The following is a 70,808-nucleotide window of genomic DNA, read 5'->3' as shown; positions in this document are numbered from 1 at the left end:
CACCCGGAGCCGTGCCGATGATGGGGCCTGCTCCCTTTGTAGGGTCATCGATGAGCTTCGACTGCTCCGATTTGGATAAAGCATGTAGGAGCTAAGCCCGACAGGTGAATGGAGACGAGTGGAGCGACAGACGAGAAAAAGGAAAACTGAGAAGCGGAGCGTTGCATCAGCCAGGATGAGTAGAGGGAAAACTCAGGACAGCATAATGATGTCCAACCTGTCACAGTGTGAGATGGAAACTGGGCCCAAAGACTGTGAGTATTTCAGAAACAATACATAACAATAATAATCAGGGTTTTGGGTTTTTTCTGAGCCGACCTATTATGCACGTATAACTAACAGAGACAACAATACCGCTTTTGTGTTCTTCAACTAGAATACAAAGTTTTGATGTATGAAAAAGAAATGTTTTCCATTTAGACACAAGATTGATTCTATTTATTAAGTCCGTCACAGCGGTCAAGGTGGGGCCCTTCGGTCAGAGTTTGACTTGCAGTGAATTGATATTCTCTCATGGAAGGCAACAGGAAACCTCTAAACCCTGTTCAGGGCCAGAAACTGCTTGGGAAGGCTTGGGAAATGCTGATGTTTGCAACCCTAGGCCTAGTAACTGGGTGGTTCCCTGCAGGACATAATTCCGTTCAAATAAACCCTTTGGGGGAGTGTTCATTTCTGTAAAACAATACCTTTTTTTCACATGCATAGTTTTTACATACTAAGTTCCAAACATATGTCATGCACATATTCACATATTCCATTTTGAGCGTAATCTAATCAAAAGTCCTCTGTAATAATTCAAGAAATTTAAAGGAATTATCAATTCCTTTAAGCTGTCTATTAAACACTTTTTTTTTTGCAGCGCTTAATGCATTTGTATAACTCTGTCCCTCTAAAGCACTCAAACAAAGTCGTCAAAAACTTTAATTGCGAGCCAAAAAAAAAAAAGTAATTGTCTCATCTGTTGCTTCTCTGCAGTGAATGTCGTAGCCATGCTCCATCATTTCTGGCAGAAGAAGCAGCTGAGCCCATCAAACGGGTCCTCCAGTGAATCGCAGGAGTCCGGGACGGAGCCGCTGGACCAGTCAGAGAGCCTGCTGCTGTACGAGTCCGCAGCGTCCCCTGGTCCGCCCTACGTCTGCTACGTCACCCTGCCAGGAGGGAGCTGCTTCGGAAACTACAGAGTGGGTCCATTGTCGCGTTCGGGGCAACCCCGTTGTGGTACAAAAACGATCAAATTAAAAAGTTATATGACAGAGTTATACCACACGTAAACACATATGTCTCACACACACACACACACACACACACACACACACACACACACACACACACACACACACACACACACACACGCACACACAAACACTCATATACTTCAAAGACTGTCTTGTATTGGCTCGGTTTTGGTTTCTGTCCTTTCAGTAGGCTCATTGTAACCCAGAGAGTTGCCTCCGGCTCAGGCTTAATATTGGTTTTGTGTGACTGGCTGTTATGCGCTAATCTCATCACTGATTTGATTTCTGATCCCATGATCTCCACTTGTAAACTCAGAAGTGTCCAATCTCGAGTTCACTTAACAGCCCAAGCCAAGTTTACGTTAGTTTTTTTTTTTTAACTTTCCAATCCCCCCCGTCCCCGTCCCCCTTCTCCCGCCGCTCTTTCCCTCTATCTCCTCCACCCCCAGCTGTGCCACACCCAGGCGGAGGCCCGCAGGGATGCAGCGCGCGTCGCTCTGATGAACTCTCTGATGAACGAGCTGCCGTCTCGACACATCAGCCCCCAGTTTGTCACTCAGAGTCTGAAGCAAGCAGCCGCCGACAGCGCTGTAAGCAGGAATGCAAATAAACCATCATTGGCGTCGGTCTCTTCTGTCACACCTAAACAAGTGAAAAGGTCATGTTGTGTGTCGTCGAGTGTGTTGTCGAGTGTCAGTTCCTAAAACAAAGACCGTCTTCGCAGGTCTCTCTGGAGGATGCGTGCGATCCAGGCACCAGCATAGGAACCTACAGTTTGCTGCTTCACTCCTACACGGGACGGACCATGCTGGAGTTCCAAGTAAGTTCAAAATGACTCCCAATATTATGGGAGTCATTTGGAACCTAAATCATGTGTTTCCGTGCGATAATACCCCACAGGGGTTCAGTCCTTGTGAGTGGCTCATTAGTATAACAAGCGATAGTGAATGGTGTGTATTAAAGGGGCTTCCTAAAAAAGGTTGCCTTATTGGATTTTTTCACTTTTACAACTCTCAGGGACAAGTCAGACACTTACCGCTATCTTTCAAAATGATGATGCACTTTAGAGGGATGTGATTCACTGTTGAGAGCTCTTATTATATGTAATAATATACAATAATAATAATAATAATTATTATTATTATTATTATTATAATTATAATAAAAGCCTAATTGGTTTAATCTCTAAGAATGTGCCGGTCGGAGTCAGACCCCGTTTCATACCACCCGCAGCAGAAGGTGGTGTGAAACACCTCATATTTTTACCTCTATGTAAATAAGCACATGCCTGAACGCAGTTATTAGCGTAAGGAAATTACTTCATTATGCTCATAGGAAAACAGGCCACATGGGGACATTCCACAGACACATTCCAAGTAACATAAACTTACACACACACTCGCTCTCTCACACCCACACACACCCACACACACCCACACACACCCACACACACACACACACACACACACACACACACACACACACACACACACACACACACACACACATAATTGAACATAATTTGTAATTATAAATAAATGTAAGCATTTAGCCCTGAAGCCCCCGCCCCCTTGCTGGCTCGCTGTTCGCTGTTTATTCTAAGTTTATTATAATTATGCACGTGTCGCGTGTCCAAATTGCGCCAAATTTGACACTGCACGTCCTGGAGTCCCCCCCAATCCACCCACCAAGTTTAAAGTAGATCGGATTAACCTTTGTCTGGATAATCAAAGGACATACATACAGACAGACAGAGATTCCTCCCAGTGCATGGCCGTTCAAAATGGCAAAGTTCAACAAAATGTAAGGGCAACTTTGCAAGAAGAAAAATTAGCACCAAATGTGAAAAAATAGGCATATTAGAGCTTCAGGAGGATCCGTCGAGTCGAGGTTTCTTCGGTCAATGATTTAGTCGCGCTTATGTGGGGGTCCAGGGGTCTCCTCCTCTCGTGCCCGTGCGTGACGATGATGGTTGGGCACCCGGCGCTCTTCTTGAACCTCCAGCGCTTCCTCTGCCCTTGTGTTAGTTATTGGATGATGATGTCACAAATCGCCCCGCTAACGGTGTAAGTCCACCGGACGTGTCGGGGCAGCGTACGGGCGGGCGCGCAGCGTGGTTTTTCAAGTGAAAGAGAGATGGATGGGTAAACAGGACCGTCCACTGTATTTCTCTCATTGGGTCAGCCTGAGCTAACCTATAGATTCTTCATGTTGGACTTTTTTAGCATTGTCTGTAATGCAGGCGCTGGCTTTGATCACAGCTACGCCTACCCGGCATAATGGTATTTGTAATATCTTTTCAAACTATTCATGCATAGTTTTATTGTGGCTTGAAGAAATGTTCGGATAACGCATTATCTCTGTCAGAGGAAGTCGCACAATTCCAGTAAGTTGTTTGTACTAATGATCCGAATCATGAATCAGAGGATCTAATTTCTCTCCCCCTTCCTCCTTCAGAGTTAATTTCTGAAGAGACAACCTCATTCCCATTAAAAATTAAAAAAAAAAACCAATGTGTGCATGTCTAAATACATTATAAACTCAACTACTGGATTTCATGTATGGCTGTCCTCTCCCTGTCTTAAACATTTTATTATTTTTTTTTTTATGCATTGTACATTTTTAAGTAAGTTATGTGTTTGTGGTGTCACCAGTATGCCAATATTCTTTTTTTTATGATTATTCTTTTGTTTGTTTTTGGGTTACTTTTGGTGTGAAACTTCTGTCTTATCATGCACAGGTCATATTTTGCCTCCATAATGTCTTTCACAACTCTCTGTCTTGCGTCTCGTAGGAGATGATGACGGTGTTCCAGCTGTTACACTGGAACGGGACGTTGAAAGCTCTGAGACAAAGGCAGTGCTCTCGACAGGTACCATTCTCCCCTGAAACATAAATATGCAATACACTGTTCATAAAATACTTTCCGCTTAGCATTTACGTAAAAGCATGAAGACCCGAGCTCTATTAGCCACTAGGATTTATAAAAGCTATTTCTGCTCCTACTCGCAGAGCGTGATTGCCTATTACTCCCGGCGCGGCCTGGATGAGTACATGCGCAGCAGCATGGCTCTGGATTGGCTGGGACGGGAGCAAAGGTCGCCGGGGCGGCTCGGGGAAGAGCTGCTGGCTGTGCAGAGGGAGCTGGCCTTGGCCCGACGGCGAGGCACCGAACTTCGCTTCTACAAGGAGAAGACAGAGATCCTCGGCCTGGCACTGAGCCAGGCATGCGTACACCCAAGTCACCAACTTCTGCGGCAGTCGCAGAGTCCCGTTTATAACCAACAGCAACAGCATTTACAGCCTTTGTACAGCCAGGAAACACTGGCCTGGATCACCCCTCCCGTCAGTCCTTCATCTACCTTCCATATGAACGCTACATACGGAGGCCATCTTGGCGCTGACGCGCCCGAAATGGTGCAGCAACGACCCCGCACTGCAGCCGCAGCGAATGACCCTGAATACGATGAGTGTTGGGCAGTACAAGGTGTGCGAGGGGGTTTATTGGATTGAGGGGGGAAAAAAAAAGTCTGAATTTAGGTGGAGCCCAACAAATGGCTCTGGAGCTTTCAAAACATGAGAATTGAAAACATGGCTCATGCAAACATAGGATTTAATGCGTATTTTTAAATGGCTCGGCAAGTGTGGTACCATGTGATAGTGTCAGCGACCATTTTGTCTCTAGGGCGTGTTCTCTGGTTACTTTCAACTAGCAGCTCGAACACTGACTAACAGTGATACAGTATGTGGTGATACTGATATGTGAAAAGGAGTCTTAACATACTTTAGTTTTAGGAGTTAAGTTAAGTAATCAGGTTGGCAAGGATTGTTTGGCGTAAAAGCAGTTTTGCATGACGGAGAAACATGAACAGTGCTAAAAAAAAAAAAATGGAATTCATCTTTACTGTCTACACTTCATTTGACACAAATGTTGAGACTAATTTTAGGCCATAAACAATGTAAATGGTACATCAAACTAACTGGAATTATATTTCGGATAATCTAATTGACGGCCCATGCGTACATGCTCAGGTCTGTTTTTACGGCAGATGCAGAAGTGCAATAGCACTGGGTGACTTTTTAAAGGGAATATGTTCATAAAATGTTTTGTTTGTAGCCAAGTATCTGGGCATTGATGTAGACGTGTATAACATTAGAACAACTGATCATCCACGTTAACAAAGTGTTTCTGGGAATTAAATGCAATTTGGGTTGAATATACGTATGTTTTGTCAGTAACTGGTCTTACAGAGTATGCATCCTGCTGATGCCATATCAGAGTCCACATTTTTTTTCCTGCCCTCTAAATTGTGTAATCCGAAATGTTTATCTTTTTTTGTAATGGATATATAGTGGAATAAACAATGAATTTATGTAACATAAATGAAGTTTCCCCCTCAAATCAAGGTAAGATCTGTAGCCTTTTGCCTGGTCCAGGTGGTGTGCAAGGGTGGGATTTCCCTGTGAGACCCTCGCTGACCAGGGTACTAACTTCATATGGAATACAATTTTAGTCAATATCAAATAAATACGTACATTATTAAATTAATACATTTGCCTATGAAATAAATAAATATCTAAATGAAATAAATCCCGAAATAAATTAATAAGGATATACATATATAAATGACATAATTATAAATAAACAAATAAATAAATGAATATAGTTAAATAGATAAATCTATATATTTTTTTTTTTACCAATCAGTAACCAATTTTTTTTTTTACCATATTTTTACCAGTTAGGGGTAGTATATGTAGACACTGCTGTAGTAAAGCGACAGACTCGCTCGCGTGAAGACTTGCATGTGTAAAGACTCAAACCCACGAGTGTACCTGTGCGAGCCATGGAGGACATCCTGTCTCAGCTCCACACACGAGTACACATCATCTTCCCTCACACGTTATTCAAATTTAATACACCGTGTGCTTTGAGTGTATTCCTGTCGTTCACCGAAAGCGCACATGTTGTTCCCTTCCCGGGGGAACTCCCAACCCCGCCCACCTGCATCCGCTTCAGAAAGCATGTGCCGCCCTCACCTCCTTCTCAATGTGACCGTGGAACCACTGGTCACGCGGTCAACAAGGCCGACTTCATTCCTGCCTTCGCCACCCGCTCCGCACTCGGCGTTCTGGCACTCACAGAAACTCTGATTTGCACCGATAACACAAAAAAAAAATACCCTGCTGCCCCTCTCGGCCCACTTCTCCTTCTCCCACAGCCCTCACTTGACTGGCCGAGGAAAGGAGGGACAGGTTTGCTAATCTCGCAGAAGTGGAAATCCACTACACACATCCTGTCCCTCTGCAATCATACCTCGTTTGAATATCATGCAGAAACTATTACCGATCCTGTTAAAAATTAGTTTTACATACATGGATCGTCCACCGGGTCGACTGGGATGAGGAACTGGACGTGCTGCATCCCAGATGACGGCTCGTCGCTTGTGATCATGGGTGACCTCAACATCCACCTGGACAAACCACCGCTGTCCTCCACCTCCCACCAGAACCTCCTCCACACCCCAGCGATGAAACAAAGCAGGCAACCAACCGGACCTCATCTTAACACGTAACCAACCCTCTTGTCGCCTCGTCACACACTTGAGATCACTTTTTTTATTCGGTTCTCACTCTCTCTGCCTCCCGTATCCAAGGGTTCCCCCTCTTTTTGACTCCTTCCGTCGAAACCTTCGCTCACGCTCCCCCACTCAATTCTCCTCTCTGCTCCCCTCACCCAAACACTTTTTCTCACTTGATGTTGATAATTCCGCAGACATGCTCTGCTCCACACTAACCTCATGACTTGATAACCTCTGTCCCCTCTCCTCCAAATCCGCGTGAGAAGCACCCTCCGACCCCTGGTTGCCTGGGGCTCTCCGAGATCATGGGACAAAGCTCAGGTCGGCTGAGAGGAAGTGGTGCAAGTCCGGAAACCACATTGATCTGAATAAATATCAATCCTCTTTATCCTCTTTCTTATCTTGTATTACGCTAAAACCACTTCCTATCAGAACAAGATTAACAACACTACCAATTCACGCAAACTCTTCTCTACTTTCTTTCTTCTTTTTTTTTTAACCTGTGCTGTCAGCATGCTGGACATTCAACATGGAGTATTTGTATGCCATTACATCTAGGACAGAGTTAGTCTGCAAGTGAGGTTCAAGTTCTCAACCTGCAATGCAACTCTTTATTGATTCTTAAATCATCAAGAACTGCTGCAATAACTCTGTCCTGTGGACGACCTGTAAGACGAGGTAACATGGTAAGAACCATCTTACCATGTTTTTTGGTCTAAAAACAAGTAATCATCATTACTACTCTAAGAGGGGAAGAATCACCACAGGTGAGAGAAATAAACACAGAACCAAACATTTACATGGAGAAACGTAAACATAGAAACATAAGACGACAGCATGTATCAACAAAACACAGTTAGTTAAGTCCAGGAAAATTGGAACAGCAATTGGGCAAGTGGCCACTTCCTGTGAAAGCTATAGCAGTAAATGAGGGAGCCAAGGAGAGGAATTTAAATAAGGAGGGTGTTCGGAGGTGCGTTCAAAGCAGGTGCTGGTGGTGTGTGTGTGCCTGTGATGAGTCCGCCTGTGTGTGTGTGTGCGTGTGTGTGTGTGTGTGTGTGTGTGTGTGTGTGTGTGTGTGTGTGTGTGTGTGTGGACTTGTCCCAATTACTTCTGGTGTATGAGGTCGGAATTATATCGTAGCGCCCTTCAAGCTGCGGAAAAGGCCCCGCAGCCACCCCTGAGTCCCGCAGCTGTATAGACACTCCACGACCAGAGGATAGCCCCGTTGAGCACCCTGCCCTGCGGCCCCAGAAGACCCCCCGGTCCCCAGGGAAGCCGGGAGCCCGCGGAGCAACACCCACGCACGGCCACGAGGAGCATAAACCAGTCCCGGAGAGCGCGAGGAGACCCTGCACCCCCGAAGTGCACACATACAACCCACCCACGTGCTGGCATAAGACGCACCCGCAGGGCAGGGTGTTGTGGAAGGGAGAGGTGTCCAAGTCTTGCCCGGTGAAGACAGGGTGTCCCACAGGATCCGTCCTCAGCCCTCTTCTCTTCTCAATGTACAGCTCCTCCTGGCACGGTTTCTCCCACCATTGCTACGCCTATGACACCCAGCTCTACCTGTCCTTTCCCCCAGGGGATACCATTGTCTCAGCAAGAATCTCAGCATGCCTCCCAGACATCTCTGTCTGGATGTAGGAATCTCTCCAAGACAAGAGCTTATCATCATCCCGATAAATCCAACCATTCAACACCACATAAATGTTCAGCTCGGCTCGTCATCATTAATGCCATTCAAGTCTGCTAGAAATCTTGGGGTCGTGTTTGACGACCAGCTAACCTTCTCTGATCAAGTTTCCTCTGTCTCCCGAAGCTGCAGATTCACTCTGTACAACATCAGGAAGATCAGACGGTATCTGTCCGAGCATTCGGCACAGTTCCTTGTCCTGTCACTTGTCATCTCACGACTAGAATACAGCAATGTTCTACTGGCTGGTCTACCACCGAGCACTGTTAAAGCATTGCAATTGATAAAGAATGCAGCAGAGCACCTAGTTTTAACCAGGCAAAGAATGCACACATCATGCCTCTCTTCAACTCTCTCCAATGGCTCCCAAGGGTCCCAAGAGATGCCGGGCCTACGTCTTCCACTGCTGGGGAACAGACTTTGCACCTGGGACCCAGGTGTGGGTCTACTGTCCGGAGAGAAAGAAGGGCCTCTCCCCCAAGCTGTCGAGCCAGTGGGCAAGGTGCATTTGAAGTGCAGTGAAATGTAATGAGTCCTGCAATTCACCTTAGTTCTTGCAGCTACCTATATTCTTCATCGACGCACGAGCCGAGTGATCCACCGCTAAGAGTTGTCACAACTGGCCCTTGCACTGTGGCTGGTCAAGCCGAACCGGGTGGTGGCCCTCCACCGTGAGATAAGCACGCCCCATTCATCTTCATATAACAGATGGAAATGTGGCATTGTGAAAGAAAAAGTCCCCTCAAATAAATAAATGTGGCATTATGAAATAAAAGGCCCCTGAAATAAATAAATGTGGGATTATGTATGAAAACCCTGAAATTAATAAAATCAATAGTCTTTTGAAAAACGTAATTTTTTTTAAATAAAAAAACGATTTATTTATTGATTCTACTATATTTACTCATTTATATATTTATATTTACGATTATTTATATATTTATCGCCTCATTTATTTCATAGACATATTAATATTTCATATTCATATTTTTTGCATTTTTAGAGGTTATAGAGCTTATTGTGCGTAATCACCGGTATGACGTATGTATATGTATGTGACAAATAATCTCTTGAACTTGAACTTGAACTTTATTTGATAGGCATGTTTATTTATTAAGTTATGAATTCATTAAATATTCGCAGGACTCTTTGGACTGTGCCAAGTCCTCTGTGGGCACGGGGGGCGCCCTCCAATTCACACAGTTGTCAGTTTAAGTTGATGTAAAGTATATGTTTTGGAAGTCATTCATTTTTTAATAAAACATAATTTATTATCTACACTGAGGGAACATTGACCATTTGTGTGGTCGTGTTTAGTGTTAAGTTTGTTATATTTCCCCCACACGTGTCTCTATTGGTCTCATCAGCCACTATATACACTCCCACGGCGCTTTATTGAGTCTGTGTGTGTGTGGGGGACGCAGTGTGTGTGTGTGTGTGTGTGTGTGTGTGTGACGCAATGTGTGTGTGTCGCAGTGTATGTGTGTGCGTGTGATGGAAGGGTTAAGATCTTTCGCGTGGAGTGGAGAGGCAAAACAAGGTGTCATGCAAATGCAAATGTACAGGATCAAGCCGCCATAAACTAACATGAAAAATTATGTTGTGTTAAAAAAATAAAATAAAATAATATATATAACTATATATATATATATATAGATATATAGATATATATTTATATTAAAAAAAAAAAAAAATCTTACCTGCGAGTCCTTGTTCCTAGCTGCTTGGTTTTAACACCCACGCACGTACGCGCACACACGTATGAGAAATAACTCCAAATTAAATAATTAAATATTAAAATTATTGCTATAAATTTTGCATACTCGCCATTTCCACAGTAATACTGCTGCATTCAAATGCATACAGTTGTAAAACCCAGTATTTCCAAATGGGTTGGCACTGTGAATAGCACAGAGAAAGACTAGAAAGGGGCTGAGAGGAGTGACAACACAAGTACGTCCCATAATTCAATCCCAATAAGATCACTGCAACCTGTTGCAGAGCTACGGGCGAGGAAACCATGCTGCGTGGATTGTGTGTACTCCGATAAAACTTTCTAGATTGATCGACACTTTGGAAATGTCATATTTTAACTTCAAGGTCGTTCATTGCAAACATAATAACTACAGTGAATACTACATTCAGAAACATGACTTTGAGTTTGATGTTAAACCATCAATATGGATTACTAACCTAGATACCAAGATGCCATTTTGTTCCCTATTATTATTATTATTATTATTATTATGGCATATACGCGCGCACACGCACGCACACGCACGCACACACACACACACACACACACACACACACACACACACACGCGTCGGACGCCTATTTTGAGCGCTTTGGCTTTCCGTAGAGAGGTGGATCTGTCACGTGACCCAACATTGCGATAGCGAGCGTTCCAGAAACAAAACAAAACAAAACAAATGGCAGCCGAGCCGCAGCCTGTCACCCCGCTGAACCCCACCTGCCTGGGCCTGGTTCACGTCCTCCCCACCGTGTGAGTAGCTGTGGGAACACGTCGCGAGCATTGGGGTTCTACGAGTAGTCGATTATATCAAAGGCGGACAACGTGCAAAGCAAAACAAGCCCAGCACATTAGCTTTGAAGAGTCGAGATGCTGCTGCTGCTGTTGTGTAACATGGGTCCAGGGTAAGTGCGAGGAGGTTTCGGTTTCCTCTTTTTCCTCGCCTGGAGCTAACTCGCTGCCCCTTCTTCCAGTGACGCTCTCGAACGGACCGAAGAATGTCAAGCTCAGTGACAGTGGCAGTGGCAGTCGGTATCTTGTCGTTATCTTGACTTCACAGCCCGCTAGCTGGTTATCTAGCAGCGCCCACACCAACTAGCTTATGCCTGCGTTGTTGTCACTGTAATACTTAATACTTAAACCGCCATCCTATCCTGCCAGGCCTGCCTGGACGCAATGCCTGCTCAATGTGAATGTGATCTGAGACCTGTGAGGGGGTGACCTGAACAGACACTCAAAGATGGAGGCGGTGAGACCGAAGAAGGCAAAGTCCAAATCCACCTCAAAATCTCAGGTGAGGTTTTTCTTTTTTCTTTTTTTTTTTTCGTCCTCACAGATGAGGCTTAACTCATTACAGTGTCGATCGCTTGATCATGTGCTGTAGCTCCCATGACACAACTAGCGAAGATGTTGACAAACCAAGGAAAATTGATTTTTAGCAGCTGTTTTCTCTTGCGTGAACCCAGCTCCCACGGAAGCAGAGACAGGCGGAGGAAGGAAAAGGGTTCAAATCTCCCTCGGCCGTCTGCGATGAAGCTTCAACCTCTGATTTCACGGACATCCCCCTCAGTCTTCCATATCAGGAGACGGAGGAACAGCGCAAGGACCCTCTCCATCCCCTGACCACTGCAGAGCTGGACAAAAGGACAAATGTCCAACTCTCAGAAGAGCTGCAATGCTCCTCAACAGGGATTTCATCTGCCTCAGCCTTGGCAAAGAATCAGCAGTTGCCATTGATTATATCATCAGAAACATGTCATGCCACAGTACAGCCAGACTTTCGATCTGAGCCGGAGGCAGTTGAAAATAATGAGGGGATAGTAAAGGTGGATGAGACAAAGGTTATACAAGCACCAAGTAGAAATGTGGGGAGCACAAACCAGACCTTTACTCAACCGCTTGTATCATCCATGGTTGAGAGCCGGCCTGTCCCCAGTGCCCCTGCTCTCTATCCCTCTCTCCCCAGTCTGGAGGAGGGCCCTCTCATACATCTGCCCGGAGAAGTGCAGAGGAACTACAGAGAACCTGCAGTGTTGGCTCTGCCAGAGCAGGAGTCCTCTCCTCCCAGTCTGCGGCCTCTTGAGTCTATAGCTGATCTCTCTGTGAGCAGACTTTACCCCGAATTACTCAAGAGCACTCCAGAGATCGAGGTAACTCTTAACACTTTATGTACGGAGATATCAATTTGACTACTGTATGCTTTCAGTGATACTATAATCTTGAAATACATTTTATTGGTTGACATCATTTTGAAAAGGCTTGCCACAAGTATTCTCTAAACTGAAAATAGTAGCATATTATAAAATCATGACAGACATTTGTATGCACATATTACATTACATTTAGCAGACGCTTTTATCCAAAGCGACTTACAATTGTTCAATCACCGACGGACGCAGCCATCAGGAGTAATTAGGGGTTAAGTGTCTTGCTCAAGGACACTACAGCATGCTAGCAGGAGGAGCCTGGGATCGAACCAGCAACCTTTAGATCACTAGACCACCAGCTCTACCGCCTGAGCTACCATCCCCACATATTTGCTCTGATGCCCTGATTATTTAAGGAGAGTGTTACAAATAGAATAACATGCACAATTTTGTTGCGCTACAGGCCTTTTCACAGGAACAGCTTCGTGTCTGGGAACCAGCCGGGGGTGTGAGAGCGTGGCTGGAGGGTGTGGAGATGTGTGCAGCCCAGTTCTGTGCTCTGGCTCGACAAGAGAGCCATGAACTGACTGAACTGCTCCAGAACTACTGGCGCTGCCGCAGACAGCTGACCCAGTCCCACACACAGCTACACACACAGTCCTCTGACTGCAAGAGCACACAGAATCGTCTCTGGAGCTTCAGAGATGAACAGCTCACACTTCAGGTATTTATTTTAAGACAGACACTAGAGCGATTTACTTCAGAAACGTGAACAGCCTCCTGTCAGAGGTTGCTTTCCTCATCATTCCTCTCCTGCAGGGTGTCTGCGCGGACCAGTCCAAGGTGTGTGGCTACCACCGCTTCCAGCAGGCGGAGTTCAGTCAGAACGTTCTGGAGGAGCTGAGAAGACTGTTTGAAGCGCGAGTCGAACTGCTTAACCAGAAGGTGGCGCTGCATGCATACACTGCTCTTCTTTCACGGCTTCAGGTGGAATCCTACCTGTATTGTCTGTTAAAAGGTAAGAGAAGAAACATAATAATTTCAAATAATACTTGCCTCTTAGACTAACATGTATACTGCTCTAACAGCGATATTTCATACAGTATTTCGATTATACAGGATTCAGCCTGTAATGATCAATAGCTGCTTGCTTGTTTGTTTTGGACAGATTGCTGTGGTAGCCAAACACAGCCTTGCTCTCTTCAACCCCTAAAAGAGGCCATCAGTGTGTTGTTTAGCTTCACGCGGCGAGTCCTTGACGACACGCAGTTTCAGACAGATATCCATCACTGGCTTGAGAGACTGGTATTAAAACACACACACACACACACACACACACACACACACACACACACACACACACACACACACACACACACACAATATAACTCCCTCCCACTTACCTTGTTCTAATCGTCCAATTATCCTCCCTTCAATACCTAGGTGGCAGTATTTCTGAATGTGGGAGGGTCAGGAGAACACCTCTATTTGCTGTGCCATCTGCTGTGCTGTCCTGCTGAGTCGGGCAAGTGGGGAGCACCATTCCTTCAGGTTAGACACAGACCTTCATTCTCCAACATGGATGGAACTGAGTTTCACAGTGTTGACTGTCGTCTTGTCTGCTTTGATTCAGATTAAGGTTTTGGGGAGCAGCAGTGGAGTTCAACATTTCATGCAGGCTCTGGCAATCCTCATGTCTCCTGTTAGGTAAGGGAAGGAACAATTTTAATATTAGCTCAAATTTTTTGCACTTAGCCATTCACTGTGAACTCAATTCTTGTGAATCCATAATTTAACCCCAATTCTGCTATCCTAATTTGTAACCCTCGACCTATGTATCTTCACTCCCGCCTCAGACACAGAGCAGAATTCCTCAGCCATATGAAACCATGTGACAGCCGGAGCTCGACAACCTCTGGCGCCAATTCTGGCAACTGGACACTGGTAGATGAGGGCGGAGAGGAGGTAAGGGAAATAAAATATATTCAGGCAATGATGAATAATACACAAAAGCTCACAATACAATGAAGCTATGCCAAAATGTAAAATAAGAGGGGCAAAGAAGGCATATTAAATATTCTCGTTATTGACTGAACAGATTGTCATCTTCATTTGTCAGCCATGCTATATATGTCAACCATGGGGTATCTATTAGTTCTTGCAGTAATAAAGTTTTTGTCAATAAGCTTTATATGCTCTTGTGTTTAGGATGAGGATCCAGACAGCAGTTGGCTTCTCCTGTGTGAAGAGGACCTGATCTCCCTCCTATCCCAGTTCCCCTTCCAGCAGCTTTATTCTCACATGCTGGGGATAATTAAGAAAGGTCAGTAACTCGGTCTGTCCTACTGACTACCATTGCTTTAATCTGCCGTATCTGTGTTTACCGAGCATTCTGGTTCCAGGTGTGTACGAGCCTCAGGCATGCTCCAGTCAAAAGATGATGCGCGTCTTTGGTTTTGCCTCCGCACTCATTGAGGTTCTGGCCCTCGGCCTACAAACCTACAACAGTGCTAGATACAGGCAGTTAGTGAAACGCATCGGACACATGATAAGGTAAGTGCACATACAGACTGCAGCTATTCAGGGTACACTGCTGTCCTGCAACATACTGATCCATTTTTAATGTTGTATCTTGTTTGGCTCCCATCAGGATGACAGTTTGCTATGTCAGTGACCACTGGGCCCAGTATGTTAGTGTAACTGGTTCGGGGGAAGCCAGTTCTCATACACAATCACTATCCCTGGACAAGCTGCAGCTGGAGTACGACCACCTGTTTCTTAGAGCTGTCCTTCACGTTCTCAGGAACAAGAGGTGAAGTCTCATTTAGGATTTTCATTTTCTCGTGAGAAATGATCTGAATTGATTCCTTTCCGAGCCTAGTACTTTAAAAACACACACATTTATATAAATGTTACTGTGGTTGTGCCTCCCAGGTTGGGTATCTGGCTGTTCATGTCTGAGATGCCCTACGGGACTCTGTCCAGCTCTATGCTGTGGAAGGTCCTATATGTCATGCAGTGTGCTGAGACAGAAGGACCCGAGACACTCGGCTCTACAAATAACACACACGCCTGCCTGCAGGCCCTCAGAGGTACACACACTAACTCGCTCCAGGATAAACATGCAGACATATGTCACATACAGAGTTTCCCTTATAAAAAATTGGTGCCGGTGTTCAACGTCCAACGGCAAATTGGAGAAATTACCATCAAATATTTTGTGTGTTTATTGAGCTTTAAAAACAATTGATAGGCAGACTATCTAAAGAATGACAAAATCAAGGCCTGTAGATTTATAATGTTTTTTTATTGAAAAGTAGGCTACTTTTGCTTATACATTATATTCCAAATAAATTTTGTCTCGTCAATAGACTCACCTGCATAACGCTATTTTAAAAATAAACATATCTTTATTATGCTAGCCTTTGCCCGAACAAATGTTCGTTGGGGCAACATGTAAACACAAATAATTTCCTTCAGCTTTAGGCCTACATATTCTCAGATAAAATAAAACACAATAAAAATTATTTCTAAACAAACAAAAAATTACATGCCTATTTGGCTCATAACATTTTAATTACAGCGTGCTGCTGCCAAATTCAAATCAAACAATTTCCGTTTCCCCGGCTTTTTCTCAGATAAGATAGAATGTAAACTCTTTGAAAATAAACAAAACATTACATGGAGGCCAGTCGATTAATTTTAGTAAGTTGATTTTAGTAAGAGTGGAAAATTAGTGTGTGTAAATTCTGTTTCCTTCTCTTAAAATACTGGGTACTGAGAATTTTGCCCTGGCCCTGGCCTTGGCCTTGGTAACGGACACATACACTTCCAAATGTTCACCAGTTGGGATTATGATACCATATCCAGTCAGAAATGTAAATAACCTCATCCATCTGTTTAAAACAAAAATAATTGCAACTCGGTAGATAGAAGCACTCAAAGTTTATTATAAATATGACAAACGTCATATTAAATAATGATACATAACCCATTACCCAACAGGACAGAAGAAGTTGATATGAACTTGAATGAACGGGCGCACCAGGACAATAAAACACATACGTACATGTAGATGGTTGATTAATCTAAAATGTACACACAAAGGTAAAAACCAAAACAAAAAAACTTGACAAAGTGCAAACAAGATAATAAATAAAATAAACTGTAAATAAATGTATTTATGTAACACCTTGCAACTGCCCAACTCCCCTTGCAATGGCACTATGTTCGTGAGATGCATAGAGGGCAGAGGTGCTCTTCATCCAGTGCTGCACTCCTCACACAGCCATGGTGGTACCAGCTACCACACGTCACAGCCAATCTGAAAATTCGAAACGCACATTAAAGTTTAATATTATCAAGATTTGATGTAATTCTTTCATTATTCTGACCTAACTTTTGTTTCACTGCGGGTATTACTGCTAGAATGCTGTGTTTTGAACCAGTTTTGAAAGACTTTGTAGAGCGGCGTGACAACCTCTTCTTATGGTTAAATGTTCACAAAACCAAAGATGTGGCCATCGACTTGAGGAAACCCTCCCACTCAACCTTCCCAACTACAATCAAGGGATGACTTGTTGAGCCGGTTGAGTGTTACAAGTACCTGGAATAGAGACCCAGTAACGACACCGATGGTTTTATTTTACAAATCCTTTATTGAGTTTATTTTAACCTTTTTGTTTATTTCTTAGTATGGGAACTTTGCAGTGCAAAACAAAAATCAAAAGTAAAGTAGCCAGCAAAATAATTGCCACGCAGTGGCTTTCTTTAACAAATAAATATCTCCGACCACCTGAGAGGAATTAGTTCTTCTCCCCTCTGGGTGGAGATACAGGTCCCCCAGGGTTAAAAGCAATTGGTTTAAATATTGCACTGCTCAGCAGCACTTTATTATAGCTACCATTCCACTGGTTTGATACTGTTAGCGAACAGATACATAATTTGGTTGTTAGCCGTAACTGTTGTGATTAATATCCTATGTCCTCTTGTATGTTGTGTTTGTGTTTTTGCCCCCTACTGCAAGTCAGATTTCACCTCAAGGAATAAAGATCTGATTTGAACCGAACTGAACTGAAACAAGTAATGTCAGACTTGCTCATGACCCATGCGATTAATATCAGTGATAATTAAATACATTTTGTAAGCAACAAAGTATCGCTCAAAGTTATGAGAATTTCACATTTGTGATGGTCTTCCTGGCTTAAAAAAACAGGGGGATGCAAATTGCGCCAGGTGCAAAATCTGTTTTGTCAAATAATGCATCCACCTCATAAGTTACTTTTCACTTCACTTTGGGGTCAAATGTTGTTACAAGCTCATATTTTGGGCTGTTTTCATGTGACATTGAGCATTTAATACATCTAACACTTACCTGGTGTGAAAAAGGAGGGTAATGCAAAATTCGACAGCTCTAAAATCTCTTCCGCCAAATAAGACATCCACCTCTTAAGTTTCTTTTCAGAGACTATGGGGTCAAACACCATTACCAGCTCATATTTTGGGCTGTTTTGATGTGACATTGAGAATTTCATACATCTAACTCATCTGATAAAATACACATCAGCATCTAAAGTACAACTTGATTTCTCTATGAACCAAATGGTGTTATCGGCATATATTCTTTCCATTCGCGCTTGTTGAACGTTTCTATAAATTAACAAACTTGTGGACTTGAGCGAAATGATTGAGTCTATTTTATTTCGACATCAAGGAAATTATTTTCACCAGACATTATGACCAGACTGATTTAAATATGTCGGACAGATTTTCCCGGTCAAAAATTGGTAATTACCGGATAACAGAAACTCTGGTCACATTGTTGAGCTGCAAACTTTTACATAATGACTGATTTAGCTTCCCTGTTACACCATTAAAAGCTAATTGCAGTTTGTGGTGAAAAGGTTTCAAAGTTACTTTAAAAGCAACTTTAGTTGCACCCACTTTCCAAAAGAATCTCATCTTTTAATTTCTAATCCTGTTAATGTCCTTGCCTCTAATGGGTTGATAGTAAATAAGTAAATCTTTATTATATTATGCTTTTACAACATTTTTCACAAGTGGCAGAAAACAGAAACAATGGAAACAAAACATTTCAACAAAGTCGGCATGAAAACAAGGATAAAAATTCATAAAAGTAATAACTATACAAATTCAGAAAATACACACACAATGAAAAATAAGTACAAACAAACATATTTAAACAAAATGGACATGAAACAGATATACGATTTTATAAAAGGGGTAACGTATAGAAATGGGTTTCCAGGAGCCGCTTAAAACAATCAACAGATTCGGCTGAATAATGCATTAAATAATAAATCACTAAAAGGGCATCAATATGGGGTTATATGTGATTTTTGTTTTTTCCTCTCCCCACCATTGGCTCTTTGTCCCAGACCCAGAACACCAGGACAGGTTTGAGCGCTGGCTGGGCGAGGTGAACAGCTCAGACGGCATCGCCCTCCTCACTGCACTGGCACACATGGCCACTCCCACACAGCACTCAGACCCTGCGTTCATCACCACCATCACCCTGCTCATCTACCAGGTTAGACAGAAATACCCACTAAGATGTGAAGCTGTATTTGCCAGAAAATGTTGAAGAATCTAGGCAAAGCAGATTAATCTTTTAAGTGTGGTCAGTTATATATATTTGTCAAATTCTTTGGGACCATTCAGAAAGTTGGCTGCAGAAGCAATGTCTTGAACAGTGTTCTCTCCTAAACACTTCTATGCTACCTCCACCTTTTCTTTGACTGCTTTTTTCAATCTTTTAATTACACCCTTAAATTTTCATCTAGGTGTCTTACGTCAGCGTGGCTACCAGAGAGACTTACTCCAAGGTTGGTAGAGAGTTGCTCGCTGCCATAGCAACCACCCATCCTTATATCATCTCTGTGCTGCTGGAGAGGCTGAGAGAGACCATACACACAATAGGCATGGTGAGTACAGTTTTTTTTAATATATACCAATATCCATATGTGGAAACATTAGTAACTACAGTACACTTGAAAATAAAATCTGATGTTTCGAACATTTTGTGAGCGAGGCCTGTCAACCCTTGGATTTTTCCATGTGTGTCTATGCGTGTTAGGTTGCCTTGTATCTGTGCAAAGAGCTCCCGCTGTGCCTGTGGCAGCCGAGATCAGAGGAGGTGTGTGTGATCGGAGCCTGGCTGCACCAGCATCCCCTCTCTGCAGTGGAGAACCGTCTGGCCTGCGTCATACTGGAGGGGCTGAACTGGGGCTTCACACAGGTACCCAGTCCAACACAAATGTATCCTGTAACTCGTTGTGCTGTCAGATCTTTCACAACTTTTATTTTAATTTGTGAATCTCTTTTTTCAAGAAGCCCCTGGACAGGAAAGGCAGCACAGAAATTAAAAAGAGACTAAAACATCAACATAAAAGCAATTAGCAACTTGAGAATTCCTACTGAGACAGGTCACCAATTCTGTGACCAATTGTAAAACTTAAAAAAAAACACTCAAGTTACTGGTTTACTACCTCGTGGCCTTATTAGTGAGACCTTGAGACTGCTAAAACCTCGCTTTCCGAGCCTCGGGGCAGTTGTTTTACGTCTCAATTTCCATATCTCGATATATGATTATATCGTATGATTATATCGTTTTTAAATAGTACGTTGCCACGGTTGGAAGGGGCAAATTGACTGGCTTTCCATTCGCGCTTGTTGAACGTTTCTATAAATTAACAAACTTGTGGACTTGAGAGAAATGATTGAGTCTTTTTTATTTCGACATCAAGGAAATAATTTTCACCGGACATTATGACCAGAGAGATTTAAATATGTCGGACAGATTTTCCCCGTCAAAAATCGGTAATTACGGGATAACAGAAACTCATTGTTGAGCTGCAAACTTTTACATAATGACTGATTTAGCTTCCCTGTTACACCATTAAAAGCTAATTGCAGTTTGTGGTGAAAAGGTTTCAAAGTTACTTTAAAAGCAACTTTAGTTGCACCCACTTTCCAAAAGAATCTCATCTTTTAATTTCTAATCCTGTTAATGTCCTTGCCTCTAATGGTTTGATAGTAAATAAGTAAATCTTTATTATATTATGCTTTTACAACGTTTTTCACAAGTGGCAGAAAATAGAAACAATGGAAACAAAACATTTCAACAAAGTCGGCATGAAAACAAGGATAAAATTTCATAAAAGTATTAATTAATACAAATTCCGAAAATACACATACAATAAAAAAATAAGTACAAACAAACATATTTAAACAAAATGGACATGAAACATATATGATTTTATAAAAGGGGTAACGTATAGAAATGGGTTTCCAGGAGCGACTGAGACAGGTCACCAATTCTGTGACCAATTGTAAAACTGAAATAAAACACTCAATTTACTGGTTTACTACCTCGTGGCCTTATTAGTGAGACCTTGAGACTGCTAAAACCTCGCTTTCCGAGCCTCGGGGCAGTTATTTTATGTCTCAATCTCCATAGATTTTGGGTGTATATAAAATGACTGGTTCTCCATGCAGGACGGCTCCCTGGCGCTGCCCTCCTGCCTCCACAGCGACGTGGCTCTGCTGGTGGCCGAAGCATACCAGAAGTATCTGACGGACAAAACCAGCGGCCTCATATCGGAGGGAATCAAACAGGTACCACTTGGAAACCAACTAGCTCAAAGTATTTTCCTACAGCTTCTCCCTTTCGTTGACAGTCTCCTGTTCGGTTGTGTTGGCTCTCCTTTTCTTCCTCCCAGGTGTCCTACCTCGCCAGCGTTCTCCGTTTGGGGGTGTCTCCCGAAGCCTCCTTCAGTCAGTGGGCTTGGCAGCTGCTGCTGAGGCTAAAGCTCCACGCCAACGCCCAGAACCCCCAGGGAGCCTGGTCCGCCCCCAGCTCAGCCCCGAACCCTTCCCCGGAGCTCACGCACGCTCCCAGCATGCACTCTGTTCTCCGGGCCGTGAAGGCCGGCATTCCAATTGGCTGCTACCTGTCCATTGCCATGACAACCGTGGGACACAGGTTTTTACACTCAAACAAAATGCACTTTGTGTTCCACCATTGAATCTAAATAAAGTGAATTTAACCTGGATGCATTTCCCTCTCTGTACTTTTTATAGTTTGGAACTGTTTTGCACTGAGGGAGTCACGCTGTTGAAGACTCTGATTGAGTCTCGTCACCTGAGAGCTGCTGTGCATCTCCTAGACAACATTCTGCCTCCGACTTACCCTCTGAGCTTCTACCTGCTAAACAACACACAGTGAGGAGCCGCCCACAGCCTGTCTGTCAGCCCCGTCTGAAAAGACCAGAACAATGTGTCCGTACACAGCTGTGGGAGCTGAGTTGAGTCACGACCAACAATATGATTAACCACCCTGATTCCTTTCTTTCCTGACAGGTTTGTGGGCTGTATCCACTTGTTCCTGCAGTGTGACAGTGTTTGTCCACAAGGTGTGACACAGCAGGTCACCCACCGGGTAGCGCCACTCCTCACAGGCACTACCTACGGAGACAATGTCCGACTGCTCAACAGTGTCATACAGGTACATTCAAAAGGGCTTTTGCAGTCCAAGTTTTACGCAAGACTATCTAAAAGTCTGCAAAACTTTCAATTTCATTTTAAGTTCATTAACTTTACCAGCTGAACCACCATAAAAATAAATAAATAAAATAAAAATTGGAAACCCATGCACTAAAGCACCTTTGCGTCTCTTTCAGACTCACATGGTGGAGAGTTCCCAGCCCGGTCGCGTGGGTGTTGCAGTGGTTCTCGAGTTCTGGGTGGGGATTCTAACCCAGCAGAGCCTCTGGTACCGCGACAGGACCGTCCTGTTCCTCATGGATCAGATCTGCCGTGCAGCGTTCACACATCACCAGGAGGACTGTGTGCAGAAGCTGCTATACCAACAGCACAAGGTGCTGTCTCACTTTCTTACGGTAGAGTGTTATCAACATGGGAGACCTGTAATAGTGTAATAATATACATGCACCTTATGAGGAAGAGCCATTTATTGACATTGAACATAGGAACATAAAATTGGCCGGGCAGTTAATTTCCCTCAATCTTTCTGATGGAAAAACACATAAGTTGCTTTTTATTTGATGAAACATTGATCACATTGGCTTGAAATTACCTTGCCATTTAGATAAAAACATAATTATGTAATCTAACGATAAGTTAGATGAATTGCGGTGAGCTTCAGTAATTGCGGCTCTAGTCTGTATTGCTTCTAAAGTACCCAGATAATCAAAGTATCAGTCAGAATGTGACATTGAAAGTGACCCCAGTCAGCCTCTTTACCAGAAGAAAACAATGAAGGAGGTTGTAAAGAGTGTACTTTTAATCATTAAGGTGTTCATATTCATTCATTTTCCATTTAGATATGTGGATATTTTTAACTATTGTAAAAAAGATAATCAAAATAAATGACATTGTAGCAGTAATACAAATAAATTGTAGATGTAAAATTTGATTGAATCTGGATTCTCGATGAAGAAGACAGATGAAATGCGGACACTCTCTGCTCGACATGCACAGTAAGTGGATGGTAATGGATGTTCTCTGTCTCCATACTCACGCAGAATGCCTTGAGTTACCATGGAGAACGGGGTCTGCTCTCCTCACTGGTTGGCTGGATTTCAGGAAATGCCACACCCTCCTTTGTGGAGGGCCAATCCCTGACGGAAGAGGTGAGCATCCCCAGAGCAGAGCATGCTGCACTGGTGAATCTTTCTGGCCTAACGGGTGGTGTCTAACTTTGTCGGCAGGTGTGGTTCGCCTGGCTGGTGCTCAACATGGAGGGCATGTTTGAGGAGGATTCACAACTCAGACGCTGCGTAGAACACGAGCTCCTGTCAGAACCCAGCCTGTCCCCAGACCAGGCCCTGAAGGTACACAGGTGGAGAAATCATACAACACATCTACACAAGGTGCTCTTTTATACTGATATTAAAGGATATTATCATATCAAGTTTTAGTCCATTTACTAGGCAGCACACACATTTTACTTTACCCCTGACCATTTTTCCAATTATAAGTCACATTTTTACATATATTTTTTATGTATTCATTTGAACGATATGGCGAGAAACCATACCTTGAATTGATCTCCTGGTTCCGCGGACAACTGAACATTAATAAGAAAATGTTAAAAGGTGAGCTATCATCAGGAAAATGGTCGGCAGTAAAATGTGTCTGCTGATACCGGTATGGTTCTTTCAGGTTGATGAATTAGACCTAACTTCTTTTCATCAAATAGACAAATCTTAAGAAGTGGAGCTGGGTAATTGGTGCAGTTTGTAATGGCTACACTATACATGATGAAAACACAAAGTGCAGAAGAGAACAAAGAGAGCCTTAGATACTTTAACAAGATGCCATGCAGTCGATCTGTCAAAGAGTGTGTTTGGAGGGCTGATGGTGTTACTATCAACGTGTCTCTGTGTGAGCCAGAAGGCGCAGCAGCGGTTGAAGTTGCCCGTAGCTCCGTCTCTGCAGAGGCTGCAGGTGTACCGCTGGGCGTGCCAGGCTTTGGCCACGCCCCCCGATCACCCTATCCTCCCCCTCGTCTGGCAGAGGTTCTTACAGCTCTACCTCAGACAGCCTGGACCCGAGTACGGGTACGACACTCCTATACTGAATGAAAGCGTCACTGCCACGTCGCTCTAATTCAAAGTCGACTCAAGCCGCTGTTTGCGTCTCTCGTCCGCCAGGCTGCTAGCTGGAGGATGCATCGGCAGGAGGTTTTTTCATTCGTCCGCCCAGATATCTTTACTCGGCGAGCTGAGGCAGAGACTCCAGGAGGTGTCGGACTTTCACCACTCCGCCAGCCAGGCCCTCAGGGTCCCTCCTCGACACACCGCCACCTCAGACACCGCCAGCCAGGGAGACGAGAGCCCCGAAGCCCCGAAGCCCCCTTACCATACCTCCCCACAGCTGCACACAGAGCTGGTCAGGTAGGAGTTAGGGCTGTCACCATCATGACATTTTACATATAATTGGGATTAACAATTGAATTGTCTCTTTTTTTTATTTTCTGCCGCTATACCTAATACACAGGATCTATCTATTGACATTGAGCATAAAAAATAATGTAGACTCAACCCAACTGATGGAAATACACCTAATTCACATTCTATTTATTGCATCATTTCTGACATTGGCTCAAAATCAATTTTGTGAAATTATTGGGATCTGCTTAGATAATTGCAATCAATAGCAGTAGTAGGATTATTGGTTGATCAAGTAGTAACTGTTTTGTGCACCAAACTATAGTTCTTTTTTCCCTGGGTGTCAGGTGTCATGTGATCGATTTGTCTGCAGGTTGTTTGGTGTGTTTGCCGTGTGGCTGGACGACGAGACTCTTCAGAAACAGGAAGTGTACCTGCCCTCACTTCCTCAGCAGTACGACCCTCACCGACTGGCCCAGGTCATGCAGCAGCAGCGGGTGGGTTTCGGAAAGTTTGCACTGTGCTCAGGTTATGGGGTTTGTAAGCTCACTTCGGTGACACGCTGCCATGGTGCTAAACTAACAGAAGCGTGCTGTGCTTCTGTTGCTGTTGTGGGTCAGGAGCTGTGGTTGGAGTACGTGGACCAGGAGCGTGTGCAGTACGACCAGAGGGAGGTTCTGTCGCTGTGGGAGAAGGTGCAGAGTGAGCCCACCTTCCTCCAAAGCCAGCACCCTGGTTTCACTGACTACAGCAGCCTTCACACTGGTACAAAATGAATGCTCAACATTCCTTCCACCGTGAATGTAGCAATGCATAATTAAGGATCACAAATGAGTACACAGGAAACAAACGTATATGACCGATAATTTGCATCACTCTGATCCTGTTTCCAATATACAATATGGAGGACGCAACATGTATTTCACCCAAGAGAGATGAATTCTTTCTTGTGGTTTCATGATATTGATAAATCTTCTCACTGTGTGTGTGTGTGTGTGTGTGTGTGTGTGTGTGTGTGTGTGTGTGTGTGTGTGTGTGTGTGTGTGTGTGTGTGTGTGTGTGTGTGTGTGTGTGTGTGTGTGTGTGTGTGTGCGTGTGTGTACATGTGTAGCCAAGGAGCGAATCCTGTCCAACCTGCAGAAGCACCCGGTGCCTCGACCTGCTCCCGCAGTGCAACAGCATCGGCCTCCGGTGGCTGAAGTCCGAGACACCTGCCTCACTGACTCTAAAGCTGCTGCTGAGCTCCTGCAGCGGGACCTCAGCACCTTGCAGGAGCAGGCTAGGTACACACACACACACACACACACACATACGCACGCACGCACGCACGCACGCATGCACACATATAATCTTTATGTATCATAGCTGACAGATCACGCATGCTTAAACAGAAACATATCTGTTTTGCTGTGTGACATAAGGGTTGCAGTGGCACGGGAAGCCCAGCAGGTGGCAATGGAGCATGAACTGCTGGAGAGCCTTCCTCTGCTGTACAAGAACCGGCCAGAGCAAGTCTCCATGGCACTGGAGTGTAGGGGGAAAGGGGGACAGCCCTGCCAGGGAGCTGCAAACATCACTGTCACAGTACGACCACATACACTGTATACCAGTCACTCCAGTCATTTCAGGTAAACGGTTTGTTAATGAGTATGTTTGTGTGTGTGCGCCCATGTGCAGTGTGAGTGCGTCCAGAAACAGGAGGCGGTCCAGACTCAGATTGTGTCGCTGTGCAGCGACTTAAAGAAGCTCCAGGCTGATGCCATGGCCCCCCCTCCCCAAAGCCTGGCACAGGCCGCAGTGCACACTGAGAACTTCATCACGTCAGTATGCTCATATCTGGCCCTACAAATGCAACTGAAGCAGATTGATGTGAAGATGAATGTATTTCCAATAGTGCAAAAACAATGTTTTTCTTAGTCAGTAGTTGTTGGTCACCATTGTTTTTTTTTGTTTTGTGCACAGAGCTCTGGTGAATATGTACAAGGCTCAGAAGACCCCAGCAGTGCAGGGTGTAGGTGTGTTGGCTTTCTATCAGGTGGTTTCCTTTGTGTGTGAGGACACACTGCGTCACCCACCAACACGACAATACCTCTCCTCCTGTGTGGAGATGCTGGGCCAGGTAACAGTGATACAACAAACTTTGATTTCTGCACCAAATAAAGTTTTTATTGAAAAACTTTATTCACAAGATGAAGAGGAACTCTAGAATAGATGGTAGAATATTATCGTAATAAAATGTAATAGGTATACACTAGCAATAATTGCCATAAATTAACACTGTGTAGTATTATAATTTGTATAATATTGTTGGATAATAACTTTACTTCTACAACCAAACAATAGTCTGAACCTTGTTTTCACTTTCTTTCTTTATAGTGATTAAATAAACAAATTATATTAAATTAAACCATGTTTTTGTTGTTTGTACTGTATGCGTGTTTGCTTGCAGGTGTTCATCCAGGGAGCGACCGCAGAGTGTGGTCGTGTCCTGAAGACCATCCTGGAGCACAGGCGTCTGTGCCCCCTCATCTCCCCGTTCTTCACCCCCAACGCAGCGCCCAACCAGCTCGTCTCCCTCTACCAAGACGTGGTGACATCGCTGCACCCCGACAGCGCCGACGTCACCTTCATGCTGCTCACTAAGGTCATCCAGAGACACCCTGACGCAAACCTCATGATATGTATCTGTATAATATTACAGATGGACTGATGCTGAGTACCAATACATTCCATTACTTCCACTGATCAGTTTAGACTTGAGGCTGTTTGTTTTGGAGTCTGTTAGTCCAGGGGTGCCCACACTAGGGTATGCTGCCTTCTAAGGGTCCTTGAACAAATTGCAGTTGGTCTGCACCAATTATCATTATCATGTGTTTTTTGTTCTTTTTTACATGTTTTATCTGTTTTCCACAAAATAAATTTACTCCACGCCACTAATGATGGTGGGTTTTTGTGGCGAGGTTCCTTAAGCTTTGTCAGGTTAGGTTAAATGTTAAATCACACAGCAGTTTGTTATAGGAGGAAAGAGTATATTCCGCTTTTTTTTTTTGCTTTTTTTTTTTCGCAATTAGCACTATTTTATTAACATTTTGATAATGGCTCTTGGTATCAGATTTATATTTGTTACACTGATGCCAGTCCTATATAACGCTCTGTGCATCCTCTTCTTCACGTCTAATTTAGTTTGATCTGACCCACTGGCTGACTGAAGGCCACCCGGTGTTCTCTGAGAGGAGCCGTCTGCTGGAGCTGGTCCACGGAGCTCTGTGCGTCTGTGGCTGCGACCCCGAGCCGGACCTCCTCATTCCCTTCCACCTTTTCACCAAACACTGGACAATGCTTCTACGCCACCGTTTCCCAGACCACTACAGTGACTGTTTACGCCTTCTCATGACCAGTAAGCCCATCTGTATATCTGTGTGTGGTCAAGTGTTCAAGTGTAGGACAGCATAACTCATAAAACTCATTCCTGTAGCCCATGTTCATTTCTACAGTTTAGACCCACGGGGCTACTTGTGCACATGTTAAAAATGTTGTACATTCAAAGTACATGAATTCACTAATGCGTCTTCCATTTTTGAATTTGTTGGTCTGTCCTCCATATGCATGAACAAAGATCAGGTGATGTGATAATGAGGATTTCAAGTTATTAAATTTGTGTAGCTTTTGCACAAACCGGGCTGTTTTGTCCACTCACCAGGCTCCTCAGACCAGTTGCTGAGTCCAGAGTGTTGGAGGGTGACACTGCGAGTGCTGGGCTGCTTACCCCCATCCAGCAGCTCCAAGGTCAGAGCAGAACCAGCGACCAGCACTGCTGAGAGCCCCGGCCCTTCAACAGGACTCCTTGCCTCACCCTACAGAGCCCCCATCAGTCTCTCCCCACAGCAGGTAACACAATATCAAGCTGATAAAGCTGCTTGATGTTATGTGTAGTGTTCTTAAACTAAAAATAATAGAATCTTTTATAATATTTAATTGTAGTTTCCAGTGGGGGAATACTTTGGGGAAATACTTATGTACTCATACTGATGATATTTTAGGGTTGACAACTGCTGATTTGATTTGACGTTTACACACAATAAATATTTGATGGTTATAGTTGGAAATATACATTACATTTATTACTAATGTAAATATTATGATAAAGCAGGTAGAGTCGTTCATTAGAACAGAATGAAGTTCAGAACATTTGATTGATTTACTGTAATGCAACCTTAAAGACCACATTTAACTATATTGCAATATTATAATAAATCCCAGAGGCTATCCAGTCTGATATCACAACTTCAATATTACAACATTATATTTCCTGGCCCTAGTATCATGACCACCACCTGTCTTGTAATTGTTTTGCTCATAGGTGGATGAGACAGTCGACTGGCTGAGTGAGTATTTCCTGCGCAGTCGTCTCAGTAAGACCGACCTCCGCAGCTTCGGCCTGTACACAGCCTGGACGCCCTACGTCAGTGAGGTTGTTACTTTCTGGGGCCATCTTGTTGGATGTCTGGTTAACGTGCAGCTCAGCGGCGCTGCCAGGGAGCCGGTCAGCAGCTCTAAAACACAAAAAGGTAAAGTCTCACACGCTGCAATGGGCGACTCATGATGTAACCTGAGGAAGACTTCGGAATCGGATTAGGCTTCAGGAAAAAAGTGTTTTTTCCATGTACTCTCTTGTGATGAAAACGGTTTGTCTGCTTCACTTGTCCAGCCCTGCAGGACCTGCACAGTAAAATTGTGAATTTGTTTAAGCCTTGGATCTTCCCCCTGGACACAGGCGATGCCAGGTAAGCGTGGGTCAGTTGTGCTTAGTCCGTGCACACTGTGTTTATTAAGACATAACCTATGTTTCTGCTGAGAGCATCGCCCACCATTTTGATGCCCTGCTCCCCTTTTACAGTAACCCCAGGTGTTACCCCTGGCTCGAGACTGATGCTGCTACTGCAGGATGTCTAGTCGGCCTGTACTCCCAACTCACCGACACGCTGCACCATAAATTTAGAGGTGGGTTCCCTCCTTGAATGTTATTACTCCCTGAATGGATGTTGTTTAGGGCTGACACCAAGTCTGGGTGCATATTTGAGATGTTTGACAGAATGACTGTCATCCACCAGTTGTAGGAGGCTGCCAACTTTATCAAAACCAAAAACTTCTTGATGAGTTTTTTCGCTTTTTACCTCTAATAAGTTAAATGGGACATCATGAGGTACCGTAATTAGCGACAAGATGGTGTGAAATGATCATCACCGGTTAGTTAATCCAATACAGACACCTTGAAAATGTTGAATACATATACTTATTGAGAATTTGTTAAGCAATATAATTTAGATTACTAACATTTAACTTGATATGTTTTCGTCAGTCAATTATTTCGTCAATCGATTCCCCCTGTACTTGCCATTTGTTGTACTATTTGACTTGTATTGAGCATTGACATATGTGGATGTGCCACAGATCGACTGCTCCCCACTCAGCGCGGTGCTCTGTGGCTATGCCTCATGACATACTGTGAGAGCTGCACTGCTCCTCGTACCCCCGAGCACCTGCTCTACCTGTACCACACGCAGCTCCGTGGGCTGCCCTGGATCCACCTGCAGCCCGACACGCAGCTCATGGAGCAGCTCTTTAAAGTAAGACACCGTGACCTCCTGATCCCACTAACACACAATGCTGACATAGACTTGCAATCCACAACAAAAACATGTAAATGGACTGAGCTGTTTCTCAATAATGGACATTGAAATAAATACTATTTAAGCATTGTCACGCTATTTAAATGAGACGTGGATTGTACAGGTGTTTAGCCCTGTGTGACAACACAGGGCTAAACAATAAAGAATGCATGCATGTGCTGTACAAAAAATAAATATTTGAAGCCTCTAGAGGCCTAAAAATAATAATTCTACAACATTGAAATATTATAAATTTAAATGTCCTATATTATACTCCTTTTCAACAAGTTCAAATAGGTCTCTGAGGTTCCCCCAAAATATGTCTTTTAAGTTTTCCTGAAAATACCACTCACCAGATTATGCATTCCAGCCATTCTAACATACATCTCTACCCCTCCTGTTCTTAACGGCCTGTTTCTGTGCGTGCTGCTTTAAATGCAAACGAGCTGCAGCTCCCCACGCACCACTCAGTTTGTGACTGTCTGTGTGTGGAGTGGGTGGGTGGGGAGGTTGGTGGGCCGGGGGGAGCTCTCTATATGAACTTGTTATGCACGGGGCTTTCTTTGTTTAATTCAGTTAGGAATAATACAAAAAAAAAAAAAAACACACCATGTTAATGGTTCTATTTTGTTCTTACTGACCGCCAGAGGCAGTGTTTCACGCTGGATTTATCCACCTCGCACATGCGCGGTCAAGGATTTTAAATTAACAAAGTGTGGCCCCCTGTGCCCAGGTACCGTCCCTATATAATCACATGGGACCCAGGGCTCTGTTCCTTCAGATCTTCTCGTGTAGCAGGAAGAAACGTAGAAAAAACAACTTTTTCTCGTTCTGTGAGGAGCTTACGGTCTAAACTTTGAAATTAAGAGCTTTGCACACTCATGCAGTGTGGGGTCTCATCACTGATCCTTCGTCTCCCGGAGGCTGAACCCTACAGTTTGACTGCACGTACTGTTACAGAAACTAGCAACACCACAGGGCTTCAGTATCCCTAGTTTTTGTGTAGTGTTCAAACGAGCGCATCCACTCTGGTTGTCCGCACCACGGATGCGTCAAGGTCAGGCTGGGGAGCTGTCTGGCAGCACAGGGCTGTTGGAGGTTAATGGGACGGCCCGCAGAGGTCAGAACATATAAATGTACTCTAGCACCGAGCAGTGTCCTTGCCTCTCAAACGCGTCCCTGGCCGGACAGCTTCCTCTATGCCTTCCCACCCAGCCCGCTGATCCTGGAAACGTTACACAAAGTGCGTCAGTGCAGCCACAGAGTGCTGCTAGTGGCCCCGGACTGGCTGGGAAGGCCGTGGTTTCCGATTCTTTACCGTCTCCTCGAGGCCTGGTGCCTTCCCAGGAGACTGGACCTCTCCCAATTGCGAGGTCATATCTGGCACCCAAACCCAGGCCAGCTGCAGTTGTGGGTTTGGCCCCTGAGGAGCCGGAACCACTGCAGGATGCCTATAACCAGGGTGTAGTCGAAATCATCCCAAACTCCAAAACACCATCCACCAGGTCACTCTATGTGTGCCAATGGAGGATTTTTTCCGACTGGTGTGCGTCAGTCGGAAGATCCAGAGCGCTGTTCGATGCCCATAATACTACGCTTCCTGCAGTCCCAGAAAAGGTCACCCTCTTATTCAGCAGCCATCTCTTCACAGCATGTTAAGGTGGACAACCAACCAGTAGGGTCACATGTGTTGGTCGCAAGATTCCTAAAAGGAGCCCGACGCTTGCAGCATACGAGAGCCGTAAGGGTTCACTCATGAGACTTGCCCCTGGTGCTAGAGGCCCTCTCGCTGTCTTCCTTTGAGCCATTGGAAGGTGCTGAGTTCAAGAGGCTGTCAGCCAAGAAGGATTTTCCTTTGGCTTTTCTTTTGTGTCATCAACCAAAACTTGTGTACGCTGGAAGTCAGATGGGTCAGGAGTTAAGCCTGTTGCCCAACCCATCATTATCCCAAAGAGGCTTCGCCCCTTCCACATGAACCAAATCATTGAATTGGCTGCGAGCAGGCAGGACTCTCTTGTCCAGTTAGAGCACTTGGAGCTTATGTTGGCGCGAGGGCAGACATTCGCCGGACAGCCCACTTATTTGTTTGTTATGGCGGGTGTAAGGAGGGTTCTACACTGTGTAAGCAGACTGTAACATTGGATTGTGGATGCGATATCCCCGGTGTACAGTATTAAGGGATGTCCTCCTCCCGCTGGCGTTAGGGGCCACTCTATCAGAAGTGCAGCCACATCGTGGGCAGCCCTGAAGGGCGTGTGCCGTTGAAAGACATCTGCGCCGCAGCTACTTGGGCATCCCCTGACCCGTTTGCCAGATACTTCCGGATCAACATCGCCACTCCCATAGGAGCGGCGGTTCTACAGGGCCATCAACAGATTAAGTGAGGGATGGTGGTTCCCCATGACCTCTTGGTGTCAGTCATCCAGTGTGAAACACTGCCTCTGGCGATCTAAGATTCAAGATTCAAGAGGTTTATTTGTCACGTACATATCAATACGTTCATACATATCTGTAGTGAAATGTCTTTGCAACGCACCCGGAGATTAGTCCTCTACCGTGAGTTCAGGCACCTGGAGAGACGCCGGCACGGTTATGTATATGGGATAGGCTATTTGTACAGAAATGTGCAATAAAGTTGCATGTGAATAAAAATGAATGAAGAATAAAATAGAATGAGAGTTATGTATGTAACTAAGGTTCTATGTGATTCCCATGTGATTATATAGGGGCGGCACCCAGGCACGGCAGGTCACATGTGACTTTGTTGATATAAAACTGTGGACTGCGCATGCAGGAGGTGGAAAAATTCAATGTGAAACACGCAAAACTACGCACAGCAGAGAGGATATGGCTCTGATTGTGCGGCACAGCCTACCGTCAATGTCACCACCAACCTTTTAGAAAGGTTGAAAAATACGGGAGATTTGCGGGAAAACATTTAAACAGGAGAACAGTGGGAAAGAAGTGTGAAATACAGGAGAATCCCAGGAAAAACACGAGGGTTGACAGGTATACCTCAGCTATTAGCGTTCGCTAGTGCTAAACGGCAAAAGAAATACGCAGCACAATTATTTTTTAATTACTTACATTTCCCTCGTCTGTAGTTTTGTGATTAATTATTAATTCCTCTTTCTTTTAAAATAGTTGTGCTGGTCTGTGCAGCCAACAACAGAGCAGTTCCCATGCTTAGCTCTTAGCTTGGACATAATGCGAACGGGTCCGGCACTAGGCTTCTCAAGCCGTGGGTGGAGTTACTCGGGGGGGGGGGCGGTTCTAATTCTAATGAGCCCCCACCGACGTAGGAGCGGGAGGCAAATGTGAACAGCTCGTTGAATCACGTTTTCTAAAATAGGGAGCCCACAAAAAACTGGCTGGGTTGTTTCATTTCTTGGGCTGCCCCCTTGAAAGTCGACGAGTCGAATCATCAGTCGGAAACCCGTCAGCCGACGGAGATTCTTCAAGTCGAGTGGTCGTTTTTTCTTTCGTTTGTTGTCAGTCAGTGTGCATTACAAAAACAGGGTGAAACGGAAACTTACAAAATGCACAGGGATGTCATTTCAAAGGGTGCGGCATGCGCCCAGATGGCGTAGAGCACCACGGAGAGCTGTGCCCCGTTCCTCCGAATAAAACAACTAAAAACTGTGTGGGGACGGGACACGACTCGTAGACTCGTTAAGATTATTTTCTGCACATAACGCACAGGGAGGCGGCGATCGGCGAGGGAGCCATGGAGAAAGTGTCCCCATTACGCACGCTTTCATTCCATACCCACATGTTTCTTTCCATAAGAAGCCGGGCCGCCGCCCCTGCCAACAAATAGTCCAACCTTCGCATTGAACAGCCCAATCCGATTCAACTGACAAAGTTCTGAGTCGGGTACAGCCCTTCGTCCTTCACAGTTTGTGTTGGTAGGCCCATCAGACACACAAATGTATGTGCACAAGAACTGGAACTGTGAGTTTTTCATAATATGGGACCTTTTAAATAATTATTACATCATTAAATAGATTTGTTTTAATGTATTGTATGCTCTGAAAACCTTTATGTACCTACCATGGAAATGGAACCGATTCAGACACGTAGTTCACCGCTAATAGGTACATGAAAAAAAAGTGGGGCCCAAGATTGAGGTTTGATTTATGGGATCTTTGAGGAAAGGTGGCTTGGTAACCCCTGCTCTAAACCCAACCTACTTATTATTAAGTTGGATTGGGTTAGTTCTGAGATGGTGACTGTGATGTTTTGTTCAGGTGGAGAGAGAAAGCCCGAAGAGCTGCTTCCTGTTCCTGGGAGAGCTCCTTTGTGAGGTCAACTGGTTCAGCGTCCTGAGCGACCACTTTAAAACGCAGCCTGCGGCGTCGGTGTATCCCACCCTGCCCAGCGGGGCCACCCAGAAGGACGCGCACACCATGCTGGTCTACCTGCTTTACATGCTGGTGTTTCTCACGAAAGAGGAGCAGCTTCTCAGTCATCCGGCAAGTTCAACAACTGATTTATTTTCATGGGTCGAGTAAGTTGTTTCCGTTAAAAGAATCCCTTCGTAATTGTTCCCCGTGCTTCACCCGACCTTAAGGACTCCCCGCTGCTCAGTTTGTTGGTGCAGTCCTCCTCCCTGCCCTGGCACAATGTGGACCTCTCGTCATACCAGGGCATTTTGGGGTATGTTGGCACACACTATCCTGCGTCCCTGCTGCTCAGCACCGACTCGGCCCTGCCACTGCTGCTCAAGTCACTGCGCAGCGCCGCCGGGCTCCAGCCCCTCCCCCACGGAGCGCCACACAGGGTGAGGACAACGTGTTTTTACAGGACTAGTGGCCTTCTATCAGCCTGCCTTCCAACGCATGACAGCACAAAGTTTAACCATAGATTGAATTAAGAAATGGACATGGCGTCCGTGACGTTACCCGTTGGTTTCGGAAGAGTGGATTTGAAGCTTTGCGTTTGGGTTTACGCTCACCGCCATCTTAGCAGGACGGAGCCAGAGCCTGGTAGATTTCAGCGGCGGGGCGGAGCCTTGTCATGCCGGTGGGGCAACTGAAACCACAACATAATCAGAGGAAGGAAGAGACACCTTGAACCATGAATGAGAGACCTGTCAATCAAGTTGACGGCCCAAGATATTTACTTCTTAAAGCCTTAATATCTTCTTAATGGAAGAATCATTGTTACGAATCACAACCCAGACACCCATTAAAAGAAGCAGACGTAGATATTGAGACCCTAAAATTGTGTGTGTGGGGGGGGGGGGGGGATTTATTGAATATATTTATGGGGAGAAGATTTTTTTTTTTTCCCATTGACTTTTATCGAGTCTGAGCAGCGTTTTCTGGAGCAGCATTGAGTGGACATAAGTGAGTGGAGCTTAACTGCAGTTTAAAGCGCTGTAGGCTTCGACGCCCCGCCGCGACGTTCCCGTTTGAGTTAAATTTGCTGCTCTGTACGCCCCCTTCCCTTTCCTTTACCGTCTCCTCTGTCAGCCTCCTGTCTCTGTCTCTGTGTATCAGGAGGACACGCTGAAGGCCGGGGCGTGTGTGTGCTGGACGGTCCAGTCTCTGGTGACTCTGGAGCAGGGGGGAAGCATCAACCTGAACAGCCTGGAAACCCAGTTGGAGATGCTGCTAGAGAGCATTGTATTCTTCAACCCTCCAGGTGAACATCCGCAGCAGCGTTAGCCAACAGCCGTCTGTCGCTCGTTACTTCCTTTAACTTATCTCTCCCCCCTCCCGTCCCCGCCCTCCGGCTCCGCAGAGTTGGGTTTGGAGCAGAGGCACATGGCGTTCTGCAGGCTGTTCAGCGACGCGCTGGCTCTACTGAACAGAGTGGGCGTGTCCACGGGCGAAGCCCTGGCCGCCCGTGTCATTTCCTGGCTGGACAGGAAGGGGAGGGGGTTTCCGATCCTCCCCCTCCTCACGGCGTGCTCCCGGTGTCTCGCTTCGGTGCGTCACATGGCGCGCATCATGGAGGCCTCCATCACGGCGTACTTCAATCACGGTACTCCACCTAAATTGAGTCCACTGGAAATGATTTTAAATAAAGATATTGATCAGTAAGTTGGTCTGTTAAACACGGTCTTATGAGGGCGCGAATGTTTTTTATTTTACTTTCCACTTTTTTGTCCCTTCGTCAGCCGAGAAGGAGTCGGTAGGTTGGGGTCCTGTGCTGGCGTCTCTCCAGGTGCCTGAACTCACGGTAGAGGACTTCCTGACCGAGAGCCAATCCGGAGGCAGCTTTCTGACCCTGTACGCCTTCATCCTGCAGCGGCTCAACACAGAACACACAGCAGCCAATGACAGGAGGACACTGGCTCTGCTCAACGCGTGGTCCAGTCAGGTCTTCCCGAGGTCTGTCCCGCCAGGTTTAAACGCCTCGCTCCCTTAGGCTTTCACTCGCTCTGTCATTTTGCTTCGAACTTCCATTTTAAAGGAGAGAGGGGAGTCTGGGAGATAACAGTCGCAAAACCTTTTTTGGTTGTGTTTCCTGCATCCAGTAGTCCAGCTGACGAGGCCAAGCTGTTCCTGTGGTGGCACAAGGCCTTGGTCCTGTCTACGGAGCAGCTCCAGCCCCAGGCGGGTCAGGGGGAAGTCCTGGGTGTGGTCCTAGGTCTCCTGCGGCTCCAAACCAGGCTTTCCCAGCTGGGAGAAGAGAGGCTGAACTCGGGGCTGCTCGGCGCCATCGGCCTGGGGAGGAAATCGCCAGTTTCTAATAGGTGAAGTGAAATCTGTGTTGTTTTCATGAATTAATGCTTGTTTCATTAAAGGTCTATTCACGTATTGTGCGTGCGTGTGTGTGTGTGTGTGTGTGTGTGTGTGGGTTTGTGGGTTTGTGGGTTTGCGTGTGTTTGTGTCCAGGTTCAGGGTGGTGGTGCGTTCCATGGCGGCTTTTCTTTCAGTCCAGGTGGCGTCAGAGACTCAGCTGCGTCTCCAGCCCACCACCGACCTGGAGCTCTCCGCTAAAGCCCAGCAGGTACACTAATCGCATTTTCGTACTTTATGTGATGCGTTTAAACTGCGTGCGTCGTATGAAATGCTTTTTTTTTTGTTTGTTTGTTTGTTTGTTTTAGGTGTTGGGAGTGTTGGAGGCCCTGCCCACCAGTAAGCAGTATGCTGAACTACATGACTCTGTGAATAAGGCGGTTCAGTTCATCCGCTATCCCGGGCACTGCCTGAAAGATGGGCCCAGACTCCTGGCCCTGCTGAGCAACCTCCTCTACCCCGACCTCAGATACCTGCACATCATCCGTTGATCCCTGAGGCTCCAATTTCCAGCATGGCTGGCGGACGTTCGCTGTCACTCCCGCTGGGGCTTGGGGGTGGGGGTGTTTTTCTTCTGAGGCGAAAGAGTGACAATCCATATCTTCCCTTTCCTGACATTATGCTGGAGCGCAAAGATACAGTCAGTACAACTGGAATTGGATTTGGTAAATAGCCAAACAAAGAGAAGATTGTACTACAATATGTCCTTTTGACTAGTCAAAAGAAAAAGAAATGTTAGCGTCTGACCTCCCCTCCCAACATGCAATTTAACCTCTTAAATGTTTAATGCCTTTTATTAACAGTTGCCTTTTGATTTTAAAATTCTTTGAACATCTGTTCTCATGTTTTTGATTTAAATTGATTTTGCACATAATTTATTTGTTATTATGGAATCGGTCCAAAGGAAATAACTCACGGAGGGTGGAGTTGATAGATCTATCACAGACGCCTGGTTAGGCTCATTGGCTGATAGAACTCTCGACAGTAGCTTTAAATATGATGGAGCTCTCTAGTGCAATGATGGCCAACTCTTAGAAATATAAATATATAAATAATATCTGCTTGAATGAAATAGACACATTGTATTTGGAAAAAGATAAGTGAACCACATTTTATGTATTGCCAAAAGTGCTGATGTTTATTCCGCCAAAGAGATATTATTCATATCTTAACCCTTCAAAAGACAAAAACACCATATCAGAAACCTGCTTAACTGTTTTATAATTATAAAAACATTCTCTGCTTTGCATAATTGTTGTCACATTTCGGAAAAGGATTTGCACTGGTTGTGTAAGTGCTACTTTGCATACAACATTATTGTTTTCTTAGAAAGTTGCAAAGTGACTTGACAGTAGATATACTGTGTCCTGTTGTTGCTGAGGCACACAATCCGGTGATTCTTACTGACCCATCAGTACATTGTTGGAAGTTTGGATATATTAATTTTATATTTATACAATGATGACGTCACCCAGGTGATTTCTTTATTTTCAATCCCGTTGCCATTTTAGCATGTCTGTCAATCTGTACCATCTTAATAGCAATCCTGCAGCAGTAGCAGCATAGTCTGCCTTATTGCTCGTGTTATGTGGTGACTGTGTTAAGGCAATAAGCATTTTTCTCTGAGTCAGTCTTTAGGAATGGCTCTCGTGGGGGCTGCTGCAGGAGGGATCCAGCCAGCAGGCTCCATGGGACGCTCACCATTCTTCTCTGCACTGCAAAGTAAATGTCTCATGCCGTTGTTTTATTAAGCAGACGCTTGAGTAAATATAGCTTGTCACAATGCCGCACAGATTAACAAGGGTCCCCCACATTACATATTTTGGTTGTTAACATCGCCGGCGTTTGTGCACTACAGCAGCTTCCAGAACAGAGTTGGCCTGCGATCTGCATTCTCTGTGCACCGTTCTACAAACAAAGCACCTGGAATAAAAGTTCCCCTCATTATGAACCTCTTATTAAAGGCAATCAGTGTCTGCTTTTTAATATATTTTCCTCTCTGGATCATTTTGCCTGTCTCCGTTCATGGGAGACCGGTGTGTGGGCAAAGTTACGAACCATTGTGTTCTTTCGGCAGAGCTGTGTGTCATTCTCTAGCTCTAAGTGCATTTTTGTGCCCCCGGGCACGTGCATCCTTATCTAACGCCGGGTCTGTCTGGGAGAGGAACGTGGTGGCTCTTCAGGCAGGCAATAGTCTCTATGGTTACGGGATGGGAAGCAGAAAGAGAGGACGGGTTGTTCCGAGGCTGCCGCACAGAGGGAGGTGGGAGACGCTCATCTCTCCTCCAGCTCCTCTTCTCACACTTGAAATGGCCCCCCAGGTTGTACTCCGTCAACCCTCGTCTGCGGTCTCCTGCCAGGCAATCTGCCGCCCGTGCTCCCGTCTCTCGGCTCAGCGCACGGGGGGCACCTGTTATTTCTTTGGCATTTATCTTCGAAACATTAGGCCGTGTTTTTGTTCTCTTCTCTTCCTAGACGGACACACAAACAGATTATAGGACCGCACGCTCTCTCGAGAGGGAGAACCAATCGCTGAGACAGCGCTCGTTGCAGACAGTCTGTTGGATTCTTGTGTCGTCATGGAAACGCACATCGGGTCAAGAATAGTTGTTCCTAGAGTGTTCCAACGCACACTCAGCATAGCAGAACACGAGGAGGGAGTCCTGATCTCGCAGTGATAATTGCCTGCAAATGGGATGCAGTTATACAAACAAATAGGCTTCCATAAGCCCCCCTCATCATCAGAGACGCATGGTTTGATGCGTACTGACTCGAGCGCACCAACGCCATGTTTTACACAGGCTGCATAACAGTTCCCATAACAATGTACTCAGGCTCCATCCTGCTTAACTTAATCTGGTCATTCGGTGATTTTGGTCATCTGATTGTGGTCGATGTTCTCGGCTAGGCCTCGGCCGCAGCAGATGGTGCTGGGTAAACACCGGCGTACTGGTGACCAGTTGCTCTTACAGTACCAGACAGCTGCACTGGCCTCAAATCCCCCCCACGCTGCCCGTACATGCTCGGATGACCAGACAAAAATGTCTGACCGTTCTCCTCCGCTCTGGCCAAAGATATCACAACCGCGTGTGTGACTGTGAACCATTCTGTTGTTGCGTTTTCACAGCTTTTCCGTGTAATCTTCGCGGCGATAGGGCCCCGGGGAGCGCGTGAGAGAAGGAGCGCGACGGAGTGTTTCTGTGCGCCAGACAGACTCCTCCATTGAGACGCCTACTTCTCTCGCACCTCCTCATCGGCCCAGGAGGGCGGAGTGACTCAAATGAGCCCACTCCCCCCTCCCCCTCCCTGTTCCCTAGGAGGTGAGACGGCGCAGTCGTCCTGTAGCCCTGCTGTTCGCACAGTGAAACATCAGGAATCTCATCGTGGCCGTGTCTGCGGCTTTTAGAAAGGCGGGGAGGCATTCAAGACAAACACAAATCCACTTCATCCTCACTGGGCAGACAGCTGTGGATGGACCGACCTTTCTGTGTGTGTGTGTTTGTGCGTGTGTGTGTGTGCGTGTGCATGTGGGGAGATATGATTCTGGAAAGAGTCATCACATGAGTAATCACTGTTTATAACAGCACAATCTAGCCTGGAACACAAGCCAGTTCAAGCAAGCAAACACACACACACACACAGTCAGGTGTATTGTTCTGCCAACCATCAAACTCAAATTCTGGACTCTCTCTCTCAGTACAAAAGGCTTTATTGGCAAGGGGGGAAACATTGCCAAAGCAAATAGAGAACAATACGATAAAATGTAATATTATAAAGTAGAGAAATGTACATGACGGTTCTTTACAAAAACAAAGTGTAAAGTGTAAACACTGTTAAAATATATAGTATAGTATAGTATGGTATAGTATACAGATAAGTGAGGGGTGACCTCAACTTTAACCCCAGTATTTCTTTTAACTGTTTAAAAAGTTGTTTGCTCATCTAGTAGAAAAATCTCATTCTGAGGTGGGTACATGGTTTTAACATATATATTATTTATTTTTATGTATTTGATTGGTTATTTTAATTCATTATTCAATATTAAATTATGACTCTTTGAACGTGGCAGTGACGCGCTTGTGACGAGCCAATCAAAACGAATGAAAGCGAAGCGAGTGGCAGCGGTGGGAGGGGCCATGAGCACAGGCTCTGCCCTCAGCTTCGTCCTTATTGGCTTTCCCCCGCGCATGCGCACCTGAAACAGACCAATGGATTTTCCACTGAAACGTCAGAGCGCCGATGAAATTCAAGGTATAGAATTATAGAAATATCATATAAGATTATATGTATATATATATATATATATATATATATATATATATACACATATATATATATATATATATATATATATATATGTGTATATATATATATATATATATATATATATATATATATACACACACACACACACAAGTCTGCAAACATACAAAAAAATAAATCATTGTCTATAATATATTCTTTTTATTATTATTATTGTTGTTATTATTCTTCTTTTTCTTCTTCTCCTTATATTTATTTATTTATTTAGTTATTTATTTAGTCATTTATTGAGTTATTTATTTGGTTATTGTATTTTTATTTTTTTTTATTCGGTCAGCCGCTATTTCGGACGCAGTGAAGCCCCGGCTCCGTGACGTCACGCCGCGGCGCTCCAGCAGCACGGTCAGGAGAGATGAGGTAGTTCGGCGGTGGCAGGGTGTTACGAGCCAGACAGTCACAGGCAGTAACACACGGGAGCGGACAGGGAGAAGGAGCTGGACCATGCGGCTGTGATTTCTTTCTTCATTTCTCCTTTTTTTTTTTTTTTTTTTTTGTTCTTCTTCTCCCCACATTCGTCACCCGGTGAAACCCGGTAGGTTTCTGTTGTGTTTTTATGTCATGTATGCACGTTTCCATTGGGCGCTACTGCGCTGTGTGGAGATCGATAGCGTCGCTTACGCGTGACTGTACTGACAAAATACTGATAATGCTGCGTTTTTGGTGTGTTAACGCTGTGTTTTCTTCGTGTTGACTCTTTCTATTGTCATTACTGTGGTATTAATATATAAACCGTGGTGTTCACCGGCATGTGGTGCCTTTGTCTTTGCTATGCAACGTTATGGATGTGGAATGGAAACACAGTGTGTGTTTGTGTGTGTGTGTGTGTGTGTGTGTGTGTATATATATATATATATACATACACAGTGAGATATAAAACATGCAACATCTGTTCTGTCAAGAAAATTGGCGTCTGGTTCCACATATACCGGCATCATGGTTTCAAATAGTGACGTTATAATGGAGGTCAATCATTGGATTACTCCGTATAATATGCAAATGAGTTTGGGGTTGACATTGAGGACATGTTAAGCCAAGTGTCCCGTCATCTGACTGTGGAGAAGCTGGAGGATGAGCTCCTTCGATGAAGCAGATGAAGGGGAATTCCGCCACTCATCCTTTTACTACACCAGCATAGCAACACAGAGCATCCCCATAGCAACAGTTAGTAGAACGCACAGAGACCCATAGGGTGTTCCCATCTTCAACGTGCCTGTCCGTAGAGCAGGGTTTGGATCCCTCCTCCTCCTCATGGGGAGGTTTCTGGCTGCTTTGTGAGCGGAGTTCCCAAAAGACTTTAAAAGTTGTGTGTGTTTCCCACCAGTGAGCGCGGCCTGAGTCTGAGGGGTCCCGGCGTCGCGATGGGGAAAGACTACTACAAGATGCTGGGCATTCCCAAGGGGTCCAACGAGGACGAGATCAAGAAGGCGTACCGCCGCATGGCGCTCAGGTTCCACCCCGACAAGAACAAGGACGCCAACGCGGAAGAGAAGTTCAAGGAGATCGCCGAGGCCTACGAGGTCCTGAGCGATCCCAAAAAGAGAGCTGTCTACGACCAGCTGGGAGAGGAAGGTGAGGAAGGCTGCCTCCCTCTCTCCCTCCCTCCCTCCCTCCCTCCCACCCTCCCTCCCTCCCACCCTCCCTCCCTCCGTCTGTCCGTCTGTCTGGCTTGTTTTCCCAGCTGCCTGTCTGTCTCTCTGTCTGGTTGTCTGCCGCCCTGACATTTTGCTTGTATATTTGTGTATCCTCCTCCTACTCGTCCGTCCCTTCGTCTGTCTGTGTGCCTGAACACCCGTCCGTCTGTCCGTTGGTCTGTCTGTCTGCGTGTAACTCCGTCTGTTTGCATGTGATCGCTTGTGTCGCTAAGACTCGGAATGCCTAACTTCTAAAGTGTAGAACAGACCAACACCTTCTGCACTTCACACCTGTGTGAGCAATACGTGTGTGTGTGTGTGTGTGTGTCTGTGTGTGTGTGTGTGTGTGTGTGTGTGTACACGTGTTGGCAGTTTGATTGGCCAAAAATCCTTAGTGGAGATATGAATAGCAGCGGCAGACGTAGCTTCTGTGTGTGTGTGTGTGTGTGTGTGTGTGTGTGTTGCAGTCTCATCACCCTGGCACTGCCTTGTTAGACCAGTGATGCTGTGGGATTTTTTTTCCCTGCCCACGTGAGCTACACTCCTCTGCTTCCTGTAGAGTACACTCTGCCTCCCCCGTCTTGAAAGCAGCTTCTGTTCCCGTTTATGTGACTAGGACCACATGGTCCAGGCTGATTGAATGAGGCCTTAACTGTCTTGTGTCTGCCCCCCTGCTCAGGCCTAAAGACGGGAGGTAGCGGCTCCTCCGGCGCTCCGGGCAGCTCAACGTACCACTACACCTTCCACGGAGACCCCCACGCCACCTTCGCCTCCTTCTTCGGGGGCTCCAACCCCTTCGACATGTTTTTCGGCTCCAACCGCAACCACGGCCGCTCCAACGGCTTCTCCTTCCACAACGACCACGGCAACGAGGCCGATCAGGACGCCGACATGGACGAGGACGATCCCTTCGCCCACTTCGGGAGGCAGTTCGGCATCCCCGGGGGGGCCAACAATGGCTTCCCAGGGGAGGGGCGCAGGCGGCGGGGGGGACACTCGGAGCGTCTGGGGGCCGGTCGGAAGCATCAGGACCCTCCGGTGGTGCACGAGCTGAAGGTCTCCCTGGAGGAGATCTTCCACGGCTGCACCAAGCGCATGAAGATCACCCGCCGCCGCCTCAACCCCGACGGGCGGAGCATGAGGACGGAGGACAAGATCCTCAACATTGTCATCAAGAAGGGCTGGAAGGAAGGGACCAAGATCACTTTCCCCAAGGAGGGCGACGAGACCCCCGAGAACATTCCCGCCGATATAGCCTTTGTGCTGAAAGACAAAGGGCACGCCCACTTCAAGAGAGACAGTTCCAATATCATTTATAACTGCAGGATCAGTCTGAAAGAGGTGAGCATTCTTCTGTTGTCATCGCCCAACCCTTCCTTTATATCTCTCTGTCCATCTATCATCCATCTATCTATCTATCTATCTATCTATCTATCTATCTATCTATCTATCTATCTATCTATCTATCTATCTATCTATCTATCTATCTATCTATCTATCTATCTATCTGTCTGTCTGTCTGTCTATCTATCTGTCTGTCTGTCTGTCTGTCTGTCTGTCTATCCGTCTATCCGGCCATCTATATCTGTCTGTCTAGGAAGACCTACAAGTGCTTACACTGCAAGGCCTGACTATAATGTTTGCCCAGTTGCTCTGGGCAAATCAGATTTGGGCCATTGCCAAGCACCTTGTATGGTCTGGTCGCCCCGTTGTCAACCATCAGTAAAAAAACAAAACAAAAAAGAAGAAGCGCATTATACAACTGTGTGTTTATAAACGTCCTCCATGAAAAATTAGTTATCCTGGCGCATGGATTTACTCCAAAAAAAATCAATCCTCAAAAACAATTGGGAAATGTGAAATGGTAGAGGAGCGGAGAGTTGATGTCGCTGAGGTATCAGAGCCAAACAGGAATGTGTTGTCCCGGTGTGACCGGCATGAGGCACGGTGTCCGTCTCACTCCAACCTGCTGCACACACATGTACCGAGACACCGCCACACGGACACATGCAGGACACACACATGCAGGACACACATATACATGCAGGACACACCCATGCAGGACACACACATACATGCAGGACACACACATGCAGGCATTACACATGCATTCAGGACACACACATGCATGCAGGATACACATATGCATGCGGGACACACACATGCAGGACACACACATGCATGCAGGACACACCCATGCAGGATACACACATACATGCAGGACACACATGCAGGACACACACATGCAGGCAGTACACACGCATGCGTGCAGGACGCACAGATGCAGGACGCACACATGCAGGACACACACATGCAGGCAGTACACACGCATGCATGCAGGACGCACAGATGCAGGACACACACATGCAGGACACACATGCAGGCAGTTCACACGCATGCATGCAGGACGCACAAATGCAGGACACACACATGCAGGACGCACACATGCAGGACACGCACATGCAGGACGCACACAGAATGCAGGACACACACATGGAGGACGCACACATGCAGAACACACACATGCATGCAGGACACACATGCAGGACACACACATACAGGACACACACATGCAGGCAGTACCCACGCATGCATGCAGGACGCACAGATGCAGGACACGCCCATGCAGGACACGCCCATGCAGGACACACCCATGCAGGACGCACACATGCAGGACACACACATGCATGCAGGACACACCCATGCAGGACACGCACATACATGCAGGACACACATGCAGGACACACACATGCAGGCAGTTCACACGCATGCATGCAGGACGCACAGATGCAGGACACACACATGCAGGACACACATGCAGGCAGTTCACACGCATGCATGCAGGACGCACAAATGCAGGACACACACATGCAGGACGCACACATGCAGGACGCACACATGCAGGACGCACACAGAATGCAGGACACACACATGGAGGACGCACACATGCAGGACGCACACATGCAGAACACACACATGCATGCAGGACACACATGCAGGACACACACATACATGCAGGACACACACATGCAGGCAGTACCCACGCATGCATGCAGGACGCACAGATGCAGGACACGCCCATGCAGGACACGCCCATGCAGGACACACCCATGCAGGACGCACACATGCAGGACGCACACATGCAGGACACACACATGCATGCAGGACACACCCATGCAGGACACGCACATACATGCAGGACACACATGCAGGACACACACATGCAGGCAGTACACACACATGCATGCAGGACGCACAGATGCAGGACACACACATGCAGGACACACATGCAGGCAGTTCACACGCATGCATGCAGGACGCACAAATGCAGGACACACACATGCAGGACACACACATGCAGGACGCACACATGCAGGACGCAGACATGCAGGACGCACACAGAATGCAGGACACACACATGGAGGACGCACACATGCAGGACACACATGCAGGACACACACATACATGCAGGAAACACATGCAGGCATTACACACGCACGCATGCAGGACGAACACATGCAGGACACACACATGCATGCAGGATACACATATGCAGGACGCACACATGCAGGTCACACACATGCAGGCAGTACACACGCATGCATGCAGGACGCACACATGCAGGACACACACATGCAGGATACACACATGCAGGACGCACACATGCATGCAGGGCATACACATGCAGGACGCACACAGAATGCAGGACACACATGTAGGCAGGACACGCACATACATGCAGGACACACCCATGCATGCAGGACACACACATGCAGGATGCACACAGCATGCAGGACACACACATGTAGGCAGGACACGCACATACATGCAGGACACACATGCAGGACACACACATGCAGGATGTACACAGCATGCAGGACACACCCATGCAGGACACACATGCAGGACACACACAGCATGCAGGACACACAGCATGCGGGACACACATGTGCAGGACACACACAGCATGCAGGCACTCAGTCACATAAGTCAAACCGCACTCACACTTATGTAAACAGCTCCCTGAGTCAAATGTGAACACCTATTAATACACCCCCACTCATGGATGGATTGTGGTGGGTGGGTGGTAACATCCTGAGACGTTCTGCCGTGACTGGCAGGACGTGTAATTAGCCTCTTCTCGTCGGCTCTGGTCTGTCTGTGAAATTAAACAGGCTTTTATGATTCTAATGAAGTTGCCACTCATCTCGCCCGCTCTCCACGAGGCTCCCACTAATAGCGAGTGGAACTGGAAGTTGGAGTGCTTGTTTGTCCGCCGGCCAAAGTGTTTACTTAGTCCTGAAAGTCCTCACGCAGACTCAGATGCTTTGGGAGACATCTGCAGCCTCTTCGCGGGCTGCCTTATTTGACCAAAAACCTGAGCGGTGACTAAGTTTGCGCTGCGTAACGTTCCCACAGCTAAGCCCTCCGCTTTCACAGCTCTCAGATAAGAGAATTAAGTGTGGTGCAGTATAGAAAAGGGATGAGAGAAAGCGGTCGGGAAGGGGTGGGGGTGTGGGGCCGGGGGAGGGGGGGCTGTTGTGGGGGTGGGGGTTATCTTAAGGAACATTCGGGAAGTGGGTCAGATGAATCAGTATCCAAAGCAAATAAAAGCAGCTCATCTTCCAGGCGCTGTGAGATGCTGAGCACTGCAGTGAGAGGACGCTCTGCCGCGCACTGCACCAATCACACGCGGCCGCTCTGGTTCGGCGCGGGACCTTCCCCGAGCTGTTTTGCCGCTTGACGGTCCGACTTCCCGGCTGAGTGGCTGGTTTAGAGCGCTCCCTTTCCCAACCGGAGCTCAAGCCCATTCTTTTGTCGTGCCGTTGTAGCCTTTATAGACCGCAGCCAACTCCCGGGAGACGCAGAGACTCCGGGAGCGTTCGCTCTGCCAAGTTGACATTGTTACGGCGCTCGGTCACGGCTCCGCGGCTCGCTACGACGGCCCTCGTCGAAATTTCGGTGGAACGACCCCGCGGTTGTGTTTTGCTGCATTCCCCTCCAATACTGCTCTCCTCCCGCACAGACGATACCAACAGCAGACAGCAAAGCCCCCCGTCACGGTGCTGTGCTTACTATAGCTGCGCACACACACGCACACAAAAAACACATACGTGTGTGTGTTTGTAGGCGGCAGCACAGTGTGTGTGTGTGTGTGTGTGTGTGTGTGTGTGTGTGTGTGTGTGTGTGTGTGTGTGTGTGTGTGTGTGTGTGTGTGTGTGTGTGTGTGTGGGGGGGGGGGGGGTCGGTTCTTGTAAAGGTTGTAGAGCTCTCCTGTCTGAGCTCAGGCTTATGCAATCAGCGGGTCCTCGGATTCACTAGCTGTGTGTGTGTTGAGCGTCATGGCAACGTCTGTGTGTGTGTGTGTGTGTGTGTGTGTGTGTGTGTGTGTGTGTGAGACTAACGGGACTAACTGTTGGTGAATGGAGTCAGGTTCGTAACAGACGGGTAAATAACATGTCATGTATGTTGAGCGCGGCGAGGGAGCTGATGTCATGACTGGAAAACGGTCCTGTGAGAAGCAGCTGCTGCGAACCCCCAGACCCCCCAAAAAACACGCTCCCATACGACAGCAACAACAAGGGGGGAAATAACCATCTGCCTTTCCACAGCAGAGCACCGGGGCCGGGGCCTTGAAGGCAGGGAACACGGCGGGTCGTTCTTAGCCCCCGGATGTTTGAGGACGATATCACTGCCTTGGCGGAGAAAAAGAAAAAAAAACTTGAAAGTTAGAGAATGGCTGCCAAAGTAAAATACTGCCAGCTCTGAGTTGCGTCCCGATGGCTCCTGTGTGTGTGTGTGTGTGTGTGTGTGTGTGTGTGTGTGTGTGTGTGTGTGTGTGCGCGCGCGCGCGCGCTGCGTCTGACAAGCCCTCCCAACTATTTACGAGCTCAGCCGATTCCAGCCTCACTTCATTAGCTCTAAGTGTGAGGCCGCTGCTAAAATTAGTCCCGTTGCGCGATCTTCGAACCTCCGACTAGGACGCACTTGCACGCACACGCGCGCACGAACACACACACACACACACACACACACTGACGCCGATTCCCAATGTTCAATCCGTTGAACGGTGAATGCGAAAAAAGCAATAACCGAGTTCATCTCTGCGATTCGAGACCCCGGCAAGTGTTGTGTCTCCCAAATACGATCGCCGAAAATAAAGTAATAGTCTGAATTTTTCTCTGTCTCTCACACAAACAAACAACAGATCAACGCTCGATTCTTCTAACTTCTTCAAAGGTGAAGTGAGGAACGGAGGGCGTAGGTGCACGATTCGTTGGGCACGGAAACATCGAATCGTCCCTTTTGAACACTCATCGCTGTGGCATTGTGTGTGTATTTAAAAAATTCTCCTCCCCGCTCCGCAGGCGTTGTGCGGCTGCACGGTGAGCATCCCCACGCTGGAAAACCGCGTCATCTCACTGCCGTGCCACGACATCGTCCGGCCGGGGACGGTGAAGCGCGTGCGGGGCGAGGGCCTGCCCTTCCCCAAAAACCCCTCCCAGCGCGGCGACCTCATCGTGGAGTTCTCCGTGCGCTTCCCCGACCGGATCCCGCCGCAGTCCAGGGAGATCATCAGGCAGCACCTCCCCCAGTCGTAGACCCCAAGGCTCCCCCCTTCCGCTCCGCCCTGGCAGCCATCTCGGTCTCCCCCTCGCCCAAATGACCTTTTTCGACCCCCCCCACCCCCATGTCATATTTTTTACAACACAAACCACTGAAAACAACAGTCGTATAGTTCAGGACTTTTTACAAAGGGACTGATAAGACAATTTAAGAGGGGTCAGCACAATTTATCCTCCAACAACAAATAATTTTTTTGATTGGTTTTCTACGTTGCCCCCTGCTGGCCGCCGTCCGCATCGTCTCGTGATAGAATAAACCCATAATCCTTTTATATCGTTTTCGAAAGGAGTATTTGACGTTTTTCCAAGACTTTGGGATTCTGTTTGTCGTTTTTACCGTGAGCGTACCAGCAGCGGCGCCTTGCCGCCTTCCGTGTGTAGCCGTGAGTTTGAACCCCTCCCCTTTATTCTTTTGTGGCTTCCACCTCTCAGACGGCTCGAAAACAATCGAACCTGATCTCTTTCCAGTCAGATGCGTTGCGATGTGAACGCCCCACGCGTCTCAAGTCAGTATGGAATCCCAAAAGCCCGGCCCGCACTGCGAGACTTTTCAAATCTGAACGGGTGTTGACGATGTGAGAGACCCCCGCACAAAACAACATAACGTGATCAGTTTAACAGAAGAGCAACGATTTGCCCCAACAGCGCCAACTCCACTCCCCAACAGCCCGTCCTAATGGTGCCACGGGAAAGCGGAAATCTCGCACAATCGGGCGTGCCTTCAAAACAAACAAACATAGCGAACTACTTACGATGTTTTCCCACTATTTGTTTTACAGAAAATCCAAAAAAGTACAATAATAAGGATGAAGTCATGGAGGCGTCGTGAACATGGGCCATACATGACACTTGATGCCGTCGTGGCCGCCGTTGTGTTTAGAACTCTGTCCCGTCTCGGTCAGCTTGCCTCTGCGTTCCCCCCACATTCATAATTCGTACACATTGAACGTGTTTGCTACTTGCGATTTGACACCACAGGACAATCTGGCACGATAGCCTTGAGAACCATCAAAAAAAATAAATCGGGCGCCCAAAATCGGCTTTCTTATCCTGCAAGTGTGTACCCCGCTGAAGAAATGTGATGAAAGCATAAAGGAATACGAAAGTGAATAACAGGATGAGATCAATAGCTTTTGCTGGATTGGAAGGAAAATGTACACGTAATAAAAGTCTCTTTTTTTTACTCCCCGGTTGAACAACTTAATTAATTTCCATTTTGTAAAAACCCCGGGCGGCCCCTGATGCACCATTACCACTCAGCACCACATCACCAGATATCAGTGACATCACAGTTATCTCTTTATTTATCTCCCTCCGCCCTCTTTAGCACATTTAGGGTTCTCCGGCGCTTCACCCGTTACGCCTCTTTCTACACAGACGCGATGTTCCGGTTGTACAAATTCTGACTCAGGATTTGAACTCATTTCACTCTGAAATAGGGATTTAAGGCGGTGGCTCGTGCTCTTGTTATTACTGTTAATTATCGTTAGTAATAAATGGGTTCCCGAGCGGGGTTTTAGACGCTCCCTTCTCATTATCACGAAAGCAACAATGACTAAACAATTTCTAGGACCGGGAGAATATAAAAAGTACGATTCTGAAAAGGTTAGTTGAATACATTTATTTTTTATTTATTTTGTCAGTGGATTGGAGGCAAATGAAATCATGGCAATTTTATTTTTATTTTACAAATGTGATTCATTGTTGACTACTTACCATCTTTGGGACTCCATTGGTAAACGTCAGTTTATCTCAGAACCTGATCTTGACAATCACGCGATGGGAGCGCAGTCACATCGGTGCTTTAACTAATTCAATAATTCAGTTCACTGTCTGAGGGACTTCAGTGTGCCTTATCCTGGTGTTACACACACACACACACACACACCCACACACACACACACACACACACACACACATACATACAGACACACACACATATACACACGTACAGACACACACACACATTCATTACTCTTATTCTACTATGGAATTTGGCCAATTTCCACCTGCAGAGCCATGGAGGCGCAATAGAACTGTCGTGCACTGTGTAATACTTTCTAGAAGTCATGAACTGGTTTTGTTGTTTTTGTTTTCCTTTTTTATTTGATTCTCTAGAAACTCTTTCCGCACATAGTACTGCACGCAAGGAAAGACAACTCACGCTCTGAGAAACGCGACCTTTTTTTATTTTTTTATTTACTTTCAAAGTGCCCTGGAGGACAGGCAGGGTTTCCCCAGAAACAGCGTTACTTTTGTATTTTCTATTTTGCTGAACTCATTGATTAATACACGATTCAAGGTTTCCCCAGGGAAACCCGGCGGTGTCGTGCCGACGGCTTGTTCTTGTGGCATTCGAAGGCCGTGTCTCGGTGCTACCGTATGTGTGCCAAAAATAGACCCCGCCGGAGTCTAATTTGTGTTTTCATGGAATTTGTGATTTGATAATTGCTCCCTGCTGTTCCGTCGCACATATGTACGTTGAACTGTACAGTATGTAATTTTTTTTTATATATATATATGTATAACCCAGTTTAGGAAGTTAGGTTTTTTTTAACACTGCAGCTGTTGTTGTTCTACTGCCTCCAGGAGGCGGTAACGTGCACATACTTTCCAACGCACGGCACTGATTAAAAAACATATTTATACGGTGTTTGTGGAGATGATTGGATGCACTTCTGTTACAAAGTGAGATGCAGACGGAGATTGCGACCGAGCAGGGCGGGAACGCTGAATGGTGCGGCGCGACTGCACCTGGACGAGGAAACCTGCAGAGTGGCACCGGAACGCGTGCGAACCGCTCCCCGTCCCTGCGTGCGTGTGTGTCTTCGCGCGGTTTCAACGGTCTTCGTAACATGGCGACAAATAAACCGCACGTGTGAATTCTTTGACCGTCGTGTTTTTCTTGTCTCTCTCTCTCTCTCTCTCTCCTTCTGACGGAAGGGTCGCTGAGTGTGACCTCGCTCTCCGGGGGGGGGGGGGCGGAGGTTTTCCACTCGTTTGCGTGACGGATAAACTCATGACCTCAGACTTTGCCCCCCGTCCGTCGGGAGGCGGAGAGTCCGTTTTTTTTTGTTGTTTTTTTTGAGGGGGACGGCGTTCCCGAACGGCTCGCTGCAGCAGCCGCCCGGCCGGCCCACGGTGAGACCCCATCCCGTCGGTTGAATGCACCGGCGGCGTCGTGGCCTCGGTTCTCTCTCCCTCGCCCGGCGCCGGTTCAGAGAATCCGACTTGATGGTGTGAATTGCAAACGGTTGACGGAGCAAAGTCTGTGCATCCGGCGATAAGGTAAGCAGAACGTGTGAAAGATATTCTTGTAAGACCCCGTGCTGGGCCCAAAAGCTGCATCAGCTGCTCGTGAAGATATAAGCAGGGGGCACAGAGAGTTTCTGCACTCTTCCACCAGAAGGGGGAGAAATGAAATGGATTTAAAATGGAACAGCTATATAAGGTGTATAATACGCTTGTTATCTGCTCCTTTTTAATTCATTTCATTTCTGCCGTCAATGTCCAACGGGTCTCTTTAATATTTCGTGGTGCATATAGACATTGGCGCACACTCACGCACGCGCACACACGCACACGCACGCACACACAGTTAATGAATTCAGATGGGAGTGATAATCAGTAACATGGTGACTTGCCTGTTCGTTGAGCCATTGAGCCTATACATGTGGATGACTAACACACACACGCACACGCACACGCACGCACACACACACAGACACACACACACACTTTGGAGGGGCAGAGGCATAACTTTGTCTTTCTTCTGCCAGATCATCAGTGTCAGACATGAGTTCCTTGCTGACTCTGTCATCGGGACAGAAGATACCCGCGGTGGGTCTGGGCACATGGAAGAGCGCTCCTGGCCAGGTTAACACGCCCTGTTCTGCTTCAGTGATCTGGAATCCGCATTGTTTTATTTAAGAACGAGAACAAAATAATCCTAATGCTCGGATGCTAAAGGAACAGTTTTGTGTGTGTGTGTGTGTGTGCGTGTGTGTGTGTGTGCATGTGTGTGTGTGCGTGTGTGTGTGTGCATGCAGGTGAAGCAGGCGGTGTTGGCCGCGTTGGACTGCGGCTACAGACACCTCGACTGTGCTGCCGCCTACAGCAACGAGCAGGAGGTGGGGGAGGCTCTGGCCCTGCGGTTGAAGGGCTCCGGGAAGGTAAAGGGCTTCTTTTTCACCTTTGGCCGCAGGGGCAGGAGGCCCCGTGGGCTGTGCGGCAGGGCTCCCCGCCCACCGTGTGAAATGCTCCCTGTGTTGAAGGGGAGAGGTGTTCCCCCTGTGGTCTCCCCCAGGCCCTGCGTCGCGAGGAGGTGTTCGTCACATCCAAGCTGTGGAACACCGAACACGATCCACAGGACGTGGAGGAGGCCTGCCGCGCCACCCTGCGCCACCTGGGCCTCGCCTACTTGGACCTCTACCTCATGCACTGGCCCATGGCCTTCCAGTGAGCAAAACGCACTCCTTGAACCTTCACGCAAGTCGTTTTGAAGTCAAACGTAGATCTAGATGTACGCTGCAGATGCATCCACGTGCATTTCCTGAAGTTGTATTTAACACATTTATTTATCAAATTTGGGCGAGGGAACGAGCTAATGCCTCGGCGGGAGGACGGCAGCGTGCGCTACTCCAACACGCACTACCGAGATACCTGGGTGGCCATGGAGCAGCTGGTGGACAAAGGCCTGGTCGAGGCGATAGGACTCTCCAATTTCAGCGGCCGCCAGATGGATGATGTCATTGGCATCGCCAGACACAAACCTGTGGTCAACCAGGTGCCTACCGACTCGTTTAAAATATCAGCGGAGATATCATTTCAGTGAACGAGTGGGGCCACTTATCGGCAGCCCTCTTAACGTTTGGGGGCCGAACTTTTCTCTTCGCGGTGTAGGTGGAGTGCCATCCGTACCTATCACAAGTGGATCTGCTGTCTCACTGTCGGTCAGTGCTAACACAATTGTCTCGACTGTTTTTGTCATGTCAGCGTGGCCGAATTCTCTTTGGGCGGTATAACTGTTTGAACCCGTGTTCCAGGTCAGTGGGCGTGTGTGTGACGGCCTACAGTCCTCTCGGCAGTGGGGACAGACCCTGGGCCTCACCCAGTGAGCCGTGTCTGCTGGAAGACCTCAGACTAGGGGCCATTGCTAATAAATACCAGAAGACCTCAGCTCAGGTCACTCTGAGGTAAAAACTGTTGGTTGGTATTTCAGCGAGTTTGGACTCACCGCTCACTTCCTTTCAAATATGACGCAGTTTACTTTTAGCATGTGTGTGTGCGCATTTTTCTCAGGTGGCATTTCCAAAGGGGTGTAGTGTGCATCCCTAAAAGCGTAACCCCCTCCAGGATCCAGCAGAACCTGCAGGTGTTTGACTTCTCGCTGTCGGAGGAGGACATGACGCAGATTGACTGCATTAATAACAACCAGCGCCTCATTGTCCCTGCTGTGGAAGTGAGTCAGAACGGTCTTAATAAGGAAAACAACTTCCAAGGCCAGAGATTATACTCAACTTTATTCAAATAGTTCAAGTTCATAGTGTATTCATTGTCATTTTATTCTGGGTATGAGATACTCTCACCACATTTCCTCTACACGTTTCTTCACAGAGGAATGGCAAAAAAGTCTGGAGAGATGCAGAGCATCCTCATTTCCCCTTCCATGATGCTTACTAATGGACCACAAGATTGTTCCTAGACAAGGCCTTAATATGCAAGCAAGCCTCTGAAGACACACCATTAAAAACAAATCAAAAGGGTTTGTTCATAAAATGTTAATTACAAATGTGTCATTACCACTAGAATTAAATGTGCTCAATGTCACAAATGATAACTGTGATTAAAAAATAAAAACTGCTTGGTGACGCTATATGGTCAGCAGGTGTATAGCCGCTCTGCCAAAATAATTTCTGTGGTTATAATAAGAGCAATGTGTTACGTTTATATAATAAAAAAAATAAATAACCTGCAACAGACAACCTTTCCATTTTGTGAGATTTTATTTTCAACAACATAACCTTGACAAACTTGTAATACATTATATGCTACTGTCCATTAAAAAAAAAAAAGAAAAAAAAAGAAAGTAAAGGTAAGTCATTAGCAATATGTTTTGATCTCTCATAGTATAGCATCCCATCAATAAAGCCAATCATGTTGGGTTGTGATATACTGAGAATGAACGAGGCCACTCAAACCCCCAAACACCATCCATTTCTAGAAACCCACCCCCCCCCCCCCACAGCTAAGCCAGAACAAACCAAGCGGCTACATGCTTTCTTCACTCGAGGGAAATCATACAAAAAAGGGAAACATGAAAGCACAAAGTCCTAAAAATGTGGAATCTGGTGAGAATTTGTACAGGTGTGATCCCAGTACTGGCCACTGAGTGGCGCTGCATTTCTATCCATAAAGGTCGTCATCGTTGTCTTCATTGAAGACTGGACCGCTGCCCGTGCCCCCTGATCCGTGGGTTGGACCGGTTCCTCCCGTGGTGCTGGAGGGAAACCTGCAGGAGCAAAACAAGGGGAAACGCTCGCTCGCGGCTCTAGAAATGAAACGTCTGCTGCGGCGCCACGAGAGGTAAGAACAAACCTGAAGCTGCCGAAGCCCCGGCTCTGCTGAAGCGTCTGGGCGAACATCTCGTATTTGCGGATGTCGTTGTCGCTGACGGAGCGACGGGCGAATCGCATGGCCTCCTCAAAGTGGTCCTTTCTGATCTCGGGGACGGGGTCGTCCTCCTCCACCTCCTGCAAGCAGAGGGGGTGTGAACCAGAGATGAGCAGACCGGTCTGGTTAAAAGGGCGGAGGAATAAAAGGCACGGGCGGTGCTGGTGCTGACCATGGCGGACGGGTTGGTCTGCCTCTCCCTCTCCTTGCGGATTTCGTTCTCGATGCTCTCCCTGATGGCCAGCTTGCACGCCCGCTGGCAGATCTCTGTGAGATCCGCTCCAGAGAAGCCATTGGTCATCTTGGCCAGGAAGTCTAGATCCACATCCTGTTCGGACAAAGTAGAAATACCATTTGTACATATGCTCAATAAATCAAATACTTCTTAGAAAAAAAAAAAAAAAAAGATACTTTTCACAAATTGTGAAGCTTATAGCAACACAATCATGTTGCAGGTATCAGACTGTTACATTGAATACTGGATTTTTTTTAAATCATCCCTCGCTTATTTTACTATTGCAGCTAAGCACCAATATTTGATAGGGGGCCACACCTTACCTTACTGTAGCTAAATCAACCAGTTCCAACCTCCCTCCCAAACCTCCCACTTCCCTTGAGGCTGTATTACACAGTACACACATAATTCTACACACACACACACACACACACACACACACACACACACACACAGACACACCTTGCTGATGGGGCTCTTGCGCAGGTTGGCCTTGAGGATGTTGATCCTGCTCTTCTCGTCGGGGAGGGGAATGTAGATCAGCTGATCCAGACGACCAGGTCTCAGGATGGCCGGGTCGATGATGTCCGGTCTGTTGGTGGCGCCGATGATGAAGACGTTCTTCTTGCTGGACATGCCGTCCATCTCGGTCAGGATCTGGTTGATGACTCTGTCCGCCGCGCCGCCGCCGTCTCCCACGTTGCCGCCGCGGGCCTTGGCTATGGAGTCCAGCTCGTCGAAGAAGAGGACGCAGGGCGCGGCCTGGCGAGCCTGGGCGCGGGACACGGACAACGCGGGGTTAAACTCGTTCCTCGCTCGGTTTAAGAGCGGCGGCCGTGTTGCCTCAACGCAGCCTCACCTTGTCAAAGATCTCTCTGACGTTGGCTTCGGACTCTCCGAACCACATGGTGAGCAGCTCGGGGCCCTTGATGGAGATGAAGTTGGCCTGGCACTCGTTGGCGATGGCCTTGGCCAGGAGAGTCTTACCACAGCCGGGGGGACCGTAAAACAACACGCCCTTGGACGGGGTCATGCCGAACTTGAGGAACTTGTCTGGGTGCTCCACTGGATACTAAAAATAAATGGACAATTAAAAAAATAAATATTTTACTATTATCTATTTTACTTTACTAACAATGTTAAAATCAGTGCGTCAGAAGCATTGACGTCAGACATACCTGAACAAGCTCCTGCAGCTCCCTCTTGACATCGTCCAGACCTCCGATGTCCTCCCAGGTGATGTTGGGAACCTCGACCACAGTCTCCCTCAGCGCTGAGGGGTTGCTCTGGCTCAGCGCCCACTGCAGACAGGGGATCAAACCGGTTAGAGAGTCAAAAGGACAGAACTCGCCATACAACTGGTCCCGCGACGCAGCGGCGTCGTCGTTCTCACCTTGAAGTCGTCCATGGTGACAGCCAGAGAGTTCATGACCTCAGCGTCAATGGTCTCGTCCTCAAGGTCGATGAGGTCCATCTTCTTCCTGATGGCCTGCAGAGCGGCCTCGGAGCAGAGAGCCGCTAGATCAGCGCCCACATGGCCGTGGGTCTCGTTAGCCACCTAAATATAGAAAGACAACGGCCTATTATGCAGTAGAAGAACGAGCAAGCTTTGGTTTGGAATTGAAAAGAATGAGAATGAATTGATGGTGTTCATTCCACGATAACCAAATTAACTCATAATCACAATCAATGCAATTTTGTAGGACTTAGTACATTTGGCAACATCTTTACACATTATGTGCAAACCTAAAATGTGTTGTTTTGAGAAGAACTTAAGGCGGCCTTGCTAAAATGACACACATACAACATATTTCTTTTGAGGATCAAAATCGGAGGAGACTCGTGATACAGTTCTAAGAGTGAACATCAGTTTTCAAGTACTCATCTTAAGGATTTAATAATTTTTCTGTTGAACCCGAGTTCTTTATTAAACACAATTTGGCATACAATTAAATTAACTCCCAATAGAGAATTATGGTTCCATCATTGGATCTAGAGCCTTTACATTGCCAGGAAATATTCTCTTCTATCATTGGGTGCATCATAATAGTGTTATTTATCAGCTTAAGGAAGTCACACTAATGTCTAAAACTTACACTTGCAGTAGAGCTGCTAGATCATTGACTATGGGAAATCAATAAAATGTGTATTTTTCTTCTTTAATCAATTTTCTGTCTTGTGTGTTGGCAGGAAGGAAGACGCATGCACAGACCTGTTCCAGGTCGACATCATCTGCCAGCTTCATGTTCTTTGTGTGAATCTGGAGGATCTCCAACCTGCCAGTGGCGTCAGGAATGCCAATGTCCACTTCTCTGTCAAAACGCCCTGGGTAAAGAAAGTGTTCCATTAGCGTATGAATACACACCTGACAGAATCAAACTAGAGTTCAAATTGAACGAGGATGCGAGGAAGTTTTGGCACCCAAACTTTCATTTTCAAAAACTTTTTTTTTTTTACCTCATGAGAAATCTTACAGATCTACAAACTTGTCGGCCTTTCATGCACAGCCTTTCTGCATTTCAGCGTCAAAGGCATGCACACTAATAAATATTTGAATTTACCAAATCTCCTGAGTGCTGGGTCAATGCTGTTGGGTCTGTTGGTAGCAGCCATGACGATGACATGAGCTCGCTGCTTAAGGCCATCCATGAGGGTCAGGAGCTGAGACACGATGCGCCTCTCCACCTCTCCGTGAGTCTACAAGCAAACCGTGCGGTCAACGCAGTTCAACAACTCATCAAGCGTGTTGCAAAGCTCTTACGGCTTCCATCCCTCACCTTCTCTCTCTTTGGGGCGATAGCGTCAAGCTCGTCAATGAAGATGATTGCAGGAGCATTCTTCTCAGCTTCTTCAAAGGCCTTTCTCAGGTTACTCTCACTCTCTCCTGCCAACTTGCTCATGATTTCAGGACCTAATGGGATGAGAGATTTCATCTACATCAGACGTTTTCTCGACCGTATTTTGCGCCCAAAAAGATGAAAATTAAAAGAAACAGCCAAGCATGTTAACATGTTACTTGGAATTTCCTTCTCCCATGATATAAAACAAATAAAAACAAGGAACACATTCCCATGTATTTTCTTTTCTGTGCCGTTATCAGTAAGCAAAACATTTTGGATCATCCTATACAAAGTAGGGGCTTGGAAATTTGCACTAGCCTGGAAAACTCTTTTAATCTAAATACAGAAGAGTAACGGGTGAAATAAAGCTAAAAGCAATATTATTGTTCAAACCATTAATAAGGAAGAAGAAGGCTCCAGTTTCATTGGCCACAGCTCGAGCGATCAGAGTCTTTCCTGTTCCAGGGGGTCCATACAGCAGGATGCCACGTGGAGGCTGGAGGGAGAAAAGGTGACAATAAAACCTGTGTCAGCAAATGACCTGCAGTCAGTGAAAAAAAACAAAAAACAAACCTATTTATAATTCAGAACTCTTTTGTCCAACGCAACGCTTAGAATGGGTACATTTGTCACAGTATCAAACCAATGCCTCTGTATGTCCCTGCCCTGGGGTGAAGGTCTGACTCGAGCTGCACAAAATCACTTACAAGTTCCAAGTCACAGTGACAGACAGAAACCGGTCCATGAATTGTTTCTTTTCAGCCGTTTATTACTACTCGATTCTTATTGATCAATCATGAAATTCAACAGTGCGTCATTTCTGATTAGCAAACTGTTGCTATGGATGCTGTTTTGATCACAGACCTATGAGACTGATGTGAGTCAGTGAGTATTAAATTAAACACTTTGTCTGTGAACCCTTGGTCTTTCAGTCTTTTCTCACAATGATAAGGATCATTTTCCTGTAGCACTTTGGGAGTGGGTGGAACTCAGTTTCGTGGGTGAGAGAGTGACTGGATGACTTGACACTCTGCTGCCAACTGGAACTGAGCAGCTCTGACTCGCGAGCTTGTGAATGAGGAGCTCTCAAACAGGTTGAGCGCTTCTCCCGAGCAGGCGCCGCTACGCGTGTGCACAGCTGTCATATTGGAGCGGTCAAGATCCGCTAGTAAACAGATACCATCTGTATTGAGATGCAGACTTCTCTACAACATGAAATTTGGTTTGTTATAAATGTGAGAAATTGAACATGACACTGGTGACTTACTGGAGTTAAATTCAGTTAGTTGGGGTGCAGATCTAATCATACACCCCCCCATTCATTGCTATGTTTAAAGGAAGAAGGTATCATGCATGCCTCATATTGCACTGTGATTTAACAATTGAGTAATAAATATTTTAAGATTTTATTTAAACATTGGACATCTCCAATGTTGCTTTCATTTAAGACCAGTCAAAAGTTCCTTGCTTAAGTGTTTTACAGAATAAGAAAAGCAAAGTTGCCCCCCCCCCCCTCTTTTGGCTGATCCCGAAAGACTCAAAACAATGTTGCGATCCGAACCGTGAGCTGTGTTGCACACCTACTAGAGAGCATAAAGTGCACAGGGAAGGCTGTCAAAAATCCACCAAAACACCAGTGTTCTTTTCCATTTATGTTTACAGATTTTGTATACCGGCCTTTTTATTATTATTTTTTTCCTAGGCATTTTGCCGGCTGAAGGTGAAAGTGTCATTGGAGTCGGAGCATTCCAGACATTTTATGGTCCAAGTTTGATACACGTCGACCTGTATTTGAAGCAGAAATTAGTGAAAAAAACGTACAGAAGTAGCAGACTGTTGGTGGAGTGGGGCAGGCTGGGGTGGGGTGGGGTGGTGGAGCGGGCTGGATGCTTTGTGACTTCATCCAATTTGTTATGTGTGTGCAGGGTGTGGCTCCGGGGGGTGTTTAGCGTTGGGCGAGGTGCGCGGGCTAGACTCTATTGGTGTGTATTGGTTGCTTCGTGTGCTCAGTCAAGACAAAAGACAGCAGGAGCAGACGTTGCGTTCCATAAGAACTCGGAAAATTGTAACTCGTGTTGATAGGAGAACTCAGAAAACTAATTGGTCAGAGCAGTCACCACGTCGTTAATGCCCGACACGGCACCAAACTATCATGTGAAAACACTGCAGAGTACTGATTGGTCACAAACAATCGTCACTCAAGTCATCATTGCACACGCGGCACACAAGGGAGTATAAGACACAAACTCCCCAAATACATGCAGTTTATCAACCGCACGAGCAGAGCGGAGGAGAAAAAAAATTAAAAATTGTGGTTGTTTGCTCTGCAGAGGATCAAGGTGACACAGCAGGAATTGATGCTGCATTCTATGGGAACTCGGCAAATTGTAATTTGTGTCTGTTGGAAGTGATGCTGCGTTTCACGGGAACTCGGAAACTGTAATTCGTGACTCATGCAGAGTTCAGACTACGTGATTCTGGCCTAATTTTCCCCACTCGTTGACAGGTTTTTGGAGATTGCTGAGCAGTCCCAGATGGTAGGCAAATCATAGCGTGCTCCCATGACCGATGGGCCCATGGTGTGAACTGCTCACAACAATGGCTCGCAGATGCAGGCGAGATATCAATCAGGTTTAATATCTGGTCATGTCAGACTCGACTCATAAGTGACAACGAGCTACAGCCAATGAGAGCAGACACTGGGTGAGGGGAGGAGTCGAGAAGGAGACACGGGAGTACACCAGAGCAGCAGCCAGAAACACATAATATACCCAATTTACTTTTGTTCTCTAGGGTTAATATATTTATTATTTAAATTCTGCTTTTATTCTTTGTTGTGTTTGTTTACAGTGACCAAGAATCTAATGAAAAATAAACAATCCTGTCCTACGCATGGTATTGTGTAATTTCCAGTGTCACTTCTTGCGTTTGTGTGATAAAATGTAGTTTGGAGACCAGACAAGACTGGTCCAGGATTCCTCCAGGGGATACCTTGTAACCTGTGACCACGTCGCTGATGATTCATGTCGTGTCAAACCACAATGCTTTCAAGATTACCGATCACAAGACAGAAAGTTCTGGAGTGTGACCAGTATAGCAATCTGACAACTTTGAAAGTCGTGTAGTGTGTCCATGACATAACGCAGCTAACCTGGACCCTGTGCATTGCTGCCTGCAGCTAGCACTATCTTTTTTTTTTTTTTTTTTTTAATAAAACACCTGAATCACATAAGTTTCTATCATTATTTAAAAAAATGGTGTAGTGAAGCACTGGTCCATATGGGAAATGCAAAGGAAAAATCTTAAGACTGAGGCCTATGATGGTTGCTCACCTTGACTCCAATGGCCTTGAACAGAGCTGGGTGTCTGAGAGGAAGCTCCACCATCTCTTTGATCTGAGCCAGCTGCTTCCGCACTCCTCCAATATCATCATAGCCAACTTCATTCAGGGACTCCTCCTCATCCTAAGCACAAAAGACAAAACATTTCAGTGATTTTCTTTACAATAAACTTGTCAGCCCATAACCGCATACGTGCATCTTCCACCCACCTCTCTCCTGATGGGCTCTCCCTCGCAGTGTATCACTGTATCGGGGGCAACGATGCAGTAGGGGGAGGGGTCGGTCTCTACCACCTTGAACTCCACAGCACGCATGCCTCCCCTCACCAGAAAGATATCACCTGCAGAAGGTGAGGGAACCATGTCAGGTACAGCACTGAAGATGAATTCTTCATTAAGAACAGATTTCACAAAAAAACTAACGACTGTCACACCATTCTATGGGTATACCAACCCTTGCGGATGGGCCTGTAAGCCTCCAAGAAGTATGGCTTGAGGTAGACCTCGAACAAGTTCCCAGTAATCCCCTCAACTGTGTCATCTATTGGAAGAACATGGATCCTCTTTCCGTACTTCACATCGGGACATGGCTGAATGCTGCGGGGGAACCATGGCACTTTGTAAAGCTCATCCGGTTGACAGATTTTAAGTGACGAGGTGAGGAAAAAAAAAAAAAAGAAAACTTTTCCATACCTGATGACATCCCCCAGTCGGACCCTCAGGTTGTTGCGGACCACCCTGTTCATGCGAACCTTCTCGTCGGAGCAGGTATCGTCAGAGAGCACGATGCACACAGTCTCCCTCCTCTTCTTCCCCTTCATCAGAACCGTGTCTCCACGAAACAGCTGCAGCTCATCCATCTTGGTCTTTCGATACATTAGGAAAATATGTCAATAAATCAGTCAAAGAACCATAATGGTTTTTGGTATCAGTGTTACCAGAATTATAGCAGAAACAAAATAATTGCTTGAATAAGAGTCACTTCTAAAATGGTGTATGACTCATTTAAACAGAGAAAAAAAGTGAAATTATAAAAGTGTGCTGGCCCTGAGCACATACTCTTTAATAGTAAGCGTACTGGCTTCACTGCACACTTAGTATTACACTTCATCTTATTTTTATTATAATTATTATTAGTAGTAGGATTTTTAGCACCGGGGGGAGGGGCCATGTGGGGGAATCCCTTGGGGCGTTTACATGAGTTTCCTGAATTACTTCAGCGAACTCCCATCTTCCCATAGGAAACCTCATTACCAAAATATTGTATACCCAAGTGGAATTCTTATTTGTTATGTGATGTCACAGAGACAACATGAGTCCGTCTGTGGATGACACCCCCCCATCGGTATTCACACACGTTTTCCCACGGGGAAACTTTGGATTTGGACGTTCTGGAATAGTTCATGAACCGCTGCCCGAACCCTCCAACAAAGTGAAAGCAAACCTGCCGGATGGAGCACCCCCGCCCTGTTCAGATGTATTTCACAGTGTTGTGTCAACATGTACCTGAGACAGAGAGACCACACTGTTGTCCTCGTTGATGGATTCATCAACAATCAGTCTGTTGGGCCTGCTCTTGGGTTTCAGGATGGCAGTGGATAGATCATCACTTTTGGGTCTGGAACAGAAAGCACAACGCTGATCACACACACCATTTCCACCTGCAAGTCATTTTAACCAAACACATCCACAATTTCCTCCCCGGTGAATGAGGTGACTTTAGGTTATTTTATCTTTAGTCAAAATGATGTGTCCGCGAAAGGTTCAACTCAAAACGTCAAATGCCGCAAAGTAGAACATCGAGTAAAATAGCCGAAGCACTGGGGATGAGGATTCTCATTTAATGAGACTGAAGAACTTCGAGACGTCACGTTATTTCTAGAAATATCGAACGCCCGGGACGGGTGAAAGCATGCTAACTAGCGCCGCAGCTAGCTGGCTGGAGCCCAGATGACACAGCAAAAGGATTTATAAAAAAAAAAACTTTGGTTGGGTTCTCCGTACAACGGTTACAGGTAGAAGTAACGGAACATTTGCTGCCGTCTTGGCTGTCATGCGCAACCAATGTTTTCGACCACTCCAATCAAATGATAAAAGACGGCCATTAAAGTGTTTATCCGCTGGAATGAATACACTAGCATGCTAGGCTAGCGGTGCCGGTGTGACGGCGGACGGCTTTGGCCTTGATCTAGCTAAGCTAACGTTAGCACCGCAGCAGAGCTAACGCTTTCACAAACCCAGCTCGCGGCGCGACGGCCGCTGGCTCGGACGACAACGACGCGCTCTTATATTAACTGTCAATGTTTGACGCCCCACCCGCACGCACTAATGCGCTGGGGAGACTGACCCCGTTAGCATGCTAGCAAGCTAACTTTATTACAACGTATTATTATTAGCTGCAGTTAGCCAAAGGACGTTTTGAAACGCCACGGAAAGATTATTATTTTTTTTTTTTTTTGGGGGGGGGGACCGCAAAACCGCCACGGACTGTACTCACTCGCCCCCCGACGCCATGGTTTTCCACCGGAAGGTTTTTATAAATAAGGGGGTCTGACGGTTCAAGGTTCGGCTGCTCCGCTATCTCTACGTTCCCCGACTTCACTCGAATGAGCCGTCTCTTCACGTTTCTTTATGGTTATACCACGGCCTGGCGCGGTTCTCCACCCTGATTGGCTGAGCGCCGGCCAGGAAATTCGGCCGTCCGCGAGGCCACGCCCACGGACCAGGCCAGCCAATCGGATGCCACCTTGCTCGAAGGGCTGGCCAATGGGAAAAGGCTGGACGGCCTCCTCGTTTTCCGATTGGGGGTTTAAACCCTGTCGTCAAACTCCTGCTCTCCAATTGGGCTGCACCGCGTCGACGAGACGTGGTTGTGAAATACATTATGACAAATTTATAATTATAATCATAATTAGAATTAAAAACAATTATTATAATTCTAATAACAGTAATTATTAGTAGTAGTACTATTATTCATAATAATAGTAATGATTAATTAATAAATTCGATGTAATAATAATAATTATGATTATATAAATATTGATATATACATGAAAGTTAGATACTTGATTAATTCCTGCAGGAATATTTCAGTGTCACAGCAGTCATATCAAAACAAATAGGTAATAATAATAGTTATGAAAATATTAAAAAAAAAAAATTTGCCTCATAGAAAATTGTTAAAAGTTTGAAATAGAAAACAAGTTACCATATAGAATAAATACAAGCAACACTAGACAAACCTTAAAATAAACCTTTTGTGTGACCGAGAAACACATTCGATTTATTTGAAGCAACACAATAATTCAACCAATCTGCGTCAAATGCAACCTCCTAAATATGGAAGATGTTCAGGTTGTGAACACAGTTTATAGTCAGACACAACTAGTGAGAGAGAAAACATGTTACCCATGTCAGTCATCACAATGTCTTCACATCCAAATAAACTGCTCAAGACTCCCCCCCCACACACACACGTTCTTCACACACACCAAAAAGGTTTGCCACTATTTAATAAAAAAAGTTCGTTTTGACTTCACTGAAGTCGGTGATGATTTGACGTGGGCTCCAGTTTGGCCTCGTAGAAAGCTGAGCCTCTGCATTAAGCGACGAGCCCGTCTCCCCAGCCTTCACTATCCTGCAGCTCTACGTGTGAACCAGGTCCTGTATTCTGTCATGCAGCTCGGTGGAGTCCAGGGAAGGCCAAGATTTGGGATCGTGCAGGTACAGGGGAAGACTCCTGTTAGAACAAAATGCATTTAAAAGTCAAAACTTAGTACAAAAGACACTCTGCAAACTACACCGATCGTCACAGGATATGAGTTGAAGTTGTATGAGCCAGAATATCCAAATGTAGAACTAAACTAAAATGGACACGGATACGTTTTATCCATAACAGATACGGACAGATAATTAATTGTTTTTTTTAAAGAATACATCTTTGCCGTCAGTCGGATCCAACAGCTTGAGAGACTCAAAATGTGGACATACGCGTGCCAATGACATCACAGTCACAGCCACCCTAACAACCAGTCACAAAGACTTCCTTCCAACAATCGGATGCTTTCCCTAGTGGTCGTTGGGTGAACTGCGTCTTCAGTTTCTCGTCACAAAATACGGGCAAGATCGTTTTTATTCCAGTAGCAGCTTGCTCGAGCGAGTAGCTTGCTCATTTGAACATTTACCATTTTCAATGAATGACAATTTACAACCCCCTTTATATAGTGTTTGCAAAAATAAATACAGACAATTCACTGGGCCCTAGCAGGCCCCGGTGCAGCCGCACGGTCGGTAGTTACGCCACTGCATCCCAGAACCTCCATCGGATGCGGAAGTTTTGGCACAGCAGCGCGTCATACCTTTTCGTGTATGGAATGCGACTCTCCATAGGAATTAATGGACTTCCGGTTTATTCTTGTCGTTTGTTGTATTTGGTGTAAAGCACACTTTCAAATACAGGAGTCACAATCAAAACGAGGGGTTCAACCTTTCAGGAGATGTCAACGTATTCAGTTCGTTTAGACAAGTAATGACCTGGTCAGTACTGTCTACATGATCATTTCAGGTTAATTATTAGTGTTCTTGTATTGACTCAAAAGATTATGTTTCATGTTTATTTAAAACTCTCAAGAGTTCGGGTGAATAAAAAGTTTGAATTCTCTGCTATAGACTGCTGTGGCATGTGTGATAATGGTGTCTGTGATATACTGCAGTATTATTTGTGCTTTTGGGGTTGTTCACTTGCATTACAACTGGATGATTTCTACAGAATTGCATACCCGTTGGAAGTTTGATCACCTTGGAAACCATATTTGTTGATAGACAAAGAAGATCATAGATACGAAATAAGGATGAACATCAAAACCACAGAAATATCCCTGTAAATTTGGATCACAGGTCCTACCCCCTCAAGCTCATTTTATACATGAGAACTTTGACTTGATTGGTGGATAAGTGTAACATGTGGCCCGCATAACGACAGTCTTACAATAGTGATGATTCCATGGTGGTGCTCCATGTGTTTTCCCAGCAGGATGCCGCTTCTCGCCTCCTCCTTAGACGCCAAAGTACCTCACCAAGCCACAGACCTGCACTCACATATTCTGGCATAACATATTACGTATATTATGAGGGTGAAGAAATAAAAAAAAAAAAAAACCAAACCCAACAAAACATTCAGCTTCTATTGTCATATCATACGGATCAAAAAGACAAATTGTACCTGGTGATGCCTGTCTGCTGAGTTGGAGGTCTCGAAGCGCTTCCCTGAGTTGGTCTCTCTGGGTGAAACTGATGCCGCGGCCAGCAAGCGAGAGTCCCTTTAACCTTTGGAGGTAAGTTAGTTTCAATCCCAGTTCACCAGCCACATCTACACATGTGTTGTGGGGATGGAAACCTAGAATGTGACATCAACACAATCTATGAAAATGAAATGCAAAACTGAAAAATTAAAACACACACTTATACAATACTCCAAATAAAATAGCGGAAGAGCTTGAGAATGTGGAAAAAAAGGACATGCAAAACTTCTCACCTTTCTTTACAACATGCACCTTCCCCATGAGGTTAATACACCTGAAATACAACACAATGAAAGAGCTGTTCACTTTGGAAACTAATTAACAACTAATTACAGAGGAAGTACATCCATCTGTCTGTCTGACCGGGTGTAGTGAGTCACAGCCTGCTTCCAGTCTTTCAGGTGGGCTTGGCAGTGGGCCTGGAGGAGATGGGCAGACCCTGTCCAGAGCATCATCCCCAGCCTGTCCTGGTCCGAGCCAAGCGCTTCAAGGGACCCGCTCTCCGGTTCACCTAATCTCCCGTCATCCTCCCCGGGCTCCTCGAGAATCAGCCTCTCTGGCAGCAGATCTGACGTTGTGCTTATGACTTCGTCACACAATGCCATGCAGTCAGCGGGTCGACCGGCCATGAGCGAGGCGGCACCGGCCTCCAGATAAAGCACGGGTAACCTGGGGAAGTCAGAGGCCTCCACATGCGCCTGAGGCAGAGACATGAAAACCCCCAAAAAAAATTTTCGTTGCTTGCAAATTAACAAAAAATATACTCCACTTTAAAGTCAATTCATTTGTTTTGTTTGTTGGATTGTGTTTAAGAACTTACTATGTGTTGGCTGTCTGAGTGGAGGACAGCCAGCAGGTCCAGATAATGTTCTAAACCCTCGGACACCCTGCAAAAAAAAGTGACCACAGTAATTTAGGAATATAATTCCTAGAATAGAAACGAGAATAGAATAATAATCTGCTGGACTTCTTACCTTCCGTGAAGAACACATTTCATGGCCAGGCTGTGAAGGACACTGATGGAAGAAGGGACAGAGAGCAGACTGCTCAGGGATTGACTACGGAGGAGGAGCGGAGCAGAGAGAGGAAAGACTTCAACCAGGGAAGCGTCCGTAGCAGGGGGCAGCATCAGAGCCTAGAGGACGAGACAGGGTCAGCGCTATCCTCAATGCCCACATACATAGACGATGTCTGTGTGCGTCACCCACTGAGTTCAGGAGCCGAAGACCGTCTATCTCCGCCTGAATGTTTCCTAGCTGTCTGTAGATCAGGACACTCTGGTGCAGAGCGCGGACACAGCTGGCGTCGGTCTCCAGTGCCTGCTTGTGACACTGCAATGCCATTTGGGGACGGCCCTGAATGCAACCGAAAACACTCTCTCAATTTCAGCAGAGACTGAGAACTCCACACATTAGTACACAAAAGTAGAAAGTGTTTACTTTGGCATGTGTACCATATTAGCGAGGCATAAGCCAGAGAGGAGATGAATGTTTGCGAGGAGGTTTCGTGGAGCAGAAAGAGAGAGTCCTCTTTGAAGTTCCGACAGAGCTTCAGAATTCTGTCCTCCACTCAACCTCTCCCCACCTGAGCAGGAGGAGACACAGTGGAAAAAAAAAAAAAAACGACAAAATGTATTTGCTTAAAAACTTGTTGTTCGTAGAATGTTTTATGAACCCAAAAATAAAGCAATAACACTAGACAGTCTCGATATACAAAGCTCAGTATTCCGAAGGTATCTCAGTTCTGGGGTCACACTTGGATGTGGTTGTACAAGCAGGGTGAAAAAAATATGTATTTTAAAATAAAGTACCAATCCAACACTTTTTAAATGTGAAGTTTAAAAATACATGTATCATGTATTATATCAATGATTTGGTACAAAACGGTGTATCTTTACACCCCTAATTAACTTGTCCTCATCATTACAAATAAAATTTATAATTTTCAGAGTTCAAGGATATAAATCTTTGAGTCCATCGTCATGCTTTTCAAAGGGCAATTGTTTGAAGGGAACACAGAGAGTGACAGTGATGTTCATGAGGGCTAAGGGGCACGCTCATAATTCTGCAAGTGTGTAAAGTTGGAAGTGGTCTGTAGCAGCTGCTTTTGAAGGCAAGGACCTACTACCTAGCAGTATTTATTATTACACTAATGTTGTTGTTACACTAATCTCTGTCGTAATGTAGCTTGAATGTTATTCTCCCTTGTAAGTCGCTTTGGATAAAAGTGTCTGCTAAATGACTAAATGTAAATGTAAGGATGTAAAAAAGGAAAAAAAGGACAAAAAAAGAAAAACAACTCAAGAGTCCGATTTGAGAGCATAAAACCTGTGGCCTAGCCTTCCCCATAGTAGTATTGAAGTGCACCTTTGTGAATAGATCATGTGTCTGGTCCTGCATTTAATAAATAATTCAATAATAATTAGGATTGTTGCAGACCTTGAGTAATGACTGTGCAAATTTCTAGTAGGTCTTTCAGCTTTTTGGGGTCCACCACCAGTCGCAGAATCTCAGGGGTGTTTCCCTTCACTGCACTCCTCCGCTCTTCCTCTACAGCAGTACCCAACGTCTCAGACAGAGAGGAAAGCTCCTCCTAGGCAGAATAAAAAAAGAACATTCATAGTATCAGTGATTATGCGAGTAATTATCACTATTAAAGCGACAAAAGTACATAGAAAAGTAATCTAATCTATATAATCTTGTGTCTATGTTAGAGTCTAATTATAGATGAAGACACACCTGGAAGTCTTGTATGGTTTTCAGTCTGCAAGTGGACAGCCAGAGAGCCCACTGTATACACAGTAGCCGCAGCATAGAGGAACACAAGGCAGTGTTACCCAGGCTGCTCGCGGCTTTCAGAGCCGCTCGCCAAAACATGGGTTGATCGGAAGCTACCGCGCCATTCCCCATTACCTCCAGAGCTTGTGGGAAAGAGTAGTTTGTTAGAATAAGAGATAATTTACCATCGACCTTCAAAAAAACAACAAAAAAAGACTATAGGGTGTGGTATCATTTACTAAAATTGTACAGAATATTGTGCTGCCATAAATTTCAGCATACCTCTCTCCAAACCTT

The 70,808-nt window shown here is 46.0% G+C and overlaps 6 protein-coding genes across 6 annotated transcripts; 4 read left to right on the top strand and 2 right to left on the bottom strand.

Moving 5' to 3' along the window:
* Positions 1-175: 175 nt before the first annotated feature.
* Positions 176-9,025, top strand: LOC307233027 (protein limb expression 1 homolog; the record flags this gene model as incomplete). The annotated part of the gene is made up of 7 exons (XM_080004240.1): positions 176-254; positions 976-1,181; positions 1,685-1,825; positions 1,960-2,055; positions 4,030-4,107; positions 4,248-4,466; positions 8,885-9,025. 7 exons carry the CDS (start codon positions 176-178, stop codon positions 9,023-9,025), a joined length of 960 nt encoding a protein of 319 aa, XP_079860366.1.
* A 1,886-nt stretch (positions 9,026-10,911) lies between these two features.
* Positions 10,912-38,713, top strand: epg5 (ectopic P-granules autophagy protein 5 homolog (C. elegans)). The gene is made up of 46 exons (XM_080004458.1): positions 10,912-11,019; positions 11,428-11,560; positions 11,733-12,416; positions 12,877-13,137; positions 13,233-13,431; positions 13,582-13,718; positions 13,857-13,964; positions 14,047-14,120; positions 14,270-14,378; positions 14,622-14,736; positions 14,816-14,966; positions 15,064-15,225; positions 15,348-15,505; positions 18,812-18,963; positions 19,217-19,357; positions 19,510-19,671; positions 20,931-21,050; positions 21,155-21,417; positions 21,516-21,656; positions 21,795-21,939; positions 22,115-22,312; positions 22,979-23,086; positions 23,165-23,287; positions 23,850-24,016; positions 24,110-24,352; positions 24,720-24,843; positions 24,967-25,111; positions 25,458-25,629; positions 25,768-25,930; positions 26,024-26,166; positions 26,309-26,465; positions 26,796-26,990; positions 27,530-27,743; positions 28,047-28,234; positions 28,707-28,914; positions 29,055-29,130; positions 29,244-29,347; positions 29,798-29,973; positions 34,266-34,490; positions 34,589-34,798; positions 35,520-35,664; positions 35,764-36,006; positions 36,143-36,356; positions 36,503-36,721; positions 36,864-36,978; positions 37,076-38,713. Exons 2-46 carry the CDS (start codon positions 11,507-11,509, stop codon positions 37,256-37,258), a joined length of 7,794 nt encoding a protein of 2,597 aa, XP_079860584.1. The 5' UTR covers positions 10,912-11,019; positions 11,428-11,506; the 3' UTR covers positions 37,259-38,713.
* A 3,735-nt stretch (positions 38,714-42,448) lies between these two features.
* dnajb5 (DnaJ heat shock protein family (Hsp40) member B5) lies at positions 42,449-49,323 on the top strand (the record flags this gene model as incomplete). Its single annotated transcript, XM_080004469.1, has 3 exons — positions 42,449-42,659; positions 43,401-44,062; positions 49,090-49,323. 3 exons carry the CDS (start codon positions 42,449-42,451, stop codon positions 49,321-49,323), a joined length of 1,107 nt encoding a protein of 368 aa, XP_079860595.1.
* Positions 49,324-53,142: 3,819 nt separating this feature from the next.
* Positions 53,143-55,580, top strand: akr1a1a (aldo-keto reductase family 1, member A1a (aldehyde reductase); the record flags this gene model as incomplete). The annotated part of the gene is made up of 8 exons (XM_080004239.1): positions 53,143-53,223; positions 53,397-53,519; positions 53,654-53,805; positions 53,881-54,133; positions 54,250-54,299; positions 54,393-54,542; positions 54,649-54,808; positions 54,964-55,580. 8 exons carry the CDS (start codon positions 53,143-53,145, stop codon positions 55,027-55,029), a joined length of 1,035 nt encoding a protein of 344 aa, XP_079860365.1. The 3' UTR covers positions 55,030-55,580.
* A 10-nt stretch (positions 55,581-55,590) lies between these two features.
* On the bottom strand, positions 55,591-65,065 carry vcp (valosin containing protein). Its single transcript, XM_080004459.1, has 17 exons — positions 64,932-65,065; positions 63,941-64,052; positions 63,128-63,300; positions 62,889-63,031; positions 62,645-62,775; positions 62,427-62,558; positions 59,488-59,590; positions 59,032-59,165; positions 58,816-58,951; positions 58,467-58,579; positions 57,648-57,812; positions 57,433-57,555; positions 57,114-57,326; positions 56,717-57,025; positions 56,192-56,347; positions 55,945-56,099; positions 55,591-55,858 (listed from the first exon to the last, which is right to left on the bottom strand). Exons 1-17 carry the CDS (start codon positions 64,946-64,948, stop codon positions 55,753-55,755), a joined length of 2,421 nt encoding a protein of 806 aa, XP_079860585.1. The 5' UTR covers positions 64,949-65,065; the 3' UTR covers positions 55,591-55,752.
* A 641-nt stretch (positions 65,066-65,706) lies between these two features.
* On the bottom strand, positions 65,707-70,583 carry fancg (FA complementation group G). The gene is made up of 11 exons (XM_080004535.1): positions 70,473-70,583; positions 70,173-70,326; positions 69,188-69,318; positions 68,943-69,089; positions 68,709-68,869; positions 68,555-68,621; positions 68,098-68,432; positions 67,968-68,008; positions 67,656-67,829; positions 67,422-67,536; positions 65,707-66,173 (listed from the first exon to the last, which is right to left on the bottom strand). Exons 1-11 carry the CDS (start codon positions 70,545-70,547, stop codon positions 66,080-66,082), a joined length of 1,494 nt encoding a protein of 497 aa, XP_079860661.1. The 5' UTR covers positions 70,548-70,583; the 3' UTR covers positions 65,707-66,079.
* Positions 70,584-70,808: the final 225 nt, after the last annotated feature.

The sequence above is a fragment of the Zeus faber genome (genome assembly GCF_960531495.2).
Source record: "Zeus faber genome assembly, chromosome: 7".
Lineage (NCBI taxonomy): Eukaryota > Metazoa > Chordata > Actinopteri > Zeiformes > Zeidae > Zeus > Zeus faber.
Note: the sequence above shows the minus strand (reverse complement) of the source record. Positions and strands in the feature narration are given on the sequence as shown.

Excerpts from the sequence above, each read along its gene's own strand:
- epg5 (XM_080004458.1), top strand. The coding sequence starts at position 11,507 with ATGGAGGCGGTGAGACCGAAGAAGGCAAAGTCCAAATCCACCTCAAAA. Across the intron at positions 14,737-14,815 it reads GCTGGGGATAATTAAGAAAG|GTGTGTACGAGCCTCAGGCA; the intron begins GTCAGTAACTCG and ends TTCTGGTTCCAG. Across the intron at positions 34,491-34,588 it reads AGCAGCTTCTCAGTCATCCG|GACTCCCCGCTGCTCAGTTT; the intron begins GCAAGTTCAACA and ends CCCGACCTTAAG.
- vcp (XM_080004459.1), bottom strand. Across the intron at positions 58,580-58,815 it reads CCCAGCACTCAGGAGATTTG|GGCGTTTTGACAGAGAAGTG; the intron begins GTAAATTCAAAT and ends TTCTTTACCCAG. Across the intron at positions 55,859-55,944 it reads CGGGGCTTCGGCAGCTTCAG|GTTTCCCTCCAGCACCACGG; the intron begins GTTTGTTCTTAC and ends TTGCTCCTGCAG.
- fancg (XM_080004535.1), bottom strand. The coding sequence starts at position 70,547 with ATGCTGCGGCTACTGTGTATACAGTGGGCTCTCTGGCTGTCCACTTGC. Across the intron at positions 69,090-69,187 it reads GCTTATGCCTCGCTAATATG|GGCCGTCCCCAAATGGCATT; the intron begins GTACACATGCCA and ends GGTTGCATTCAG. Across the intron at positions 67,830-67,967 it reads GGTGCATGTTGTAAAGAAAG|GTTTCCATCCCCACAACACA; the intron begins GTGAGAAGTTTT and ends GTCACATTCTAG.